This window comes from Spermophilus citellus, assembly GCF_964194105.1.
Source record: "Spermophilus citellus genome assembly, chromosome: 2".
Lineage (NCBI taxonomy): Eukaryota > Metazoa > Chordata > Mammalia > Rodentia > Sciuridae > Spermophilus > Spermophilus citellus.
In genome coordinates this window covers 199,984,079-200,056,167 of record NC_138183.1, presented here as the reverse complement: position 1 = coordinate 200,056,167, position 72,089 = coordinate 199,984,079, and the positions used below count along the sequence as shown (strand labels likewise).

At 36.7% G+C, this 72,089-nt stretch overlaps 1 protein-coding gene across 1 annotated transcript; it reads left to right on the top strand.

Moving 5' to 3' along the window:
- Positions 1–18,890: 18,890 nt before the first annotated feature.
- Positions 18,891–57,486, top strand: LOC308640976 (interferon-induced very large GTPase 1-like; the record flags this gene model as incomplete). Its single annotated transcript, XM_081279034.1, has 2 exons — positions 18,891–18,971; positions 50,237–57,486. The coding sequence occupies exons 1-2, from the start codon at positions 18,893–18,895 to the stop codon at positions 57,484–57,486; spliced, it is 7,329 nt and encodes a 2,442-aa protein (XP_081135160.1). The 5' UTR covers positions 18,891–18,892.
- Between the last annotated feature and the right edge of the window lie 14,603 nt (positions 57,487–72,089).

Genomic DNA, 72,089 nt, shown 5'->3' with positions numbered 1-72,089 from the left:
CACTTCCCACTTTTCCTCTAACCAGGCCCCTCTCATGGGTGCCGCTCACCACAATACTGGCTACACGCCAGGTCTGCTGCTCCTGGGAGCCCTGTTTTCATGAACAACTGGGCACACTCTTCCAGTTTGCCATTCCCTCAGACCCTAAGTTTGTAGAGCTTGGGGCTGAGAATCCTCAGCAAATTTTACTTGCCCTCCAGTAGCCACTCCCCCGGTAGCTGGTGCAAGAGACCTCAGCTGTCAGCACTGGTGGGAGTGGTAGTTCCAGGCAGCGGGTCCCACGCCACCTTTGATTCCCTGGGTCTGGCTATCGTGCTCATGGGAGAGCTGGGAGGGGCCCTTAAGGTTTCCCCGATGTGTGGAGAGGGAAGGCTAGGGAATTACACACCTGTAGCCGCAGGTTTCAATGACGTTATCTCCTCCGCCACAGTCTGATGACGTCAGTTCTCTGCCATGGTGGTATCTCTTGCAAATGGCGACAGTTCGTTTCCCTTTGCCGTGCGACCAATGGAACGGGTGGGTCCTTACTGTCTCTCCCAATCCCCGTTTCAAACCTGTGACCACTACCTATGAAGGCCTATGAAGGTTCGGTTGGCATTTACCTCCGTAGGATGAGAAGGGCTGACCAGTTGTTTCAGCCAGATGGATTAGTGCTGAGTCACAGCTGTTTGTCTGCAGGAAGCAGGCGAACGGGAGCTTGAATTCAGCCGATCCGGGCTCAGAGTGTGTTCTGAGAGGCCCAGACTGTTCGCCCCAGATCCACATCAGCTCAGCATTGCCTAGTGATCCTGAGCAAACAGATTTAGGTTGTTTTTTTGTTTTTTTTTTTATATGTATATCAAAAATATTTTATTAAGTATCTTGTAGCAGTACATAAATACAATTTTTCTTAGAAAATATTTAATGCAGTTAGAAACCTCTAGGCATTCATTTTCTATTATCGCTATAACAAAATACCACAAACTTAATCACTTAAAACATTAGAAATTAGAGTCCTGGAGGCCAGAAGTCCAAAACAAGCCCAACAAGGTTAAAGTCAAGGTGTTGGCAGGGTTAAACTCCCACTAAAGACTGTAGACAGTAGTCCGTTCTTTCTTTTCTCTGCTGTCTAGAACTGCACCCTTTGCTTTCCTGGCCTCATGGCTACTTTCTCCGTCTTCAAAGCGGGGACTTCTCTGGTTCTTTGTCCTTGGTTTCTGCCATATGACTTTCTTTTGAGTAAAATTTCTTTTAGCATCCCTCTTATAAAGGCTCTTAGATAATCTAGAATAATCTGATCCGAAATCCTCATCTTAATCACATCTACAAATCTTTGCTGTTTTTGTTATTACTTATTTGTTTTGCATTATAAGGCAGCATTTATAGATTTCAGAGGTTAGAACCTGGGTATACCTTTAAGCTAGTATTCATTCCATGTACCACACACCCTTTATCCCTAGATAGCCAATTGAATTTTTTTTCTTTACCTTTCTTTCTCTTTCTTTTTTTTCTCTTTCATTTTGATTTTATTTCATTCTGTTTCTACTTTTTATAATAGTATCTTTGTACTTGATCCTTTCTGAAACAGCCGTGTCAAGTTATCTAGAAATATAGCTGAGCTTTAGGACTTGGCTTGGTTAGTTCACAAATGTATACAGGGGAGAAAGCCAGATATACGCAAAAGTTTTTTCATCCAATCAGGATTATCTAGTGTTCTGCCTACCATGGGAAAAAAAATGTGTCACTATCACAGATATCACATAAAATTTGCTTTCTGCTTTTCACATAGTTATGTTTTACCTTTGGTTAAGGTTTATTCATACTGCCCCAAAGTTATTTTTTAATTTTTTTTTCTTTTTTTTTTTTAATTTTTTATTGGTTGTTCACAACATTACAAAGCTCTTGACATATCATATTTCATACATTAGATTGAAGTGGGTTATGAACCCCCAATTTTACCCCAAATGCAGATTGCAGAATCACATCGGTTACACATCCACAATTTTACATAATGCCCTATTAGTAATTGTTGTATTCTGCTACCTTTCCTATCCCCTACTATCCCCCCTCCCCTCCCCTCCCAACTTCTCTCTCTACCCCATCTACTGTAGTTCATTTCTCTCCTTGTTTATTTTCCCATTCCCCTCAAAATCAAAACCACACTAAGATACCATCTCACTCCAGTAAGATTGGCAGCCACTATGAAGTCAAACAACAACAAGTGCTGGCGAGGATGTGGAGAAAAGGGTACACTTGTACATTGCTGGTGGGACTGCAAATTGGTGCGGCCAATTTGGAAAGCAGTTTGGAGATTCCTGGGAAAGCTGGGAATGGAACCACCATTTGACCCAGCTATTGCCCTTCTCGGACTATTCCCTGAAGACCTTAAAAAAGCATGCCACAGGGATACTGCCACCTCGATGTTCATAGCAGCACAATTCACAATAGCTAGACTGTGGAACCAACCCAGATGCCCTTCAATAGATGAATGGATAAAAAAAATGTGGCATCTATACACAATGGAGTACTATGCAGCAATAAAAAATGACAAAATCATAGAATTTTCTGCCGCAGTCTTGGCTGGGCACAGAATCACGAGCCACTCAAGCAGGAACAAAACTTTATTTTGAAAAAGCCGCCAACACTCTCAGCGCCAGCAAGCCAAAACCGGTCCTCCCACGCGGGCGTCTGACCGGAACCGCGCGTCCCCCGGAACCGGGGGTCCCCCGGACCTCCCCCGGAATTCCCTCCTACTATCCTTCCCCAACCAATGGGAACTCTCCATGAGTCCCGTAACATGAATCCCGTAGCAGGCCAAGGTGAACAGCGGGAGTCCAATTTCCATATGAATGTAAATCTTAACATAATCATCTCAGTGGCTAGCTGGCGTCACTTTACAACCAAAGGTGCCATACATCGTATATTTGCTTGTGGCTCCTAGCATTTTCAGGGAAATGGATGGCACTAGAGCAGATTATGCTTAGTGAAGCTAGCCAATCCCTAAAAAACAAATTCCAAATGTCTTCTTTGATATAATGAGAGCAACTATGAACAGAGTAGGGAGGGAGAGCAGGAAGAAAAGATTAACTTTAAACAGAGACATGAGATGGGAGGGAAAGGGAGAGAAAAGGGAAATTGCATGGAAATGGAGGGAGACCCTCATTGCTATACAGATTTAGGTTGTTTACGACTCCCTATGCCTGCACAGCTGAAGAGGTCAGAGACTTGATCTCTCTGCGCCCGCTGCCATGTTCCTGGATATTTTTCTTGCAGAGAAGAAATGTTTGAAGAGACCAAACTAGGAAGAACACAAGTCACCATGGATTAGTTGGCAGAAGGGAGGATTGTTTGAACTTTTTATACCATGTTGTGAGACCAATATATAACATATTCACTTTCTTCTCTAGCATATTCAAAGGAAAAGAGAGAACAAATTCATGGGCAAACACTCATTTATCCCTCTTTCATTCATGTGGACTGTTCAGTCCGCAAAGGCACTGCAACGCAGGTCACTGGAGAATGAGTGGGCAATCTCCAACCCCATTGTGAAGACAATGTGTGTATTTGTATCCCACCTTGATCACTCTTCTGCATTTCATAGAAAAGTCAAATATATAGACAAGAATATATTTTCTTGTGGAATTATTTAAGTTAGGATATCTGGGCATGAACTAAATCCCAATGAAAAGAAGTAAATTAAGTAAATTATAAGACATTTACCTAATGAAACAATACATTGTTGTTAAAATTACATTTCCAGAAAACATCTCCAAGTAAGGGTCAGTGAGGAAGAAGTAAAAGTGTAATCTGAGAATATTTATAATTATGACAAAATTATCATAACCCTGTATTTATTTGTATCTATGTGTATATGCAAAACCAGAAGAAATTTTGGAAAGAAAATGAAATGACTATTTGTTGTAGAATTACAAGTCCCCTTGAAAAAATTTCTCTATTTTCTACTTATTCCAACCACAGACAAGAATCACTGACCAGGGACAAAATTAAGTGGAAATTTTAAAAGAGCCTTATTGAAATATTGATTTTATAATATTAATTTGACAGTATTACTGGGATTCTTTTTTATATTTTCTACCCCTAAAATATATTTCAGTTTCTACAAATAGCAAACCTATGTAAGTTGTTTTAATAATTTCATTAGCCTACTAAAATAGAAGTTGTTAATGTTCAAGCTACTGTTGATGACATAGGGATAAGATTGGAGAAAGATCTTGTTAAAATTTATTCTTTAACTGAAACGTAAACATTATATATAAAATGAAATATATATAATATTTTATTTATGTAGCTACTGTATGATGTTTATATCACTTTATATATATTTGTATCCTAAATTTTTATGATTATTTTATGGTGAAAAATTCAGTTATCCTTTCCTGTAGCTTTTTCCCCATATTTTATTGGCACATTATCATTGTACATAATGGCTTCACTTGCTATTACATATTTGTACATACAAACAATGGAGTCATAGAATTTGGCCTATATCATTGTACTTTAAAGGTCTGATAGGTTTTAGTTGAGAATCCATCTGGTCCTGGGCATTTCTTTTCTGAAAAGCTTTTGAATGCTACTTATGTCTCACTACTAGTTTTTGGTCTGTTTATATTTTTTATGTCTTCTTGATTCAATTTTGGCAGGTCGTATGTGTCCAGAAATATACCTATTCTATATTTTACAAATTATTGAGACAAATGTATTTAAAAGAGTCCTTAATGACCCTCTTGATTTCTTTGATATCTGTGGTGAATGTTCCTTTTCCTCTCTAATTTTATTAATTTGAGTCATCTTCATTTTTCTTTTGGTTTGTATGGGTAAACTTCTATCACTCTGGTTTATCCTTTCAAAGAACCATCTCTTAATTTCAGTGATCCTTTCTAATATCTTTATTCTCAATTTCATTGGTTTCAACTCTGATCTTCATTATTTCCTTCCTTCCACTGGTTTTGTAATTGGTTTGTCCTTTTTCTCAAGGGCCTTGAGATACATTATAAATTGTTTAATTTGGATAATTGTGATTTTCAGAACCCTTCCCAATAATTTTTCACTTAGAACTGCCTTTATACTGTCTCAGAGGTTCTGGTGTGTTGCATCATTTTTCCCATTTGATTCCAAAAATTTTAAAATTAATCTCCTTATTTCATCTAACACACATTTATCATTGCAAAGGGTATGGAATGAGATGGACATCATTATCCTAACTACATATATGAAAATACAATGGTGTGACTCTACTTTGTGTACAACCAGAGATATGAAAATTTGTGCTCTATATGTGTAATATGAATTGTAATACATTCTGCTGCCATATATAACAAACTTTTTAAAAAAGATTACCAGGACAAAAAAATGGTATATCTTTTCTATATTCCTGAATATCTTTGTTTGCTTTCCTTGGAACCCACCACTCTTCACTGCATGCAGCAATTTCCTCTCCTCAGGGACTCAGAGCTAACGTTACTAAACTGTCTAATGAGAATACTTCTTAAGGTTTGGCTCAGCAAAAGAGGAGTGGAATACCACTAAAAGCTTTTTGAAGTGGGAAGATATATATATATATCTTATATAACTATATATATAGTTATATAGTTATATAATTTGTTATATATATATATATATATATATATATATATATATATATAACAAATTATATAAATATATAATGACTCTCCTCTTTTTTAAGACTCCAATTTGGGCTGGGGTATAGCTCAATGGTAGATTACCTGCCTTGCACCTGTGAGGCACTGGGTTCAATCCTCAGCACGACATAAAAATAAATAAAGATACTGTGTCCATCTACAATAAAAAAAATTGAAAAAGACTCAAATTTATTTTTTCTTCTTTAAAACTGTAGTTTGCATGTTCTACCTATACCTGTTTTGTCTTTCTTTCCTCCTTTTGTATTTTCTATTTTTTTTTTTGCTCTGCTATCATTTTTTGCTCTCTTAATTTTATTGAAACATTGACTTTTTAGCTTATTTTAGCCTTTCTCACTTTTATTGATGCTGGTATGAAAGCTGCATTTTTTTTTGCATGGTTTTCCCTTTATTTATGTGTTCAATTTTTTTAATTTGTTCTTTGTAGTGTTAATTGTTTCCTTCTTTTCTACACAATGTTGGAGTTTAAGCCTGACACTTGGAGCTCATTGGATGCAGGCTCTGCCACTGAATTAACATCCCAATATGACTAAAGGAGAATGCACCTTACTCCAATCAGAGCCCAGTCAAAGTTTTAGGCAATGACCCAGCCACAGGTAAGCATGGTTGGAGGAGTGGTTCAGATCCTGGATAATCTGATCCAGTATATTCTCTCCAATAATTACAGCAGAGAAAAATGAAATATCTGCTGTGACCCTACACCCATAAGAGAAATAGAATAGTTCATTCCCATACCCATCCTGCAAACAGCATATTGTTGAAAAGACTAGAATAATAATTGCAGAGGCTGGGGATGTGGCTCAAGTGGTAACGTGCTCGCCTGGCATGTGCGGGGCGCTGGGTTCAATCCTCAGCACCACATAAAATAAAAATAAAGATATTGTGTTCACTGAAACCTGAAAAATAAATATTAAAAAATTCTCTCTCTCTCCTCTCTCTTTCTCCTCTCTCTCTCTCTCTCTCTCTCTCTCTCTCTCTCTCTCTCTCTCTCTCTCTCTCTAGCTCTCTTTTTAAAAATAATAATAATAATTGCAAAAGTTGCACCTCATTTAATCCACTGTCTAAAACACACCTTCTAACCTACCACAGGGACCCAGATCTTGGGAGACTCACATAAGAATTTGAAATCAGGCTCTAAATAAATACAAACCATGTGAAAGCTGACAAAGGAAACGAGATGCAATGGTGTACAGCTGTAATCCCAGTGGCTCAGGATGCTGAGGCAGGAGGATCACCAGTTCAGTCAGCCTCACCCAAATTCGTGAGTCCCTGAGCAACTTAGGGAGAACCTATCTCCAAATAAACTAAAACAAACAAACAAAAAAAAGGCTTGGGTTGTGGCTCTGTGGTTAAGTGCCCCTAGGTTCAAGCACTGGTACCAAATGAAAATACAATAAAACAAAAGCAAAAACACAGCCAATCCTAGCTAGAAACCAGAAAAGCCACAGGAAATCTATACAATTAAGTCCATTTGGAATTTTATGATTGCCAACAAAACTGACTCCAAGGCACACTTACTCTAAAGCATGAAGATCACTACCCATTGGTAAAAAGATATTACATCAAAAAGATATAGTGATTGAAATATATATGCACCCAAAACCAAAATACATGATTTTTAATTTTTTTAAATTTGTTCTAGTTAGTTTTATGTGACAGTAGAAAGCATTTTGACACATCATACATAAACAGAGTATAACTTCCCATTCGTCTGGTTGTATGTGATGTAGAGTTACAAGAGGTCATGTAATCATATATGCACTTAGGGTATTATTGTCAAATTCATTCTACCATCATTCCTATTCCCATGCCCTGTCCCCTTCCTTCACTCCCTCTCCCCCTACCTTATTGGGAGTTAGCATCCAAATATCAGAAAATATTTGGCCTTTGGTTTTTTGGAATTGGCTTTTTTTCTTAGCATGATATTCTTCAGTTACATCCATTTACCAGCAATTTCCATAATTTCATTATTCTTTAAGGCTGAGTAATATTCCATTCTGTATATATGCAATTTTATGAACAAATAATACAGGACATAAATGGAGAGATAGCCCTGAATGCAAAAATAATAAAAAAATAAGCTGAAATAAAAAAATAAGCTGAAAGCTAAAATTAGCTGGAAAATGAAATAATAAAGATAAGAGATGAACTAATGAAATAGAGACTTAAAAAACAATACTATTCATTAGTGAAACTAAGAGTTTGTTAATCTAAGAGATAAACAAGACTGATAGACCCTTAGACAAACAATCAAAGAAAGAAATAGAAGACACATGTAACCATAGCTCAGGACCCCCAGTGCTTCTGAGTCAGTGTCACTCTGCTGAACCTGGTGGGTTTCTCTAAGCATTAACCCCCCTTCACAAACCAGTGAAGTCAAATGTCTGTGCATTCACAGAACCGAGAACATACAGAGGTTTATGATCCCTACGGCTGTCCAAACTCAGAAAATAACTCTATTCTCAAGGTAGAAACCTGGCTGTAGCACCTAGGGAGATGATGTGAGATCCTTTTCCAAAGTAAGGCTAATGTGCAGATTTCAGTATTCTTATCTGAGTGGGCTGTGAAACCTTCCAGTAACTAGGATTGCCAGCACACACACTAATGGAGTTTGCAGGGATTATCCTGTACACCCTTCCTCCTGCAAAGGGGAGACTCCCCATTCTCCTGGCTGTGGAGATAGGGGGGTAGACATCAGGGTATTTTATTTCTCTTACCATGTTATTGTTCTAGGTCAATGAATCTTACAAGATTCTAGTATCTCTTGTGATTTCCAGTGTTCTCTCTGATCATTTACCTCAAAATGCCTGTGTACAAACTTTGTTTATTTGTTTTTGTGAAGAAGACAGTACTGGGAACTTTTATTTAGTCTTCTTGTCCTCTACCCTGATATTATTGATCACTAGAGTCTCATATAATAAGATGGTCTGAAGAACAAGTGTAAGTCCCAAAAGTGTAAAAAAGAAAATGAAAGAAGTCTAGTGATGGGTGGTCATCTCAGACTGAGGAAGCTTGAAAGAGTTCCTCTCAGGAGAAATGTCTATAGTTTTGGGTTTGAGACATGGGTAGGAGCATAGTGGGAGAGAGATTTTTGAGGGTATTTAGAACAGGAAGTAAGAGTCAGAGTGTTTAGCATTGGAAATGGACTGTGAGTAGAAGGGTTTAGAAGTTATGGGCTTAAGAATAAATTTGGATACAACTTTTATTATTTGGATAATAATGAAGGGCCTTCCTTGCTCTTGGTTTTGTGGCTGTACACCCTTTGAAATATATGTGAGAACAATTTTTAGATTTTCATCCTCAGTTTATAAGATTGAATCCGGTATGTTTCTCTAGAAAAACATATGACCTCTGTCTAGGGAAGGCATGTGCATAAGAGTAGACAGGGTGATGCTTGGTTGTCCTCAAAGGTGGTCCTCTTAGAGATTGCTAGTGTTTGTGTTACTTCGTGCAGCTGCATACTGCTGTCATCTGGCACTATCTTTCAGATTTTCCTGAAATTGTGGCACCTGTACACAACTCGCTGAAGTGATGGGCAACACTGAAAACAAAGGAGGCAAATTCAGGATAAAATGTGCATTTCCCTCAGCAACCTGAGCCGCAGAAGGACAGTATTTGAAACTTATGGAGAGGTGTTCCATTTCAGTGACCTGAGTTATTGGTAGTGGCCATTGGCAATCCTTGTGCCAGGCCACACTGGTCAAGATGAGTCTTGCAGGTGATAGAGATAGAAGCCACCAGGCTCCAGGGAAGTAGTAATTTCTCCTGAGTAACAGTTGAATAAGACAGTTTGCTTCAGGGGTAGATAAACTAGAGCCAGGGTGAAAGGAGCAGATTGCTTTGATGTCTGAGTTTCCCTGAGTACCTTGGTTCATGCCTAGAATTGGGCTGCTGGGGCTAGCACCACCTTACACTGCTGCCTCACTTGCAGATTTGGTTTTTCATCCCTCATCCATTCAGAGGTCAGTTGGAACACTCTGGGAAGGCAACTGCCTGCTTATAATGCCAGCACAGTAGGATAAAAAGATATTACATCAAAAAGATATAATGATTGAAATGTATATGCACCCAAGAAGCAGAATACGTGATATCAATAATGTTTTCCAGTAATAATTTATAAGGTCAAATGGACAAGAGCCTCTTCTATACCACCCAAAGCACTCAGGAAATGATTCAGATGAGATTCAGCCATCTTCAAATGAAGTCCATTTCAAAGAGTTTATTTAAGATAAAATGAAAACAAGGACTATTGAAATGGGCTTTGAAAATCAGGACTTAGTTCTCTTTTCCTTGTGTTGAAAATTAAACACCTTAGAAATGTCAAGGCAGGAAAACAAGTTTTATTTTAAGTATAGAAGGTGGGGGGTGGTAAGTGAAGGAGGAAGGGACACATAGTCTCTTCAGGAAAGTAGGAGTTCTAGAGCTAGCACCCAAGGGAGTGAGAGTGTCTTTCCCCTTTTATAGATTGCAGGATTCCTTTCTTCTCATGGCCCCTTCTCCCATCCTGCCTATGAGGTGACAAAATGGGTGAGAAGAGAGCCATCCTGGGTGATTACTTATTTTGTAAAATATTATCCTTCCCCTCCCTTAGATGTTGTTAGTAACCAGGTGATGGGGAGTTCTATCTAATCCTTATCTTTTGTTTGATAATCAGCAACCTGTTCTTTGCCCTGGTCTCACTACCTTCTCATTGGGTGCAGTCCAAAAGATAAGAGTTACTTACTAGAAGGCCTGGGCCTCTTCCCATCTGTCTTTTTTTCTTCTTATCAACCAAAATCAGAAACTAAGGACTTTTCTATTGGCTTCTATTAGTAAAAGAAAAAAAAAGATACTAGAAAGAAAAAGTAAGAAAAAAAAGACATTAAATAAATAACAAATAAAGTTTTAAAAGCAGGGGTTAAGCAAAGGGAAATAAAAGTAAAGAAATAAATTATATATGAAATTCATTATAAATATGCAATTAATTGATAAACTATATATACATTTTACATAGTCTGAATCATTGGAAATTTGAAATTTATACATTAATTTATGTGCTAAAGAGTTCATGTAACAAAAAAGATAGAAAGCACATTGATTGACTTTTGTGCCTCTACAACATAGGATTCAATGTTACTTCAACCTTTGTTAAAATGTACTAGTTGACAAAAGTTCATGGAATTAATGCTGAGTTCAAAACTTCTGCCTATACCTGAGGATCCCTCTCAATGTAAATACTCAGCCTCAATGATCTTGAGAAGGTAATTAAATATTTTTAAATAACTATTGAATCTCCTTCTAACCATATTTCTAATAGTAATATGCTCATTGCTGCTAAATATCTAATGTTTATAATAGATGCTCTCACACCAAAAATAAATTTAAATTAAGTTTTTGGCATTTACAAATTGTCATGATGAAATAGAGCCCTGAGTTGATACATAATGTGGTCCATTGTAAATTAAACCGGGCCTAAAGAATTAAAATTTATTATGTAAACCATAATTAAGGGGCAATTATCTACTCTTCTGCTAAATTTAACAACCCAACCTTTTCCCCATTCCTAATTTAAGAAGGAAAAAAATCCATAAAGTTCATCCAAAGATGCATTACTACACCTTAATGTTCATCTCTCCATTATTATCCACAGTTAATTTTTTAAAATATTAGAACTACTGATTATATTTAATTGACATCTAGTGAATATTTTGTTCCTGTACAAATGGCTAGTATGTCCTCTGTGAAACCTGTTTCATAGCCTTCCAACTGCAGTTTGCCTCCACCGTCAAAGGACATAGTGCACCTATCTCAGCTGCCAGAGGACATAGTGCACCTATCTCAGCTGCCAGAGGCAATTCCACAGCTTTATCATCACATGTAATTTTTGCAGACATTAACAGCATTCACCTTGTCCAGGAGAAACCTGATTACATTACATGGGGAAACTTCTTTACCTCTCCAAGGAGACTTTTTAAATTAACTTATTAAACCCATGTGTCCCAAATTGGAGGCCTGCCTGGGCAATTTAGCAGGAACCTGTCTCAAACTGAAAATGCAAAAGAGGGCTGGGAATGTATCTCAGAAGTAGACTACCTCTGGGTTTAGTCCCCAGTACTGCAAATATGTAATTATATATTAATTAATTAATTAGGGCATTAATTAATTACTTTAATGTTAATATAAAATTGTGTGTTGGATGGCATCAATTTCTATGAAGAAAAATATGGCAATGATGAATGCTAGACTTGGAGGATCATGACTTTACGTTGTGTCATTAGGGCCGACTTCTTTGAGTGGGAATATATGAGGAGAATTTGGAGGACCATGATCAATGAATCAGAAAGGGAGCTGTGAAATTGTTTTTCAACCAAAGAGATCAATCACAATGACCTCCAAAGGGAGAGTGCCCAGGGTGACTCAGGACAACAAGGAAGCTAGTAAGGCTGTAGCACAATAAGCAAGGGAGAAAGTGTCAGAGAGAAGTTGGCCAAGGAACACAGTAGGATGGCCTAGGGACTTGGAGTCATTAAAAGGAGTATTTTCCCTCCATGTTTGTTATCCCATTCCCCTCATAACCTCTTATATATAATTTTGTATAACAATGAGGGTCTCCCTCCATTTCCATGTGATTTCCCTTTTTTTCCTCCCTTTCCCTCCCGCCTCATGTCTCTGTTTAATGTTAAACTTTTCTTCCTGCTCTTCCTCCCTGTTCTGTTCTTAGTTGCTCTCATTATATCAAAGAAGACATTTGGTATTTGTTTTTTAGGGATTGGCTAGCTTCACTAAGCATAATCTGCTCTAGTGCCGTCCATTTCCCTGCAAATTCCGTGATTTTGTCATTTTTTAGTGCTGCGTAATACTCCATGGTGTATAAATGCCACATTTTTTTTATCCATTCATCTATTGAAGGGCATCTGGGTTGATTCCACAGTCTAGCAATTGTGAATTGTGCTGCTATGAACATCGATGTGGCAGTATCCCTGTAGTGTGCTCTTTTAAGGTTTTCAGGAAACATGGAGGGAAATGAATTACAGTAGATGGGATAGAGAGAGAAGATGGGAGGGGAGAGGAGGGAGGATAGTAGAGGATAGGAAAGGTAGCAGAATACAACAGTCACTAATATGGCAATATGTAAAAATGTGATGTGTAACCGATGTGATTCTGCAATCTGTATTTGGGGTAAAAATGGGAGTTCATAACCCACTTGATTCTAATGTATGAAATATGATTTGTCAAGAGCTTTGTAATGTTGTGAACAACCAATAAAAAAAAATAAAAAAATAAAAGGAGTATTTTCTTTGCTAAGAGTGAGTCAGGAAAATCTTGGAGGTCTACTTTGCAGAGAACTACCATCCTAACAATTTAAAACCATCAATTATGCTGCCATATGAAGAATAAATATGATGAGGTGGATTAGAGTAGAATGGCAAAACAGAGAAATGATCTAGAACACTGTGTAATGAGCCAGGAAAGAGACCATGGCAGCTTGCATAAGGGTGGTGGTTAGTGCTGTATATGGTACAAGTCTTCTGAATCAGCATGCATTTTGAATATACAGAATTCTGATGGTAGCACCATCAGAATTTGCTTGGATTACATATGAAAATGCTGTGTTCTTCCAGGTTCCTGACTTGGAAGGTTTAGTAATATCATTTCAAAATATTATCACAAATTCCATTAACTACAAATCTTATTTGGCAAAACTAACAAAATCCCTGAATCAGTTTCTTCCTCAAACTTGATCCCAAACCCATGGAGTATTTTTGGTGGTTACTAATCTCTTCTATTAAAGGGAGTATTTCTCCACAATGACCAGTGGTGTCAGAATGCAGTTGAAACCCTTTGAGGACAAGCAAAGTCCAAAACTGAAAGGGAGCGGGCAGGAGATTAGCAAGGATGATGGAATGTGATAGACATCATTATCCAAAGTACATGTATGAAGACACAAATTGGTGTCAACGTGGCCAACCTTTACAGAGTGCCCACCATAGAAGTCAGTGATAGGGATGGGCATGGAGGACAAACTACAAGCTGTGTGGCAGCAGTTATGGGCTTTTTAAAAATTGATTTAAAATAAAACAAATGACAGCACAACACATTATGATTCTTATGTATACAGCACATTTTTTTGTATCTCTGGTTGTATATTTTGGAGAGCTTATAATTATTATTAGTCGAGAAGGTGGTTTCCAGGAGGGTGTCTTAGAATTTTGAAAGAGCCCAAAGGACAGAATTTTATAAGGAAAGTCCATACAAATGTAGTTGTATTCCCCTGCAACAGAGAACACAGGCACCAATAAAATCTTCTTGCTGTATGTATGTATATACGTGACTGTACAACCAATGTGATTCTGCAACCTGTACAATCAGAAAAATGAGAAATTATACCCCATTTGATTCAAATGTATGAAATGTCAATATCATTATACTGCCATTATAACTAATAAAAAATTTAAAAAATTAAAAAAATCTTCAGCACAAGGGGTCAAGACAACCCCCCCTATTTTTCACATAGATAATGGGATTTTAGGGTGGGAGTAAGGCAATCATTCCCTTTTGCAGTCTAGTCTTAATGCATATAAAAAAAAATTTCCAGGTGGCTTCTCCTTTTACATGAAATTGCTCAACAAGCCAAAAAAAAAATCAATCTTTGGGGAATGACATTTTCTAAGCCCCAACAAATCAAAGATTTTGGCAGTCATAGGAAAAGTGTCATAGGTTTAAATTAAACTCTTAGACTATGATAGCAGGAGAGGGCCTCCCCAGTACCTCCTCTTCTGACACATTTGATCTTCAAAGTCAACTCTGTGCTGGGGAGAAAAGAATTCATATTTGAACATGTACTTCAGAACAAGGACGAGGTAGAAGTCATCAATGTCATCTCCTTTTGTCCTCAATACTGTTACTGAGTTAGATAATAGTACTGCCACTAGCAAATTCATCCACCATTTAGTTTCTTCTCAGTATTTTGCCTGCTCTTTTCCTACAGACAGGTCATGTAGGGAAGCTTTAAATTTACTCTTTTTCCTCCACAGATTTTAATAAGTTTAGTCAGAAAAATAAATTTACAACATACATATTGTGCGAGAAAAAAATGCCTACAGGATATTAATGTGCTTAAGCATGGAATTCATAACAATGTATGAGACTCAAAGAGGGCAAGATGTTGTGAACTTCATGGAGAGCTTAACAAGGGTATAGGTGCTGGACTTCTGGGAGGGGGAGTGTCACAGGCACTGGAAAGGCAGGGAAGGAGGAGCACAATGTTGTCTTTCTTGCAGGTGAATTTCCCAGGTAGCAGTCACCACTAGTAACTTCTGTCTGGGTGTGGTGTCAGACTCCCAATCTCTTTTTCTTGTGAAAAAGATCTTTTGTAGATAGAAAGAGGGTATTCAGATAGAAAAGCCTCTGCCTGAGTCCACAGTGTACTTTACTAGGGCAGGTACATGTAGAATACTTTTTACAAAAGGAAAAGTTTTCAGATGCCTTCCTTTGTTTAAGAGATCAGCAGTCTCTGAATAACCAACTCAAACTAAACCAAAGAAATACATTTACAGTTGGGCTGGGGCTGTAGCTCAGTGGCAAAGTTCTTGCCTTGCAAATGTGAGGCACTGGGTTTGATCCTCAGCACCATATAAAAATAAACAAATAAAATAAAGTCATGCTGTCCATAAAAAAAAGAAATACATTTACAGTGAGATATTTTGATTTCCCTCATTAGTAACTTGAATCCTGGGTTAAAACTTTGACTAATACTAAAACTCTCCCTCCTATGAAAAGGGAGATCAGTCTTACTGGTAAGGCACTGTGTCAGCCTCTTTATATCCCCTGTGTTCCTCACACCAGTTTGTCACAGGAAAGCAGGGATATGAAACTCCAAACGTTGGTTCGTGTGTTCCAATGACAGAAGATTTAAAGTCAGACACCAAAAGTCACTCAGGAGAATTTTATTAGACATGAAAGTAAAGTAAAAGAAAAGTGAGGCTTAAGCAAAAAGCGCTCTCAAGGGAGAGAGTGGGATATCTCCAAGAAGACAATGACAAAGAGAAAATGCTGTCCCTAATTTTATCACTGTTTGATGTTTACCAGGAGAACTGGGGACCACCTTCTGTTCTCTTTGTCAATCAGGTGTTCAGTTCCTGGGCTTTACAGTTTTTGACCTTAGTTGGTCCTCCCTGAAACTGTCATGGTAGCCATCCTATTTAGGGGGGCTTTATCTACAAGTCAATCCCATGTTAACGTGGGCACTAGGGAAAATAGCTGGTCAGAAGTTACCTTAGTGCACCTGCATTACTAAAGAAAACTTTCTTCCCAGACAATTGGAGTCACTTAGAGCCATAATTCCTAGCTTTATGTCAGCATCAATGGATCCTGTCAAGAGTTAGTCCCATTATCCTTTTCTCTTGACATATTTCCCAATTAGCTCCTTTTGCTTCTGTTTATTTTATACAAGTTAACTACCACCCTTTGCTTTCTTGTTTATTCTGGAAGTAGTTTAAGAAGAACATAAAGGAATTTAAAGAACATTTGTCGCCTTGCCTGCATTTTACTGCTCAATGTAGCTACTATCTAACAAATTCATCCCCACAAACAAAAGCAGAAACCAGTTCAGATATGAAAGTTTTTTTTTCAATCATCACACATGGGTTGAACAGCCATACATTTAATTCACTTTGTGTAAGACTAAGGATATCACATGCATAAGAGAGAACCTCCCACAACAGAAAGTGAAACTGGGAAGTGTCTTGCCCTGAGATTAAGTTTAGTCCCCTCTCCCAGGAAAGAAGCCAGAACTGAATGCAACTGTGACTCCTCAGCGTGCCACACTTGGAGAAGAAAACAGCTCTCAGCAGTGCACTTTTTTCCTGGAGCAACATGAAGACAGACTGTTGGCCTTAAGGAGACAAGTAGGTGAATAACAAAGTTGAGCAATGGGGGAGACGGAGAAATTTAAAGAACCAGACTTGATGATTCTGAAATCCAGATGGGAAACTGTAGTTGGAATTCCTCGATTAGGTTTCCATATCCAAGGGCAATAATGGCCTCTGCTTCTGCTCCCTGGGCTCCTGGTTCTGCCCTGTGAGTCACCCTTTCTTTTTCATGAAAAGTAGTAAATGTTCAGAGTTGAGCAGTTTTGTCATTTGCTTCCTATCAGTAGAATTTGGGGGTGGGGTGAGAAGTTATAATATCCACTTATCATTTTGTACTCATCGTGTCTCAGTTCAACTGGCAGGCTCTCTGTTGTACTAATGATATGTGTCTTGGAGATCAGAAACAGGTCCTTGTTCCCTGGTGTTGAAGATTAAACATCAAGAAATGCAGAGGCAAGTGTAGATAACCAGTTTTGGTTAAGAAAGTGATAGAAACAGACTTTTTCTAAGAGAAGGGGCTCCTGAGCTGGGTGTACATCTTGTTCTCCTATACACCTCAGAACCCCCTTTTATTCATTCTTCTCTTTCTTCTCCATGTGTGTTCCTGGAAGCAGGGAATTGTGGGTTAGTTGTTAGCAACCAGAGTGTGAATCCACAGCTGTGAATCCTCAGCTTCCCACACTTGGGGAAGAAAACTGCTCTCAGCAGTGCACTTGACAGACTGTTGGCCTTAAGGAGACAAGTAGGTGAAAAACAAGTTGAGCAATGGGGTAGAGAGAGAGAGAGTTACAACCCATTGTCCTCTGTTTGATAAACAGCCCTCATCCTAGTTATTCATTACGTACCTACACTGATGGACTGACCTTCGCCCCCTGCCTCAGTTTGCTGAGGAATGTGACATATCCTGTCCACTCAGACTATGAAGGGCTACTGGCATATTGCTTTTGGCAAAGAAAGCATGTTTATGAAGAGGGTCAGCACTGTGGGCCAATTGTATACAATTATTCTCTTAACCAGTGTTTCCATCATTCTCATCTATCTGTCCTCTTACACTAATATTCTCAAGAACTTGTGATATATTTCATTGGGGCCTTACTCCATTGGACACAAGCCACATCCATAGATGATTTTCAAATAAACTACTGTCCTATACATTGGTCTCATGCTAGTTTTTGTAAAGAATGGTATCCTAAAGCTTACTCCACAACTTCTGGCTTGATCCATAGCACTGTACCAAACTCATTCTCTTGAAACTGTTCTTTATGTACCAGATTACTTTGGTGTTTTGATGTTTTTAAGGTTTTAGTGAAAGATCATCATATCATACCTGTTACAAAAATTTCAGATCTTGCCCCTGATGACAATTAAACAATGAAGTCATGGTTTTGAGACCAAGGATAAAGAATATTTTTTGCCTTCTTCCTTTTTTTAAAAAAAAAATACCAGACTTCTTGCCTTACAGTTTAATTAACAGAGACCAGAAAAAGTTAATACTTATAAATATTCACAGATTATATCATATGAGTAAGAATAATATTTATTGTTGCTATTCTTGATATATTTTCAGTCAGACAAATATCTCTGTAAATATAATAAAAGAGGAAATCTTCAGTTTTCTAAGAATCTATTTCCAGAGATTTTTCTTTATGACATTTAAATACAATACTAAAATTTTATTATACATCATAAAAGAGCAGACCTTATGAATACTTATAGTATATTAGGAAAAAGTGAAGAAAAAAGTGAGCAGAATTTTTGCAAAATGATAATGGAATAGGTGTCCATGACATATTTTCTACATTTCTTATGTAGCTCAAAAAGTAAGTTGGTTTTTAGTAGAGATTGACTAGAAAGAAATATTCATTCACAGCTGATTATTAACTTTAGAGAACTCCACAAGAAAAAGTGCAATCATGACAGCTACCATCTTATTTTCCCTCCCCACCCCACATTGCTAAATGCCTTTTAGTCAAAGCTGGGTATGGTTTCCTTTTTCTTCTCCCAGAAAAAAAAATGTGTTACCAAATTCCCTTAGTTTATTCCCACATTGCTAAATGCCTTTTAGTCAAAGCTGGGTATGGTTTCCTTTTTCTTCTCCCAGAAAAAAAAAATGTGTTACCAAATTCCCTTAGTTTATTCCAGAATACAGCTAGAATTCTTTCAAAGGAACTTCAACTAGAAAACAGGGAAAGGAACTACAGAAGCCTGGAGACAGAAAAGTTTGCAGAACACATTCTCTCATTCTTAAACATGCTCACTCTTTGCCAGAAACTGTTTTCTGTCTTCAAAACTGAAAGTTGAATTATCTGTGGTCCCTGAGATCATAGTCAATGGTCTAAGGGAAGCAGATGAGACCATGAAGGTTCCATTCCATGCGTGTAGTAAATGTCTAACAACTCTTGGGAGAAGAAACTCCTGGTTTGGAATTTTGTCACTGGTGGGGATCCAACCCAGGGCCTTGTGCATGCTAGGTAAGTACTCTACCACTGAGCTGTACTCCCAGCCCATAATTCCTGGTTATAGCATTTACTCATTTTCATTATGTAAAGTAGCCAACTGAAAATTACCCATTCCAACTACAGAAGAAAGTTGAGAACTTACAGGTAATTCTGATAAATCACCATTTTTAAAACCCTTTTAAATGCCTAGGCTTTCATTTTCCAGGAGAAACTTTCAGATGGGAAGAGATGCATAGTAACACATCAGTTTGTAGCTTGCCCTCTGTACATATATGATGGCTAAAAATGGACCCTTGAGCATAAATAATAGTACAATATAATACAATAATTTCAGTTTGACTACCTTTTGATTTTAATACCCTTTATTTAATTGGAAATGTACATGATTTCTGTTTTATTAAGGTGAATTTTACATAATATCAAATTAGCCATTTTAAATATTACAGTTCACTAGCATTTGGTACATCCACAATGTCATAGAACAAGTACCTCTTTCAAGTTTCAAACTAGTTTCGTTATCCCAAAAGACAACTCCAAGCCCATTAAGCAATTGCTTCTCCATTGTCTTTCACACTTCCCATAGATCTTGACAGCCACCAATCTGCCCTCAGTCATTATGGATTTATATATTTTTAATATTTCTTCTAAAGGGAATGATACAATATCTCCCTTTTTTTGTATGGTTCATTTCACTTATAATAACATTTTCAAGGTTCGTCCACACTGTGGCTACATCAGAACATTCTTTTATGGTTGATTTTGTTTCATTGCATGAATGTACCACATCTTTTTTATGCATTACTTAATGAGCACTTGGGTAATATTCCTCCTTTTGGCTACTATGAATTGTACCACTGTGGACACTTGTGTATAAGTATTTATTTATTTTCAATTTGGGAGGTTTACACCTCTCATTAGATTTCCTAGGCCATATCATAATTTACTATTAATCTTTTTAAAGAAACTACAGAACTGCTTTTTATGACAGCTGCACCATTCCACCTTTCCACCAATAATTCACTTTCTGCATGCCCTCTCCAGCATTTGTTAGTCCTTTGTTGTTAAACCTATCCTAGTGGATGTGAAATGTCCAGTGTGGTATTAATTTGCATTTTCCCAATGACTAATCATAGTATACATCTTTCAATGTGCTTTTTGGCCATTTGTAAATTTTCTTAGGAGAAATATCTATGCAATCATATGCCCATCTTTAAATTGGGTTCCCTGTCTTTATGGTAATGAGTTGTAAGAATTCATTTTATATTCATTGCATTAAATCAATATTGGCTATATATCAGGCAAATATATTCTTCCATCCTTTGGATTGACTTTTCTTTTTTTTTTTTTTTTGATCATGTGCTTTGAAGCACAAGGTTTTTTAATTTTGAAGAGTCCTCTTCCTATCTCTCACCACTCCACCCCCTCTCTCTCTGTCTTGACTTTTGGTATAATGTAAGAATCTACTGTTGAATCCAAGACCATAAAGATTTACCCATGTTTTCTTGAAAGGGTTTTCTGTTTTTACCTCTTATATTTATGTCTTTGATCCATTTGGAGTTAATTTTTGCATATCTTGTGATGTAGGGCTCTGACTTCTTTTTTTTTTTTTGCATGTGGATATTGTCTTTACATAAAGGTAAATTTTGTTTGTGTCAATTTTCTCCATTGTCTTTCTAATCTTTACTATTTTCTTCCTTCTGCGGTCTTTGAGTTCAGTTTACTCTTTGGCTTCTATTTCCTTAAAGTATGAAAATATGTTAGGGATTGAGGTCTTCCCTCTTTGGTGATTTAGAAATTCAGAGCTGTAAATTTCCCATGGAGCATTGATTTCACTGCATCTTCTAAAACTTGACTGTTGCATTTTAATTTATAATTATGCCAAAGAATTGTCTCATCCAGTTTAATTTGTACTTTTAAAAATATATCTTTTCTCTTAGTGCATTATAATTACACATAATATTAGGGTTCATTATGATTTAATTATAGAAGCATAGGCTATAATTTGCCCCACTTCAGTCACTAGTACTTCTCATTTTCCTCCCCCTCTCCATCCCTATTTTCCTTTTTCTCTACTGATCTTTCTTATATTTATTTACTGTGTTGTTAAAATTAGTGTTATAGTTATATGTAATTGTAGTTATACATACAGTTAAAATTTACTTATGTGAATTCATATATATATATATATATTCATGTGTATATAATTTCATCAACTTCATTCCACAATTCCTCTCTTTTTCCTACTCTCCTGTCTCCCCTAAAATCTCCTTCCTCTCCTTCACTGAACTTCCTTCTATTTTTCTACAATTTCCCCTCATTTTTTCCCTTATTTGGTGTTGTTTCTATCAGCAAGAGAAAACATTACAATTATACCCTTAACTATCTGACTCTGGGACATTTGCCTCAGCATAATGTTCTCCAGTTCCATCCATTTACTAGCAAATGCTATAATTTCATTCTTTTTTATGATTGAATAAATGTACAGATTTATATGTTCCACATTTCTTTATCCATTCGTCTGTTGATGAGTACTTGGGCTGGTTCCATATTTGGCTATGGTGAATTATGCTGCCATAAACATTGTTGTAGGCTGTATCACTATTGTAAGTTCACTTTTTTTATTCCTGATTTTTTGAGGGCTCTTCATACTCCTTTTCAGAGTTGTTGAGCTAATTTGCAATCCCATCAACAATATGAGTATGTCATTTTCTCCACATTTTTGCCAGCATTTGTTATTATTTTTATTCTTGATAATTGCCATTCTGACTGAAGTGAGATTAAGTCTCAATTTTGATTTGCGTTTCTCTGATTGATAGGAATGTTGAACATTGTCTCATAATTGTTGGCAGGTTTGAGCAGTGTCTGTATAGTTTTTTTTATTCATTTGTTAATTTTCTTATTTATGTTTTGTTGTTGTTGTTAAGGTTTTTGAGTTATTTATATATTCTGGATATTAAACCCTATTGGAAGAACAACTGGCAAAGATCTCTCATTCTGTAGGCTCTTTCTTCATATTCTTAATTATTTCCTTTGCAGCGACATAACACTATATTTGTTATTGATTCCTGGCTTTATTTATTATGCTTTAGAAGTCTCGTTCAGGAAATTGGTGCCTATACCAATATGTTCAAATGTTAAGTCTATTCTTTTAACAGTTGCAAAGTTTCTGGTTTAGTTCCTTGGTCTTTAATCCTCTTTGAGTTGATTTTTGTGCCGGGTGAAAGAGAGGGGCCTAGTTTCATTCTTCTCTATATGGATATCCTGTTTTCCTAGTACCATTTGTTAAAAAGTCTATCTTTTCTCCAATGTATATATTTGGCACTCTTTTTGAGTATCAGTTGATTGTATCTATGTGGATTTGTCTGTGTGGTTCATGTCTGTTTTGGGGCCAATATGATGCTGGTTTTGGTACTCTAGCTGTGTAGTGTAATATGAGGTCTGGCATTGTGTTCCCTCCAGCATCACTCTCCTGCACAGAATCACGTTAGCTATTATGGGTCTCCTATTTCTTCGAGATTAATTTTAGGACCCTTTTTTTTCTAGTTTGTGAAGAAAATCATTGTTATTTTGTTGGGAAATTTCATTAACTTTATGTAATACTTTTGGTAGTATGGTCATTTTGACATTTTGTTATTAAAGAGTGTATTATTAAATTCTCACACAATTTTATATTCTATCTTTTCTTTAATTATTAATTTATAGTTTCATTACACTGTAGTAGAGAAGATACATTTTATGATTTCAATCTTCTAATTTTTATTGACACTTTTTATGGCTTACTAAATGATCTATTCTGGAAAATGTTGAATGGGTAAAATGTGTATACCAAAGAAGAATGTGTGTTCTGATGTAGTTGAATGGAATGTTCTGCATGCATCTGTTAGGTGTAGTCAGTTTATAGTTCTCTATAAGCTCTGTATTTGTAATCTCATATTTGATTGTATCCATTATCAAAAATGGAGTGCTGAAGGGAAAGCAGAAGGACTGGGGAATGAAATTGACTAAATTATGTTATGTTCATGTATGTATAACACTGAAGCTTACTATTATGCATAATTATAAAGCACCTTAGAAGAAAAATTTAAAACTGGAACATTAAAAACTTGTCCACTTTATAGAACTATTTCTCTATTTAATTCTTTCAATTTTTACTCCATATAAAATTTAGAGATTTCTACTTGGATATGTATGATTGTTTTATCTTATTGATGAATTGATATTTGATCGATATTTTATGTCCTTATTTTATGTCCATATTTGAAACAATTTTTTACTTACTATATATTTCATCTGATTTTAAGAAGCCACCCTAGCTCTTGTTTGGTTACTAGTGGCTAGGAATATCTTTTATTTTGTATTTTGGCTTATTTATTTGTTGTTGTATCTAAATGAGTCTCCTGTAGACAATGTAAAATTGTATCCTAATACTTTGTTAATTTTATCAATCTCTGCCTTTTGATGGAAGAGATTAATCTTTTCATATTCATCGGTGATAAAAGGCTTCTTTCAGTCATTTTGCTATTTTTTATATATATCTGCAATTTGGTATCTCATTTCCTGGATATAAATTTTATATTAGTCCACATTTTCTTACCTTAATAAAATACCTGCAACAGTGAATTTCTAAAGAAGAGATGTTATATATAAGTCAATTTTTGAGACAGAACATCCAAACAGCAAGGCAGATGTCAAGACTGCCTGAAGGAGCAAGGAGTTCCATATTGAACCATAGAAAAGAGAGAAAAGGAGCCAACTATACTCACTTCGTAAAAGCACTCTTCAAAGGATTAACCAGGGTTCCTTGGAAAGTACCATGATCCATTTTGAGGGCATGCGCCTAATAACCTAAAGGCATCACACTATACCCCACCCCTTAAAGCTCCAACAATACCTCCCATTACCACCTCCCTAAATACTAACCTTCCATTCCCATGGACTTATCATATCCAAACCACAGAAGCTCCTTTCTCTCCCTCAAACTCTTCTCCCCTTCTGAAGCCACCAATATGTATAAATGGTGTGACTAATGATGCCCCAGAAGCCTCATAATCTCTCTTCATTGTTCTTCATTCTTTATCATCCACTTCTCCTCAGACTGGGTAAATTCAATTGACTTCTATTAAAGTTCTCTGGTTCTTTCTACTGTCTGCTTAAGTTTGCTATTGAAACTCTTTGTAACTTCTTCATTTAATTTATTGCATGTTAAGCTCTAGAATTTCTGTTTGAGGCATTTTATAATATTTCATAATAATTTATAAAGTATCTCTTTATAAATATTTAGTATTTTAGGAGACATCATTACTGATTTCCTTTAACTCTTTGTTGATGATTTTCATTTACCTCCTGAAGCATATTTAAGCCAACTGATTTAAAATCTTTGCTAAATGAATTAAGTGACTTTTCCCCACAAGGAATATGTTAATTTTTCTGTAAATGGACCAAACTTTATACTTATGATTTTTAATTTTTTGTAAAAAGTGGACATTTCGAAACTATAACATGGGAACTCTAGAAATCAGATTCTTCCTTTTGCTCAGGATTTGTTTTTTATGGTGAGTGTGATTTTAATAATTTCTTAAGGGTTTTGTTTAGTTTTAATCTTCTTTGGAAAAACTGCATTAGCCATGTGAGGGCTCTAAGGTTTCTGATCCTTTACCTGGTGCTCACCTAATGTATTACCAGAGTAGTTTTTTTCTTTTTAATTCTTGGAAAAGAAAACAGAAAATGTTATCACAAAAGGACCAGGCTGGATGCAAACTTTACAGATCAGCTTAGCTGATGGACCCACTTTCCTGGTAGAAAATGAGCCACCAGCTAAAGGGAGGGTTTATGCTTGTATAGGTTACACTGAGAGGTGACTTAATTAATGAGCATGTCAGTTTGGGCTATCTTTACTGGGCCAGATAGAGGATATGGTGTTAGTGGGTATGGGGTCTGTGGTCAGTGCCAAGGATTTATTTTCACTGGGTCAGATGGAGAGTGTGGGGTCAGTCTGTGGTGGGATCAATGCTTTGGCCTCTTCTCAGAAATTGTCATTTCAGATTTGATGGATATTTATTCCCTGGGACCTGTCTTGTCACTTTGAAAGACAGTGGCTCCTTCATTTCTTCTCCCTGGGCCACATCATTTTAGAGTTTGTCTTTTTCCATATCCAATAGAAATCTCCTCCAATGTTTGCTTTGGTTCAGTGTCAATGTCCAGCCAGGCCCTTTACCACTCTGCCTTGCCTTCCACTTTCTGCTTGTACTCACCAACTAGAGGTGGAAACTTGGGTCTTCTCAGGTATTTTCTGGGTATATATACTGTTGTGGGAATTCATGGCTTTCTCAATTTCTGTATACAGGGGGCTGTCAGTTTTCTAATTCCCCACAGAGCTCTCTTCCTAGTCTTTCTTCCTGAGTTTTCAACACACATATGGTTTCCTCATAATCTCTTCCAAAGGCAGCAGCAAGAAGTTCATTGGCCTCTCAGTATTTTCAGGAATAGCCTCTGAATATATATTTTATTGCCTAGGAAATCTCTGACAGTCCATATCACAACAGTCTCGGGTCAGATTACTCTTCCATGATAAGATGTGGCAGTACATGAGATTTCAATTCAGCATCCACAACACATAGAAACTAAAGGTGTCTTTATAAGAACACCTCTACCTGACCATGATGTACTTTATTATTGTGATGGAATCCTAAAGTTGAAACATGTCATGATACATTTTCTATGTCAAAAAAATAGAATATAGACCTAAGTAGATATTTTCCAAACTTAGACATACACTTGGCCAACAGGTATATGAAAAAACATGCTCCATATCTCTAAATGATCAAGGAATTATGAATGAAACACAATGAGGCAACACTTCACTCCCTTAAGAATGGTTATTATACAAAGGGCAAAAATAAAAAATGCTGGTGAGGAAATGGGGAAGGGGAATTCATATGCTGTTGGTGGAAATGTAAATTAGTATAACCATTACTGTAAATAGTAAGTACATTCCGCAAAGATTGTAAAAGGAAATTCCCATGTGATTCAGAAATGCCATTACAGAGTTTATGTCCAACTGAAATAAAATCAGTATGTCAAAAGACATCTGCATTTGCATATCAATTATAGCAATATTCACAACAGCTGTGCACTGGAAAGAAAATCTAAACACCCATCAGGGATGATTGAACAAAGGGAAAATGACATGTATACACAATGGAATAATCCATAACAATGAATGAAACCCTGTCATTTGTGACATCATGGATGGAACTGAAAGACATGTTAAGTGAAATACACCATGCAAAAAAACAAAATTACGTATGATCTCACTCACTTGGAGAGTCTAAATATACTGACCACATAGAAATAGAGAATATATCTGGGAAAAAGAAATGGCCAAAGAGTGACAGCTGGAAATGTAGAACAAGTTCCCAGAATAAACAATTCTGCATGGATAATTCAATAAGTCCTGAGAGATGCTCCTACTCCAGAGAAATAATAACACTTCATACAGTAGACAGAGACCAAGAAGCAAGCTAAAATTTAATAAAAAATAGAAAAGACAAGAAGAGCAAAAGCACCACAAGATGAGCAGCAGAATGACAGTTCCTCAAAGCTATGTTCCCTGATCACACAATCTAAAGCAGCCTTGAGTTTATAACCAATACCTTGCTTTTAAAAAAAAATTTATTTTTTAGTTGTGGTTGGACAGAATACCTTTTATTTTTCTATTTTTATATGGTGCTGAGGATGGAACCCAGGACCCTGAAATTTCTAAGCGAGCACTCTACCACTGAGCCACAACCCCAGCCCCAGTAACATGCTTTCTTACACTAAATTTATTCTGAAAGTATTTTATTCATTCATGTTTTTACCCATAATCTAATTAACCTGTTAATATGTAAACACCTCAAGGGCAGAAACCTAATCTGTCTTACTTACCAATGAACTCACAGGTCCTAGAATATTTTTCAGCATGGGTAGCCCTCAATAAATATGTGTGAAATAGATTCCTGAATTTTAGCATCTCTTTGTTAAATCTCTAGTCAGAAGTAAGACTAAATAATCAGTGGGTGTGATGGATTCATCCTTTGATTTCACCAGCAAGCATTTGTTGAAACAGATATGAACATTTCAAGTTTTTTAAAATTATTATTAAGAATTCTCACACTAAAGAAAACATGAAGAAGGTAAAAATTATAGTCAGGATATAATCTACATTTAATGGAATGCAGATTGGAATTTAATGGAATGTAGAATGGAAAGACTTGAGCATGTGTTCTTGTCCAAATTGAAGCAACCAAGAAAGTATAATGCTCAAGATATCTTAGACTCAAGATATAGAAAACAAGATCCAAGGGGAGGTAAGTAGGAGCAGGAGGTGACAGACATTTCTTCCATGGGGACCAGAGGGAAGAACACAAAGATGATTATTAATTATAGTCTTAAATTTTAAGGTGGAAAAATTTGAAAGTGAGAAAGGCCTGACCAGATGTCTTAAACATCATCTGGATTTACAAAGTGAGGTTACAAAGGTGGGAGAAGCTTCAATGAATGCTTTGTTTTTATTTCTTACTGTCCTAGGTTCCTCTATGGGTCTTAGATTGGAAGTTCCACCAATGCTCTTAGACCTTTTTTTGCTAATTTCTCCAACCCCATTGTCTAGCAAAGTTCCTGGCAATTAGGAAGGGAGCCATCTGTGTATACAAATCAGATGTAAAATTGTGAATATGTGTTATCTGATTGTGAGGTGTGAAGGAGGAGAAAACCAAAAATTATTCTCTTTAGGGCCTGAGACACTGAGAAGATTGGAATTTTATGTGTTATTTTTGCCCACCACTGTTTATCTCTTCAGATCGTACAAGTATATTCTTTTATTTTTGGCTTCCTCTGCAGAACTTCATATTGTGAGGTTAACCCATAATGTTGTGTATGGCTATCATATTTATTTTCAGTTTTGTATATTATTTTTATACAAAAACAAATATATCCCAAATGCTTTACTCATTTGCATGTGATAGACATTTGAGTTGTTTTCAGCATGTGAAATATTTCCAGAATGTTAAATAATATTTTAGTGCAGTTGTTCTCAATATTAATATTGCATAATAAGCATCTGAAGACATTTATAAAAATGTGGATTCCTAGCTTCTCTTGTAGTTCTAACAAGAGATATTTCGGTACTGTGAATGAACAGCATTGGCATGAAATTCTTGTGGATATGTCTTGTGGTCTGTGTTTATATATTGGCATATACCTGGAGATGGAACTCTTGGCTTCTCTCTGCTGTTTTATTTTGTGTATATGTGATGTACTGTTTTATTTGGATATGTTCTTCTTTTCTACCTTCTTGGGACTGAGATTTATTTTATATTTTTCATCCCATTATTTAGGTTACAATCCCCCTATTTTGTGTTGACTGCCCTCCATTGTTATCTGATACATTCAAAAATAACTATCTATCAACTATTCACATATTCAGTCTTATGACCAGCAAGGATCACACACATTATCCTCATTCATACAATACCATCTCCTATACTGATTCAGAAACAAATTTAATTATAGATTGTTCTAATTTTATATTATATAAAATTATTCATGCTAATTGTTTTGTTTATTCCTTTATTAATTTGGCTAGTATGTGCTCTTAGATTCCGATTCAAATTCCCTAGGCATACTAAAAATAATGCCATACTACCACGTATTCAGTGTTGCTGTGGAGAAGCTGATATAGATCTACATTTTGTTTATCTTTAAATAACATAATTTATTTATCTTATTCTTTATTTTGAAATTATAAAAGTTGGGGCTGGGGTGTAGCTCAGTTGGTAGAGTGCTTACCTTCCATGCACAAGACCCTGGGTTCAATCCCCAGCACCAAAAAAAAAAAAAAAAAGGATACAAGTTTTGCCAGCACATATCCAATTATTGATGCTGTTCAATATTTGATGTATATTTTCAATAAGAAAAATCACTTTATGTAGCAGCTCTGGGAAAAATTCCTTATGTCTTTGGTAATTTTCTCCCATATTCTTAGTGACATTACTTCAAAATCAGTCAGTCAGAGTTGGCTGTATTTCTGGACCTATGGTCTATGTCTCATTATACTTCACCTTGTTTATTTGTCTTATGATGCTAAATTCTGGAACAATGCTCAGGTAAACATTCTAACATTCTAGCTGAAGCTTCATGTGTATATATGCAAATATTCACCAAGCAAATACTTCAACATTTAACTTCAAATGAGTTGCTTTTAAGTGCACGTAATCTAGAATGGCAATTTTTCTTTTTTAATTGGTAGAGAGGACAATATTTTTTTCTTCTTTTAAAAAATTTGTTCTAATTAGTTATACATGACATTACAATGTATTTTGACATAAGTATAGTAAATCTTCTCATTCTTCTGGTTGTACATGACATAGAATCACATTGCTCATGTAATCATAGGATAATAATGTCTGATTTATTCTACTACAAAGTTTCTTCATTCAAATATCTTCTTAGGATAGCCACCTTCAAAATATAATTGACCAGTTGGCAAATTTCATCAATTTGATATGAGATGTTTACAAAAATTATAGTTTGTGAATGGTACCTAAATATCTCCTGTTGAACTATAAGATAAACTAAGAATCCACATTTTTATAAATGTCTCTAGATGCTTATTATGCAATATTAATATTGAGAACAACTGCACTAAAATATTAATTCAGTCTTTTGACACTAAGTTGACTTAAAACCAAAGGCAACTTTCTAATACATGAATACACTGATTGAATCAGTCACAGAAATGAGGGCACTACAATCCTAAACACCTCCCTTAGTTTCCTGCAATTTTTGCCTTTCCTTGAATGAACTTCTCCCTTCCTGCTCTAAATCTATCTCCATAACACAACAAAAAGCTCTATGTCAAGCTAAGAGGAAAAACCTTTGTTTAAATCATTGTCTGAAGTCTTCTAGGTTGATGATATGGACAAAATAATCTACATCAAGCACATAATTCCCCCTTTGTTGACAATAGTAGCTTTCACAACATTTTGGCTTCTCTTCCACGTTCATAATTGCTTGTGTTTCTCCTTCATCTGCATTTAGACAAGACCAGCCCCAGAGGCAGACAGGGCTATAAAGGATTACTCACTACCTTTGGACACTATCTGGATGAGTGCCTTATATACAGTTCTTAAATCTACACAATAATTTATATGCATTTAAATTAGATTATGGGTCAGTGAAAAGAGGAAATACGGATTTGAACAAGTATGTAATCCTGTGGCCTCTTATTATAGGCTTCTTAGAACTGACAAATTTGACTGTTTATGTCATTACAAAGGAATTCCTTCCAGACACTGTAGCCAAGGGAAAAAGATTCCTTGTACATTTCTTATCAGTAAAAGGTAACTTTTAGAAAAGATAACGAAGTGAGTTCTGGAGGTACCTAGTACATCCTTGCATAATCCTCATTAGAGGTCATCTTAGTTGGCTCCACAATGTCCAAGAACTCAGTCTTTTGCAAGAGCTAAACATAGAATGAATGGTCACATTGTTCTCTCTCTAGTCAATACAAAACCTTATTTTTCCAATTTTGCTTGGTAATAAAAAAAATAGCGTCTTGTGGGGTACAAGCTTATACTCCCAAATCACTTATGGATCATATTTTCCCTTGGAAACATATCAAAGCACTGTCAGCTCCCCTCAGGGGGTTATGTTAAAGAATGTCTTCAAATCCATTTCACTATTATACAGGGTGCAGCAGAGCCTACTCAGTGCAGATGCAGTGAGGCGAGTCTCATGAAACCCACACTAACTCCCCAGTTCCTAAAACGAGAACATTGCGGAAATGTGAACCAGGTTGTACAGTAGAGAAAACTCTCAGCGAGTTCACCATCCTCCGTGTCCTGCTCAGTCCCTTTCAGTAACCGTTCAAGAAATCCAGCTCAGTAGAAACCTTGGTAGGAAAAATCAGTTGCCACTAATATCCTGTTATTTTCATTCCTCCCTCACATATTTAGTAATCAAGGCTTGGTCACAACTTCCATGTCTCCTAGAGGAAAGCCCCATTTTTTAGAGAAAGAAACCTTAAGACTTACCAAAACTTTAGCAGAAAAAGAGACACAAAATCTCTGATTAGTCTCAGTCTGTACTAAAATGATGAATCTTCTCTATGTTAGAGCAATTTCCATGACTAATATTGTTGTTAACTGCTGGCAAAAAAAGTAAAGAGCTAGGTGGATGCCACCTCTGAAAGTTAAAGCACAGGATAGGAATCCTGGGCTATAGCTCTGATATGCACTTTCAAGTACAGTAGCCAGGAAAAAGGCATGTTTTAAAATCAGGCTGTCTGTCTTGAGCATTTATTTCTTTCCCATTGTTATCTTCCATGTCTTCCTCATAATTTTGGAATATATGGGTGTACAAACTCCTGTATTCACACTCTCTATAGGAATGTGTCTTGCCATTTCATGTTCAATCTTCACCATCCTCTGTGGATTGGACAGAAACTCTCTCTCTTGGGAGTTTCTCTTTTTCCTGTGTCCATACCAAGTTTTTAAGATTCTCAGGTCTTTGGACCTTTTTCTTCCCATTAAAACCTCTTGTGTCTTTTTATAATATTTTTTCCTAATGCATTTGTCTGTTTCCTGGGAGCTTTGGCTCTTAGGATGAAATTAGCTAGAAATCCTGTCAGCAAATTTGCCTCAATCACTTGGAAAGAGATGGGTTCACCAAGTGGATCACATGTTCTGAATAATCCAGCTAAAATTCTTGAGCCTCTTAAGTCCCATGTTCCTTCTGCCCACTGAACATGAGATTAGGTGTGATAGCAGGTATCTTGCAGGTTATATATATCCTCTAATAAGAGCCAAACAGAACTGTTTCCAGGAGATACACTCCCTTGGGCTGCAATTTTCTCTTTTTTCTCTCTGAATTATAATCTCTCAAACCAAATGCTATGGTCTGAATATAAGGTTTCCTCAAAACACTCATGTGTGAGATAATGTAAGAAGGCTTAGAGATGGAAAAATTGAGTTAGGACAGCCTTAACATTATCAACACATTAATTTCCTGATAGGATTAACTAAGTAGTAACTACAGGCTGACATGGTGGGCCCCTGGGGGTGTACCTTTGGAATACATATTATTTCTCTGCTGAGCAGACCTCTCTCTGTACTCCCTGATGTGATGTATTAAACTGCTTCTCTCCACCACACCCTTTTGACATGATGTTAAGCATCACCTTGAGCCCTGAGGAATGGAGAAGGCTGTCTATGAAATGAGATCTCTGAAACTGTAAGCCCTTAAATAAACTTTTTCTCCTGTATATTTGTTCTTGTAAAGTCTTTGGTCACAGTAGTGAAAAGCTGACTGAAATGCTGAAAAATTCTCTGGAAACCTTTGTGAACATATGCCTTATAAGTCATCTGTTATAGATCTTCAGGTCCATGATAAAGGTGCTCATCTGTACAGATTTGCACAAACAATAACACTGTCATTTCTAAGAGAATGAGATTCTCCTTTGTCTTGATTGTGGCAACACTTTTTTGTCCTCTAGCCTTTCAATGAGAATGTACCTCATCCAATCCCACATCCCATTGGAAAACGAGATTGTGGTTCTTGGAGGAGCTTTCAAAAATTCAGATAATAATATAGTTAAAATCTATTGAGTTTCTCTGACAAGTCAAACACTTGAATGAACACTTTATATAGTTCAGTTGTCAGATAGAAAGGCCTCATGGTTCATGTCTTGTATGATGCCCTCTTCTGCTTTCTAGCCAATAGAATGTTGCAAAGACAGAGCGGGATTTTTCAAAAATGATCAATTTTGAATAAGCAAAGTAAAGATCATCTCTGTTGAGATGCACTTCATCTGGAAAAAGCCCTTAAAAGACAGATTGGGTCTTTACAAGAGAGAGTAGGCAAAAAATTTTCTTGTTTGGTGTCTAGAATAAGTAAGATGTCATGTTGTGAGAGGAACTATGGAGAGGACTATGTGGCAAGAAACTACAGGCAGCCTCCAGGAGCTGAGAACAATGAAGACAAAAGCTAGAAAGAAAATGGGAACTTCAGTCCTATGATCCAAGGAACTGAATTCTGCCTACATTACACTTGCATGCAGCTTATTATTCCAGTTAATCCTACATGAGAAAATAACTCAGTTCAAACCTGCATCGCAGTATTGTGAGACCCTGAGAAGAGGACTCAGTCAAGCAGGGCTTTTTACTAATTGGCTGAGGGTTCTTTTGATCAATATGTATAGAAATTGGAAAAATACAAAGTGCAGCTCCCTCAGTGATATCAGCTATAAGCCATGGATGCCAAGAGCTCTCAGCCCTTACTGTTGCAGCTATCCTAGTTGCTCTTAGCAACTTGCCACAGCACTCCACAGCCAGAGCTAACCATTCCTAGCAGCAAATGAAGCCAGAAGCTAACAGCTCTCAGCAGCACCACTGTTGGTCTCCCAGCAACTCTTGACAATTCTCTGAAGTGTTTCAGTCTCTCTGGCTGCACAGTATTCTGCATTAGCAACCCTTGGTATTATCAGATTTTAGTACAACCATTTAGCTTGCTGTATTAGTATGAGAAATTATAAATAGTCAAAATAAAACCATCCAAAAAAAAAGCTTTGGGGGGTTTATACTACATCACAGTGGGGTGAGGTATTGGGCAGTGCAGTGCTAGAGCTCCCCAATTAGCCCAGTAGGACTGAAAGGAATACTGCATATATATATACAAAAGGGGCAGAGCCAACTATATGCACAGTCTCTTGCCTGTTGACCACAGCTCTCTGCACTGTAGGGCCAGGCTATGCAGGCATCCTAGGCTCACCTGTTCGACTGTCTGTCATGGGTGGAAGAGATGCTATTTATATACCAGAGTGGCAACATCTGAAGCAGTGATAAGGTAGGCAGAGACATCCAGAGTGGTAGTAGGTCAGAATAGCTGGGGTGGTAACATGCAGACCATGCAACTAAAGTGCATTGCAACTAAAGTGCAGTGCCCTGTAGACATCTTGAGACACCTGGACCAGCTATAGTTGTCATTATTACACCTGGGCTGGACTGCTAAAGAAGCAGTCACTTTATTGGCAACTCCCATTGTTAATATTGTAGTGGTGTGAATGAAGTCAAGCTGCTTCTGCCTCCAATTTAATTTCAGAAGCAGTGATTTTGATCAGATCCCTTTTAGATGAGGAGTCTGAGGGGATGAATGACATCAGCAGCCCCTTAATCCTGCCTGCCTGGCTGAGTGCAGTGATCATGGCATGAATCATGGCAGATAACTGTCAGTCCAGTGGCCAGGCACTGGAGCTGGCAGTGGTACCATTGGAACACAGTGAGGCCACAGCAACCACAAACACTTGCAGATGTCTTTACTCATCCCTCAGGGATAGATGAGGCCATTGCCTGGTTTTGCAGGTAAAATGGTCCCAGGTCTGATCCTTATTCTACTTCCATCTTGTCCAGCAAGCTCAGGATGGTAGCAGCTGCAATGATAGTGTACCAGGGAGATACTTGACAGCTATCGGTTGAACAGCTGTCAGATCCAGAGATGACCTGCATCACAAATTATCTGGCAGATTTGGCTATTTAAAAGGAAAGAATAGAAAAATATATTCAGAATATTCTAAGTGCAATGATTAGAGATAAAGATACTTGTATTAATGATGATCTGGTAACAAAGGACTTCACTTGTTATGTATTACCCACAGATAATAAAATCCTTGATTATCTGGAAGAAAGCAAGATTCAATACAAGATAACTTTCTTCTCCAGCAAATTCAATCCAGCCCTTACTATTTGGCCAAAGTTTTTACAAGGAGAGACCTTCTCTTGGGGAAGATCTGGCCTCCTATTCTATCTCAGTGCCTAGACTCGTGAAACACATTTTGATTGAACAAAAGGAAAAAATATCCTTATTATATGGTGGCAGAAAGCCTGGCAAAATTATGTCCTGGAGTTATATACATACTAGAACCTTTAAGTGATAAAATTGCTTATATATATAAGGAATTTCCAAAGTGTTGAAGTGACTCCTGATTTCTTCTTGCTGACAATAATAAAATATAAGTGGAGTGTTAAACTGAGGAAATGATCTCAAAGAGAAACCAGACCTCTGTGATGTTGGAATTTCTCATGAACTCCAAAAGGCAAACACATTAGAATTAAGAGTTTCAGTCATGATTGCAGTATATGATTGTATGATCTTTTTCTAAAAATAAGCAGGTACACAAATTACTCTTTCAAGAAATAAGATTTGCCTCTAAAATACCAATCAAACTAGAAGTCCCCGAGGAAGCTTTAGGACACTCTCTCTTTCCATCTTTTTTGATGGCTGGTGTGGGTTGTAATTATTGAAGGAACAATTTGAAATCTTCTGTGGATAGACTTTCTTTTTCATATGTTTTTCCTGAAGTCTCAGTTCCTCTAGCCTGTGTTCAGCTGAGCTATTGGTACAAAATTTATTTTAATTCTTGGAGAAAAATTTAAAAAGTCTCATCTGATCTTTGCATTGGCTCCGTGTTGAGATATTCTCTTAATGCCTAGTCAGACCCTTTACCATTCTGACTCTTCACTTCCTGCATTTCCTGAGCCTAAATATCAGTCAGAAGTGTAATCTTGGGTCTTCTCAAGCATTTACTTGCTATATACTCTGCTGTGGGAATGCATGTGGCTTTATAATTTCCTGTATTAGGAAGCATTCAAAGTTCTACTTCCAATTATATTCTCTCTCCCTAGTTTTTTCTATCAGATTTTTAACTCATCTACAGTTTTCCTCATTTTATTTTTTCACTGGAAATAAGGTTAACGCATTTTCCTTGTAATATTTTTATGGAATATCCTTAAAAAGTCATTTTTATGACCTAAGAGAACCCAAAGCTAAGGGGAAGAAAAAGAAAAAGAGTTTCTTTGACAGTTCCTCAAATGGCACCAGATGGATTGAACAGATTAAATTCATGAAAAATAAGATTTCCTCTGGTCTTTTAGATTTAGGGACCAAGATTCTACTCTGGGAATAAAGACTGTTCTCTTCAAGACCACTGCTGAACAGAGGAGGACTCTGAACCAAGAGTAAATAAAAATGCCACAGCATTCCCCTACCTCTTTTATGTTGCCTTTTTATTGTTTCAGCATTCACCTTGCAATTGTAAACCTTTGGCTAATTTCCAGGGTTCCAGCAAAGATGATTCTGATAGTTTCACTTGTTTGTCCAATGTTTCATTGAAAATGTAGAGCACTGGAGCCACTCACTTATCACATAAAATGTGACTCCTGTATGATTTACTTCATAATATACATAATCTGGTATTGAACTATATGTTTAAATCAGATGGAGAAGATTTGAAAGTATGAAGTCTGATTGTAAGTTATTACAGAGTGACATAAATCGAAGGTTACTCTTTGGAGCATAGACAAAGAAATACTAAAATAGGATGAATTTGATGAGAGTTTTGGTAAACAGATGATGAGTGCAATTTGGGACATCTTGTTTTAATGTACCTTCAAAGGGAGTTCTGGCTGGTGAAGACCACATCCATGTCTTAGGCTGATCACTAGACTGACTCTCAAAATGCATACTGTCATTCCTTCATTCAAGATATTCAATTTTCTTCACCCCTTTTCCCTACTGGCCAACAACAACAACCAAAAAATTGAATGTCCTATGTCCATAACTCCCGTTTTATTCTGTGTAGGCCAAAGGTGTATCAATCATTAGAGACACAATGAAAACATTGTATATATTCTCCTACATGCAGCTATTAGGCTGGGTTGTTTCCTTATTGTTACAGTGTTCTTTATAATTAATGAATTGCTAGTTTTTTGTATCAGTTACATAAGGACTTTTGCCAAATCTTTCTGAAATGAATACTTATTTTCAATTTCTCCATGCAATACTGTAAATTTCTGTTTTATTTTATAATAGATTATTTTTAGATAATTTTTATATTCAAAAACAAAACAGAGCAGAAGGTAGAGAGATTTCTTATCTACCACTTTTTCCTCTACTGTCTAGCCATGTTACCAACATCTGCCACCAGAATGGTACTTTTTTAAACACTGATGAATCTACACTGATACATCACTATCACCTCAAATCCATAGTTTACATTATTGTTCACTTTTGGTGTTGTACATTCTTTTGAGTTTTGACACATGTTTAATGATATGCATCCATACTTATATAATCATACAGAATGCTTTTCCTACCCAAAAAATTCTCTGTACTTCACCAGTTCATCCTTCCATCCCAATTAAACTCTGAAAGTATACTTTTACTATTTTCATACTTTGACTTGTCCCAGAAAATTGTGGTATTAGAACCATGTAGTAAATAGTCTTTTCCAGTTGACTTTCTTCACTGAGTACTACACATGTAAGGGTCCTATACATCTTTTCATTTTTTTCATAATAGATTTTATATTAGTGCTGAATTACATCCCATCATCTACATATGCCACAATGTATTTACCCATCTAACTACTGAATAAAATCTTTTGTTATCTTTAAGTTTTTGCAATTGTGAATAAATCTTCCACAAACATCTGTGTACAGGTTTTTTTATGGACATGGTTTCAACTCCTCTGTATGAATATCACGGATTTTTAATGCTGAGCTCTACATATTTTTCTTTTGATGGCCCATTAGTCCTTCCTGGATGTTTAAAAATCTGTGGGTGACATTTTCCTTCCTCTGAGAGAAGGATGTGGGGAAAATGACACCTAAGACAGTATGTGGTCTGGATTAAAGAAGAGAAAAGAAAAAAAACCAAAAAAAAATTAATCCTTCCCATCAGTCATTTCCCTACAGCAAGACAGACCCTGGAAAGCAGATAGCCATTAACCTGAGAATATCAATCTTGCCCCCATGACAATACCATGACCCTGGGGAAGGTAAGGCAAGCACTGGACCCTGACCTCTAACCTCCATGCCTGCCCTGTAAAAACACTGCCTAACAGAAACTATGACCAGTAAAAACAAGTACCAAAAAGCTAAAAGAATTCGCAGCAAGAAAACCAGCTCTGCAAAGCATTTTGAGCAAAACACTACAAGAAGAGGAATTGAAAAATAGTGCCCAAAACTAACAGCAGGAGGTATCTCAGTAAGGGGGGGGGGAATAACCAAAAAGTAAAACTAGCCAAACTAAAATAAAGAAAGAAAGAAGCATGACTGGAAGTACAAATCATATCTAAATTGTAACCTTAAATGTTAATGGCCTAAACTCACCAATCAAGAGACATAGGCTAATAACCTGGATCAAAAAAACAAATCCAACAATATGCTGCCTTCAGGAGACTCATATGATAGGAAAAGGCATACACAGGCTGAAGGTAAAAGGTTGGGAAAAATCATACCACTCACATGGCCCTCGGAAGCAAGCAGGAGTGGCCATACTCATATCGAATAAAATCAACTTCAAACCTAAGTTAATCAAGAAGGATAAAGAAGGACACTATATACAGTTAAAAGGAACCATCCACCAACAAGACATAAAAATCATCAATTTGTATGCACCAAACAATGGAGCTGCAACGCTCATAAAACAAACTCTCCTCAAGTTCAAGAGTCAAATAGACCACAACACAATAATTATGGGTGACTTCAACACACCGCTCTCGCCATTAGACACATCCTCTAGACAAAAACTGAATAAAGAAACTATAGAACTCAACAGCACAATCAATAACCTAGACTTAACCAACATATATAGAATATATCAACCATCATCAATTGGATACACGTTCTCCTCAGCAGCACATGGATCCTACTCAAAGATAGACCATATATTATGCCATAAGGCAACTCTTAGTAAATATAAAGGCGTGGAGATAATACCATGCACCATATCTGATCATAATGGAATGAAATTGGAAATCAATGATAAAAGAAGGAAGGAAAAATCCTACATCACATGGAAAATGAACAATATGTTATTGAATGATCAATGGGTTATAGAAGACATAAAGGAGGAGATGAAAAAAATTCTTAGAGTCAAATGATAATACAGACACAACATACTTGAATCTATGGGACACAATGAAAGCAGTTTTAAGAGGGAAATTCATTTCTTGGAGTTCTTACCTCAAAAAAAGAAAAAACCAACAAATAAATGAACTCACACAACACCTCAAAAACCTAGAAAAGGAAGAGCAAAACAATAGCAAATGTAGTAGAAGACAAGAAATAATTAAAATTAGAGCAGAAATCAATGAAATTGAAACAAAAGAAACCATTGAAAAAATTGATAAAACTAAAAGTTGGTTCTTTGAAAAAATAAATAAGATAGACAAGCCCTTAGCCATGCTAACGAAAAGAAGAAGAGAGAGAACTCAAATTACTAACATACGGGATGAAAAAGGCAATATCACAACAGACACTACAGAAATACAGAAGATAATTAGAAAGTATTTTGAAACCCTATATTCCAATAAAATAGAAGATAGTGAAGATATCGATAAATTTCTTAAGGCATATAATTTGCCCAGTTTGAGACAGGAAGACACACACAATTTAAACAGACCAATAACAAAGGAAGAAATAGAAGAAGCCATCAAAAGACTACCAACCAAGAAAAGCCCTGGACCGGATGGGTATACAGCGGAGTTCTACAAAACCTTCAAAGAAGAATTAATACCAATACTTTTCAAGCTATTTCAAGAAATAGAAAAAGAAGGAGCTTTTCTAAATTCATTCTATGAGGCCAACATCACTTTGATCCCAAAACCAGACAAAGATACTTCAAAGAAAGAAAACTACAGACCAATATCTCTAATGAACTTGGATGCAAAAATTCTCAATAAAATTCTGGCGAATCGAATACAAATACATATCAGAAAACTTGTGCACCATGATCAAGTAGGATTCATTCCTGGGATGCAAGGCTGGTTCAATATACGGAAATCAATAAATGCTATTCACCACATCAATAGACTTAAAGACAAGAACCATATGATCATCTCGATGGATGCAGAAAAAGCATTTGACAAAGTACAGCATCCCTTTATGTTCAAAACACTAGAAAAACTAGGGATAACAGGAACTTACCTCAACATTGTAAAAGCTATATATGCTAAACCTCAGGCTAGCATCATCCTAAATGGAGAAAAACTGAAGGCATTCCCTCTAAAATCTGGAACAAGACAGGGATGCCCTCTATCACCACTTCTATTCAATTTAGTTCTCGAAGTACTAGCCAGAGCAATAGACAGACAAAAGAAATTAAAGGCATAAAAATAGGAAAAGAAGAAATTAAATTATCGCTATTTGTGGATGACATGATAATATACTTAACAGACCCAAAAGGGTCTACAAAGAAGCTGCTAGAGTTAATAAATGAATTCAGCAAAGTGGCAGGTTATAAAATCAACATGCATAAATCAAAGGCATTCCTGTATATCAGCAACAAAACCTCTGAAATGGAAATAAGGAAAACCACTCCATTCACAATATCCTCAAAGAAAATAAGATACTTGGGAATCAACCTAACAAAAGAGGTGAAAGATCTATACAATGAAAACTACAGAACCTAAAGAGAGAGATAGAAGAAGATCTCAGAAGATGGAAAAATGTACCCTATTCATGGATAGGCAGAACTAACATCATCAAAATGGCGATATTACCCAAAGTTCACTACAGGTTTAATGCGATGCCAATCAAAATCCCAACGGCATTTCTTGTAGAAATAGACAAAGCAATCATGAAATTCATATGGAAAAACAAAAGACCCAGAATAGCAAAAGCAATTCTAAGCAGGAAGTGTGAATCTGGAGGTATAGCGATACCAGAGGTCAAACTGTACTACAAAGCAATAGTAACAAAAACAGCATGGTACTGGTACCAAAACAGGCAGGTGGACCAATGGTACAGAATATAAGACACAGAGACTAATCCACAAAGTTACAACTATCTTATATTTGATAAAGTGGCTAAAAGCATGCAATGGAGGAAGGATAGCATCTTCAACAAATGGTGCTGGGAAAATTGGAAATCCATATGCAACAAAATGAAATTGAATCCCTTTCTCTCGCCATCCACAAAAATTAACTCAAAATGGATCAGGGATCTAGATATCAAATCAGAGACACTGCGTCTGATAGAAGAAAAAGTTGGCTACAATCTACATATTGTGGGGTCGGGCTCCAAATTCCTTAATAGGACACCCATAGCACAAGAGTTAATAACAAGAATCAACAAATGGGACTTACTTAAACTAAAAAGTTTTTTCTCAGCAAGAGAAACAATAAGAGAGGTAAATAGGGAGCCTACATCCTGGGAACAAATTTTTACCCCCCACACCTCAGATAGAGCCCTAATATCCAGAATGTACAAAGAACTCAAAAAATTAAACAATAAGATAACAAATAACCCAATCAACAAATGGGCCAAGGACCTGAACAGACACTTCTCAGAGGAGGACATACAATCTATCAACAAGTACATGAAAAAATGCTCACCATCTCTAGCAGTCAGAGAAATGCAAATCAAAACCACCCTAAGATACCATCTCACTCCAGTAAGATTGGCAGCCATTATGAAGTCAAACAACAATAAGTGTTGGTGGGGATGTGGGGAAAAGGGTACACTTGTACACTGCTGGTGGGGCTGCATACTGGTGCGGCCAATTTGGAAAGCAGTATGGAGATTCCTGGGAAAGCTGGGAATGCATCCACCATTTGACCCAGCTATCGCACTTCTCGGACTATTCCCTGAGGACCTTAAAAGAGCGCACTATAGGGATATGGCTGCATCAATGATTATAGCGGCACAATTCACAATAGCTGGACTGTGGAACCAACCTAGATGCCCCTCAGTAGATGAATGGATTAAAAAATGTGGCATCTATACACAATGGAGTATTATGCAGCACTAAGAAATGACAAAATCATAGAATTTGCAGGGAAATGGATGGCATTAGAGCAGATTATGCTAAGCGAAGCTAGCCAAGCCCTAAAAAACAAATGCCAAATGTCTGCTTTGATATAAAGAGAGCAACTAAGAACAGAACAGGAAGGAAGAGCATGAGGAAAAGACTACAGTAAACAAAGATGAAAGGGGGGAGAGAAAGGGAGAGAGAAGGGAAAGCATATGGAAATGGTAGGAGACCTTCAATGATACATAAAATTATAAGAGGTTATGAGGGGCAAGGGGGAGGGAAAAAAGGGAGAGAATTGAACAACAGCAGAGGAGGTAGAGAGGGAAGATGGGAGGGGAGGGGAGGGGAGGGGAGGGGGGATAGTAGGGGATAGGAAAGGTAGCAGAATACAACAGTCACTAATATGGCATTATGTAAAAATGTGAATATGTAACAGATGTGATTCTGCAATCTGTATTTGGGGTGAAAATGGGAGTTCAAAACCCAATTTGAGTCAAATGTATGAAAGATGATATATCATGAGCTACGTAATGTTTTAAATAATCAATTAAAAAAAAAAAAAACAAGTACCAGATGTTCACAACCTATCCCTGGCCAGATAAAGTTTTCACAGACTAAATGTAGTCTATGTAAACCCATACACCTCCCATAATCGGTGCCATTTTCCATCCAGGAAGTGTGCCCAGAAGCTCAGATTCCTGTCTGCACTGCTGTATAAAGGTTTTCCTGAATTCATGAGGTCTGTAACTGTTTCAGTCATTTTGTGCTTGCACTGAAGAATGCAATATTTTATATCTTTTACTGTGCATTGTCTAGTGGTGAATCCTCTTATTTTTTGTTTTCAGTGTTCACTTTGTACCATAATTCTTCAAGATTATATTATTTTGTATAGAAATTGTCTGTTATTTTCTTTCAGAGCATTAAAGACTCCATTCTCTTCTTTTGGCTTCCACTAGAGCTGCACAGAAGTCAGCTCTCTTTACCAGGTTTTTGAACAACTCATTATTTCTATCTTTTTGTCATCTTATTTATTATTTTATGTCATTTTTGAAGTTTCTAATAATTCTGAAAATAAATTCCTTTTATGTTTCTTGCATTTGTAAAGGTCTTAAATTTTTTCTTTAACATGTAATGGGAAATTTCATTCATTTTTTAAAATACCTCTTAGTTGTTGATGGATCTTTATTTTATTTATTTATACATGGTGCTGAGAATCAAACCCAGTGACTCACACATGCTAGGCAAGTGCTCTACCACTGAGCCACAAACCCACAAGCTCATTCATTATTTATTCAAATTATTTACCTCCTTTTTCAGATAGATACTCTCCACTACTGAATAAGCTTTTTGATGGTCTAAAGATTTGGGCTTAAATTTTTATTTATTGGAAATTTTAATGATGTTGTAGAATATAGGAAGCACAAGATGAAATGAGTATGATATTCTGTTAGTCCACTTTGCATCGTGGTAACAGAATATCTGGGATGGGATAATTTATGAGGAATGGAAACTTATTAGCTCAGAGTTTTGGAGGCAGGAAATTTCAAGATCAAGTTTCCAGCTTCTGAGAAGCAATTTCTTGCTGGGTAATCACACAGCTGAAAGCAGAAGAAAAAGAAGTAAACAGGGACTTATTCACTGTTTATAATGTCATTAATGACACCTGCGAGGGCACCACCCTTTTGACCTTAAATTTCCCAAAGGTTCCACCTCACAATACCATTACAAAAATCTGAATTCCAACATGGGTTCTGGAGGAGACAAATATTCAAACGATAGCATTCTACACTCAGCCTCTCAAACTCATGCCCCTATCACATATAAAATACATTCATCCCCTCTTAATAATTTAAAAATTCTTTATTAATTTTTTTATTTATATATGACAGTGGAATCCATTACAATTCACATTACACATATAGAACACAATTTTTCTTATCCCTGGTTGTATACAAAGTATATTCACACCAATTAGTCTCTTCATACATGTACTTAGGTTAATGATGCCCATCACATTCCATCATCATTGCTAATCCCCTGCCCCTGTCCCTTGCCCTCCAACCCCTCTGCCCTATCTAGAGTTCATCTATTCCTCCATGCTCCCTCTCCCTACCCCACTATGAATCAGCCTCCTTATATCAGAGAAAAGATTCACCATTTGTTTTGGGGGATTGGTTAATTTTTTACTGATATATAGAAGTGTCTTTGATTTATGGATGTTGATTTTATATCCTGCAAATTCACCTAGCATTATCTTCTATAACTCCATCCATTTACCTGCAAATGCCATGATTTTATTCTCTTTTATTGCTGAGTAATATTCCATTGTGTGTATATGCCACATTTTTTAATTGATCCATCTACTCAAGGGCATCTAGATTGGTTCCACCGTTTAACTATTGTAAATTGTGCTGCTATAAACATTGATGTGGGTGTGTCCCTATAGTTTGCTGTTTTTAAGTCTTTTGGGTATAGATTGAGGAAAGGGATAGCTGGGTCAAATGGTGGTTCCTTTCCCAGATTTCCAAAGAATCTCCATACTGCTTTCCATATTGGCTGCACCAATTTGCAGTCCCACCAACAATGTATGAGTGTACCTTTTTCCCCACATTCTCGCCAACACTTATTGTTGTTTGTCTTCATAATAGCTGCCATTCTGACTGGAGTGAGATGTTATCTTAGAGTAGTTTTGGTTTGCATTTCTCTAATAACTAGACATGATGAACATTTTTTCATATATTTTTTGATTGATTGTATATCCTCTTCTGAGAAGTGTCTGTTCAGGTCCTTGGCCCATTTGTTGATTGGGGTTTTTTTTTTTTTTGGTGCTTAGCTTTTTGAGTTCTTTATATACCCTAGAGACTAGTGCTCTATCTGATGTGTAAGGGGTAAAAATTTGCTCCCAGGATATAGGCTCTCTGTTCACCTCAAAGATTGTTTCTTTTGCTGAGAAAAAAACTTTTTAATTAGTTTGATTCCATCCCATTTATTGATTCTTGGTTTTAATTCTTGTGCTATTGGAGTCTTATTAAGGAAGTTGGGCTCGCCATGCACAAAAGTTAACTCAAAATGGATCAAGGAGCTTGATATCAAATCAGAGACTCTGCATCTGATAGAAGAAAAAGTTGGCTCTGATCTACATATTGTGGTGTCGGGCTCCAAATTCCTTAACAGGACACCCATAGCACAAGAGTTAATAACAAGAATCAACAAATGGGACTTACTTAAACTAAAAAGTTTTTTCTCAGCAAGAGAAACAATAAGAGAGGTAAATAGGGAGCCTACATCCTGGGAACAAATTTTTACTCCTCACACTTCAGATAGAGCCCTAATATCCAGAGTATACAAAGAACTCAAAAAATTAAACAATAAGATAACAAATAACCCAATCAACAAATGGGCCAAGGACCTGAACAGACACTTCTCAGAGGAGGACATACAATCTATCAACAAGTACATGAAAAAATGCTCACCATCTCTAGCAGTCAGAGAAATGCAAATCAAAACCACCCTAAGATACCATCTCACTCCAGTAAGATTGGCAGCCATTATGAAGTCAAACAACAACAAGTGCTGGCGAGGATGTGGGGAAAAAGGTACACTTGTTCATTGCTGGTGGGGCTGCATACTGGTGCGGCCAATTTGGAAAGCAGTATGGAGATTCCTGGGAAAGCTGGGAATGGATCCACCATTTGACCCACCTATTGCCCTTCTTGGACTATTCCCTAAAGACCTTAAAAGGGATAGTAGAGGATAGGAAAGGCAGCAGAATACAACATACACTAGTATGGCAGTAGGTAAAAAAGTGGATGTGTAACCGATGTGAATCTGCAATATGTATATAGGGTAAAAATGGGAGTTCATAATCCACTTGAATCAAATGTATGAAATATGATATGTCAAGAGCTTTGTAAATTTTTGAACAACTAATAATAAAAAAATAAAATAAATAAAACAATGTTGAAAATTTTTAAAAAGGAAGTTGGGGCCTAATCCCTCATGATGAAGATTAGGGCCTACTTTTACTTCTGTTAGATGCAGTCTCTGGTTTAATTCCTAGATCTTTGATCCACTGAGTTAAGTATTGTGCATGGTGAGAGATGGGGGTTTAATTTCATTTTGTTGCATATGGAATTCCAGTTTTCCCAGCACCATTTGTTAAAGGTGCTATCACCTCTCCAGTGCATGTTTTTGGCACCTTTGTATAATATCAGATAATTGTAATTTTGTGGTTAGTGTCTGTGTCCTCTATTCTATACCATTGATCTACCAGTCTGTTTTGGTGCTAAAACCATGCTGTTTTTGTTACTATTTCTCTGTGGTATACTTTAAGATCTGGTATGTGATGCCACATGCTTCACTCTTCCTGCTCTGGATTGCTTTAGTTATTCTGGGTCTCTTATTTTTTCCAGATGAATTTCATGATTGATTTTTCTATTTCTATGAGGAATGTCATTGGGATTTTGACAGGAATTGCACTATATCTGTATAGTGCTTTTGGTAGTAAGGTCATTTTGATAACATTAATTCTGCCTATCCAAGAGCAAGTTAGATCTTTCCATCTTCTAAGGTCTTCTTTGATTTCTTTCTTTAGAATTCTGTGGTTTTCATTGTATAGATCTTTCACCTCTTTTGTTAAGTTGATTCCCAAGTATATATATTTTTTTGAGGTTATTGTGAATGGGGTAGTTTTCCTCATTTCCTTCTCAGAGGATTTTTCACTGATATACAGAAATGCCTTTGATTTATGGATGTTGATTTTATATCCTGCAACTTTGCTGACTTCATTTACTAGTTCTAGTAGTTTTCTGGTGGAGCTTTTTGAGTCTTCTAGGTATAGAATCAAATCATCAGCAAATAGTGCTAATTTAAGTTCTTCTTTTCCTATACATTCCCCTTTAATTTTTTTTTATCTAACTGCTCTGGCCAGTGTTTCAAGAACTATGTTGAATAGAAGTGGTGAAAGAGGGCATCCCTGTCTTGTACCAGTTTTTAGAGGGAATGCTTTTAATTTTCCTCCATTTAGAATAATGTTGGTCTGAGGCTTAGAGTAGATATAGCCTTTATGATGTTGGGATATGTTCATGTTATCCTTAGTTTTTCTAGTGTTTTGAACATGAAAGGATACTGTATTTTGTCAAATGCTTTTCCTGCATCTATTGAGATGATCATATGATTCTTATCTTTAAGTCTACTGATGTGAGGAATTACATTTATTGATTTCCATATGTTGAACCAACCTTGCATCCCTGAGATGAATCCCACTTGATCATGGTGCACAATCTTTTTGATACATTTTTGTATTCTATTTGCCAGAATTTTGCTGAGAATTTTTGTTCATTAGAGATATTGGTCTGAAGTTTTCTTTCTTTGAAGTGTCTTTGTCTGGTTTTGGAATCAGGGTGATATTGGCCTCTTAGAGTTTGGAAGTGCTCCCTCTTTTTATATTTCCTGAAATAAATTGTTATTTATTAGTATTAGTTTTTCTTTAAAGATCTTGTAGAACTCAGCTGTGTATCTTTCTGCTGCTGGGTTTTTCTTGGTTATTAATCTTTTGATGGCTTTGTCTATTTCCTCACTTGTTATTGGTCTGTTGTGTATATCTTCCTGACTCAATCTGGGCAGATCATATTACTTAAGAAATTTGTTGGTGCCTTCAATGTCTTCTATTTTATTGGAGTATAAGGTTTTAAAATAATTTCTAATTTTCCTCTGTATTTCTCTAGTGTCTGTTATGATATTGCCATTTTTATCACATATGCTGGTAATTTGAGTTCTCTCTCCCCTACTCTTCATTAGTGTGGCTAAGGATCTGTCAATTTTATTTATTTTTTCAAAGAACTAACATTTTGTTTTGTCAATTTTTTCAGTTGTTTTTTTTTTGTTTTGATTTTATTGATTTCAGCTCTAATTTTAATTATTTGTGCCTTGTACTGCATTTGCTGCTGATTTGTTCTTCTTTTTCTAGGGTTTTGAGATGTAGTGTGAGGTCATTTATTTGTTGACTTTTTCTTCTTTTAAGGAATGAACTCCATGCAATGAATCTTCCTCTTAGTACTGCTTTTATAGTGTCCCAGAGATTTCGATATGTTGTGTCTGTGTTCTCATTTACCTCTAAGAATTTTTTAATCTCCTCCTTGATGTCTTCTGTAACCCATTGTTCATTTAGTAGCATATGGTTCAGTCTCCATGTAATGCAGAAATTTTTATTTTTTATTTTGTTGTTGATTTCCAGTTTCATTCTATTATGATCTAAAAAATGCATGGTAGTATCTCTACTTTTTGTTTTTGCTAAGAGTTGCTTTGTGGCATAGTATATGGTCTATTTTAGAGAAGGATCCATGTGCTGCTGAGAAGAAAGTTATGCAGGTCGAAACATTCTATATATGTCAGTTAAGTCTAAGTTATTGATTGTATTATTGAGTTCTATAGTTTCTTATTCAACTTTTGTTTTGAAGATCTCCAGTGGTGAGAAAGGTGTGTTAAAGTTCCCCAAGATTATTGTGTTGTGGTCAATTTGACTCTTGAACTTGAGTAGAATTTGTTGGATGAACATAGCTGTACCATTGTTTGGGGCATATATATTTATGATTGTTCTGTCTTGTTGGTGTATGGTTCCCTTGAGCAGTATGTAATGTCCATATTTATCCCTTTTGATTATTATTGGCTTTCAGACTACTTGATTTGATACGAGGATAGAAACCCCTGCTTGTTTCTGCAGTTTATGTGAGTGGTATGATTTTTCCCAACCTTTCACCTTCAGTCTGTGGTTGTCTTGTCCTATGAGTCTCTTGGAGGCAGCATATTAGTTTTTTTGGTTTTTGTTTTGATCCAATCTGCTAATCTATATCTTTTGATTGGTGAGTTTAGGCCATTAACATTCAGGGTTATTATTGAGACATGATTTGTATTCCCAGCCATTTTTTGTTTACTTTTGATATTTAATGTGACTTGGTTTCTCCTCTGATTAGATTTTTCTTTAGTGTAAACCCTCCCTCTGCTGATTTTTTATCATTGTTTTCCATTTCCTCTTTGTGGAATATTTTGCTGAGAATGTTCTGTAGTGTAGGCTTTCTAGTTGTAAATTCTTTTAACTTTTGTTTACCATAAAAAGTTTTTATTTCATCAACAAAACAAAAGCTTAATTTTGCTGGAAATAAGATTCTTGGTTGGCATCCATTTTCTTTTAGTGATTGGTATATGTCATTTCACGATATCCTGGCTTTGAGGGCCTGGGTTGAAAAATCTGCTGAGATCCAAATTGGTCTCCCCTTATATGTGATCTGATTCCTCTCTCCTGTGGCTTTTAAGAGTCTATCCTTATTCTGTATGCTAGGCATTTTCATTATAATGTGCTTTGGTGTATATCTGTTGTAATTTTGTACATTTGGTGTCCTGTAGGCTTCTTGTATTTGGTTTTACAATCCATTCTTCATGCTTGAGAAATTTTCTGATATTATCTCATTAAAGAGATTGTGCATTTTTTGGTTTGAAACTCTGTGCCTTCCTCTATCCCAATAACTCTTAGATTTGGTCTTTTGATGCTGTCCCATAATTCTTGGATGTTCTGATCATGGTTTCTTACTATCTTCACTGTGTGATCACTTTATTTTCCAGATTGTATATTTTGTCTTCATTATCTGATGCTCCTTCTTCCAAGTGATCTAGTCTGGTGGTGCTTCTTTCTATTGGGTTTTTTATTGGATTTATTGTTTCCTTCATTTCAAAGATTTCTGACTGTTTTTTTCCATCTTCCATCTAAGCATATGCACTGCAGTGTCATTGGCTGCAAGACACTAATAAAATCCTGGGTTGAGGAGATCATCATGAGCTATATTCATAGAATTGGATGACGTCTATATAATTATTCATAAAATGAATAGAAATATTTACTAGGTGAAGATGAAATATAGGAGTTAGAGGTGTAAATTAGATTAGAAGTTTATTTTAAACTACAAGAAAGTAAATAAGCATTATATAACTTAAGACAAACTGACAGTGATAGGAATGAAACAATTCAAAGGAAAAATATAGAAGAAAGATAACCAAATGGTGGTATTGCACTATTTGAAAAAATAAGCATTGAGCTTAGAAACACATGGATATTGGCAAACTCCATGCCTCAGCCTCATACTTTCCATGCAATTGAGCTTGTGTAGTAAGTGCCCAAAGCAAGCTATTAACTTGCAATTCACCATAGCATATATTTTAAAAAGTCTATCCTGACAGTACACTCAATTATGTCTAGAATATGCACAGAAAAGTTTTGATAAAAAATGTATTTTATATAAGTAAAGCAGGAGTTGAGAAGAACTTTGAGACTAGCTTTACTCATACATTCATGCTTTTCATCATGTGGCTGAAACTTCCTAATCTCAGGACCCAGTCAACACTAACTGAATGTCTTTTTTTCATATAGCCATGGACACAAGCGAGCAGACCCCTGATGAGCCTCTCCTCAGAAGCAAAAGAAGGCAAGATCTTCCAGAGATGCTCAGAGAAGTGGGACTGGAAGTTGAGTACTGGTTGATCAAGCTGAAGGAAGTCCTGGGTGTGACCTGTGCCCAGTCATTATGTTATTTAAAAGAAAAAGACCTCCAGAAGCTGAAATATGAGGTAAAATATCCATGGGAGAAAAGGGCCCTTGAGAAGCTGCTTGACCTGTCCCACTCAAATAGTCTTGCAGAGTTACAGGGGTCACCAGTGGAGAGGAAAAAGGAGAAGCAGGCAGAACAAGCAATGAAAGAGCAGAGGAACTTGCTGTCAGAAGGGAGACAGAGACAAGAAGAGGCAGTGAAGAGAAAAAAAGCAGACCTGAGGCAAGCCATGGAGATCCCTGAAGAGAACAGGCTGAAGCCTCCAAAGCCCCTAAGGGAACTCATGGAAATCATGAAGAAAGAACTCAGTCCCATGGAGCAGATGCCATCCCACAGGCCAAACCTTCCAGATAGAGATCTGGTAAGATGGGCATCTGGAGGGCTGGCCCTGCAGGGAATATACAAAACCTGCCACCACATGGACCTGATACAGAGGAGAGAGGAGCTACTCAGTGTCCCCAAGGAGTTCTCACTCTTTGGCCCTCAGCAGGGCACATTGATGAAATCTGAAGAATTTACATCTTCTCAAGCAGAAGTCATGTTCACCCAGTCTATGGAGAATTTAGGCTTCAGTTTAACTACTTCAGCCAAGGGTGGAGGTTGGGGATTTAGTTTAGAAACTGAACTAGATAAAAGCAAACATTCAGAATCCAAGCAAACCCACCTAACAAATTCTGAGTGCTCTTATTTCTGCTTAACCAAGTTCAGATACACTCCCATGGCATCCTGCCACTTCCCCATTGATCAGCTCCAGTTGTCCAATGCTGCTCTTCAGGAATTGAAATGCCTTGAAGACCTTCTGGATCAGACTACAGACCCTCAGGAATCCCAGGTGCTGAAACACTGGAGTGAAAGATTCTTCCACAGGTTTGGCTCTCATGCTAACCAAGGCCCTCTGCACCTGGGAGGAATCTACTGGTGGAAGGCTGTCTCAAAGGGGTTCCAAAATTATCACCTAGTTGATATAAAGCAGCAGGCAATAGAGGCCCTGGATTTTTACATAAGTGGTGGCTACCATGGTTTTGGAATGAATGTTGCTGCAGGTATGAATGTGTCAGACTCACATTCAAAAGCAGCTATTCAGAAAAAAACTTTTCAAAACCTCCAAACCAAATTCCAATTATCTGTATCCAAGACAGGTGGACCACCAGAAGCAGATGACCTTGCTCAATGGAAAGCTGGCCTTGTTGCCAGCAATCAAACCTGGTGTGTCATTGACCGGGGATTCCAGCTGGTGCCTATTTGGGACATCATTCTCTCCAGCCACAGACGTGATTTTAAGGATCCATGTAAGGTAGCTAAGTGTCTGAAAGACAACTACACTGCTCTGACTGGCCTTGCTTCCCAGATCCAAGAGGGAGAAGAGATACTGAGTGTTAGGCAAGAGGTTAGAGTTTTCCTAGATGCTGCGAAGTCCTGGGAAGTCTCTGATCCTGAAGAACAGCTTCAAAAGCTGATAAATTTTAAGCAAACACTGAGTCAAAAAACAAAAGGAAATGACACTTGGATTAAACTATGCCTCATAGATAAGGATCTGCAGACTTTTCTAGTCAATACCGTCAATTTTTGCAAAATGTCTACCAATTATAAAACAAATTATATTAAAATTCAGTTGTGCAGCCTTCTAGATCCTCACATCTACAAAGTGGAAAATTTTCCTCAGACTCACTCCATTATGCACTGGATCAAACAGTCAGATTCAGAGCAAGAGCAAGTCCACATCTCCGATTTTTCTGAATTCATTAAAAACTTAACAAAAACACACAATGAATTCTTGGAAGTGAAAGTCCAAGAAGAAGTAGAAGAAGCTCAAAGAAAGGCCACATATGAGGTCTGCTTGGCTCTCAACAGCTTCTTGAGCCACTTGCAAGCAACAGAGCAGCCAGACACACAGCTCTTGCTACTTTCCATTGCAGCTGGTGCAGGATATCAGGTGGGAAGCAATATTTTTAAGGCTCTCCTGGGGCCTGGTGAGTTAAACTTCCTACTGGATGAAATGCAAACTGCCTTTAATGAATACCAGCAGCTCAAAAGTGTTTCCAGCTATAGGGCCCATGCATTCCTGGTGCTCACAGGTCTGACAGCCACAGCTGAATTAAGAGCTCTATCTACAGAAGAGAAGACAAAACGCATGGAATTTATAATAAAACACATGGGACAATTATTTTCTAAAGAAGTTGTACATGTCCTCACTAGATTTGAGGAAGATCATGATTGGGAAAACCTAGAAAGAAACTTGAGATTACTCATTGATGGAGATTATGAAGCCACCATCTCTTCTTTGAAAAGGGATGACGTTGAAAGAGAGCTACTAAGCCTTTTCCATGAAAAGAAATGGCCCTGTGAACCAGATATTAATGAAAATAACACAAATGAAGTAATAGAAAATGAAGCCTTCCTAGACTTACTCCAGCGTCTAGGCCTACAACATTACTACCCTAAAAAAATGAGTAAAGCTAAATTTCATCTGATCTACAAGACTTCTCTTTACAACACCCAGCCCAATTCTGAAAAGGAACTTCCCTTTTATTTCCTTCAGAAGCTAATGTTGCTGGATTATGGACTGAGATACCTTGTCTTTAAAGACTATGGAAATATAGAATCTAAGGTTTCTCCAAGTGCCTGCAATCAGGAATATGAGGGTTTTGATCCATATGAAGACTTTGTTGAAGATAGTGATACTCTCACTGATCCTTTGACTACTGAGTCCAGGCCCCACATTCACCCCATGGATATCCAGATGACCATTTTTCACTGTGCAGATGATTTTGCCAGACAATATATTTTGACCAAACTTTCTACTTGTCAATTTGCCCTGCCTCTCCTGGTGCCAAATCCTTGCACTTCTCAAATCGAATTCTCTCTCTGGTCTCTCAGAAAAGTTAGGAGAAGTTGGCAGCAAGAAAAGAAATCACCACATGGGAAGAACAGTCATAAGTGTCAGCAGATGTGTTGTGTCTCCACCCCCATTGTGTCCTTCATTAGGGTGGGCAATGGCCTGTCTGCTTCCAAATCTCAGATCATGAACTGTCTTCTCAGTGAACGTAAACATAATGTCTTTTTCCACCGACACTGCAGAGAAAGCAGCAAGGACTGCCTCTTGATGGGAGGCGTGGTAGAAATCTGCTGGTTTTGGCCTGGAGGGGAAGTGGAGGACAGGTTTGACAACTGTGTGACCTTCATGAATCTTCATGGAGATGCAAGGGAACATAAAAGGCAGCTCACCTTCCTGCAGGAGGTCTCTTCTCTCATTGTGGTCCTCATGTCAGCTTCTGATGACAACAAACAAAACCAAAAAATTGTCCGTGACCTATGTCAGTCATCAAGATCATTGATCTGCTTGCTAGATGACAAAGAAAAATCCAAACCCAGTAGTTCTGGTACAAGAGTGAAAATTGGCCTGAGGAATAGAAATGAGGCAGAATTGACAGAGGAGCTCACAACTACCATCAGACGTTTGCTAGAGCTCTCTGACACAGCTCTCAGCCTAGAGGACTGTTCTCAAATTGCTCGCCAGCAAGGATTTCTTATTGATGAAGACCAGAGAGATTGTAAGGAGGGCAAAGAAAAGGCACAGATTATAATGGCTCTTTTAGGAGGAACAGAGTTGGCTGAGGTGAAGGAAACCTTCCTACCCCTTCAGGGACAACTGTGGCAACTTTGGTGTAGGAAGGACAAAGAACTTTATCATCTGAGAGAGAAGGGAAACCGAAGCATTGAACAACACAAGAGTGAGCTTGAGTCAGAAAAACAAATAATTCGGCAACAACAGGTGCAAAGAGCTTTTCCTCTCAATGATGTAATGTTCTCTGTGCTGCAAATTCTCTACCGCTATTCAGAAACTCACACCACACTCTACTTCTTGCAATGGATGAGTGTGTTTTTAGATAGGTTGACTGCAGAGCATTTGGAGAACCTACATGAAAAACTAATTCATTTGTGGTCAATTGTGAAAACAGAAAAGCAAAGCTCCCAAAGCATGAACTCTTTGGAACTCTGCCAAAAGAAGATTAGTGACTATTCCTTAGGAATTGAGCAATTTCTCAGAGAGGTTGGCCAGATCTATGAAGCTCTGGAAGAAACTTCCTCCACAAATGATATAGTTTTTCTCTTCCTTCCCCAAATTGCTGCAGACCTGATGATAGCTGGTGTCCCCATAGAGCTGATGGATGGAGATGCTTCCTATGTGCCCCTAAAGTGGGTGGCAGCTGTCTTTGACAAGCTCTCTGAGAAACTTGGAGACAAACGGCTCTTTGTCCTCTCTGTCCTTGGCCTGCAGAGCTCTGGGAAGTCCACCCTACTGAATGCTCTTTTTGGGCTGCAGTTCAGTGTAAGTGCAGGCAGGTGTACCAAGGGGGCCTACATGCAGCTTCTAAAGGTAGATGAGACATCCACAGAGGAACTTGGCTTTGACTTTGTGCTGGTTGTAGACACAGAAGGACTTCGGGCCCCAGAACTCAGCAACAAATCCCAGAACTGGGACAACGAATTAGCCACCTTTGTCACTGGGCTTGCAAACTTGACTCTGATCAATATATTTGGGGAGAATCCATCAGAAATGCAAGACATCCTACAGATAGTAGTCCAAGCCTTTCTGAGGATGAAACAAGTGAAAATTTCCCCCAGGTGCATATTCATACATCAGAATGTAGGAGAAGTTACAGCTAAAGACCAAACTACAGAAGGACGAAGGCGGTTAGAGCAGAGGCTAGATGAAATGACAGCACTGGCTGCTAAACAAGAAGAATGCTCAGATGTCACTCACTTCAGTGACGTCATCAATTTTGATGTCAATACTCACGTGTACTACTTTGCTCACCTCTGGGATGGCAATCCCCCCATGGCCCCTCCCAATCCTCGGTATAGCCACAATGTCCAGGAACTGAAAAGTGCAATTCTTTTAACTGCCAAGCAGGAATCCAGGGGAAGCATCATGAAGATATCAGATGTAAACTTCAGAGTTCAAGATTTGTGGAGAGCCCTGGTAAGTGAGAACTTCATTTTCAGTTTCAGGAACACACGAGAGGTCATGGCCATGAGCAAACTGGAAACCATGTATAACCACTGGACCTGGGAGCTCAGGAGTCACATATTGGACTTGCAGAACCAGCTTCACAATCAGATTCAGAATAGAAAAATTCTGACACTTACAACAAGCATGATTGAGTGTCCAGTTACAGAGAAATATGAAACCATCAAGCAAGTACTTGAAAAATATTTTACTGAAGACCCAGAGAGAGAGATACTTGTCCAATGGAAAGCCTATTTTGAAAATAAGCTACTAATTCTTAAAGATTCACTTATTTCAGACACCAAGAGAAAAGCCCATGAACTTATTAGTCTCAAAAAAAATCAAGAACAACTAGAACAGAAGAAGACTGTATATGAAAATGAATTATTGAAGAAGAGCCAAAACTTGGCTTTAAGTGTAAAAGGTAAAATTTTGAGTGATGAAGAATTATATGAGAAATTCAGTCAACTTTGGGGAAAATGGGTTTGTGAAGTGTCCTCAAATCTCCCTCAAGCCACAGAGCCTAAAATTGATGTGGATGCTGAACACATCCTTTTGGAACATTTCAGAAAAGAGAAAAACATAGTAGAAAAACTAAAGAGAAATATTGGAAAGAATTTTCAGCTAGATTTTGGAAAACATGTCAAGATGTGTAAGGAATATTTCTTTCTCACAAAGAGTTTAGAGGACTGTGATAAAGTGTCCATTGATATGACTACTGATCGTATTTTTTCAAGATTTAATGAATATATTGAAAGTATTAGGAATCAACAACGTGATTATGATCAAAGTGACTTCCATCAAATCCTGAGAATAATAGAAGAGGAAGGGAAATCTGAACACACCAAGAATAGATATATATTTACAAGCGAATACAAGATTGAATTATCTTCATATTTATTTCAAAAAGCAACACAGGATTTTATGGAAAGGCATTGGGCATTTAGAAGAGCAAATGATCCTGTAAAATATCTAGAACAAAAGAAAGATGATTTTTTCATGAGTTTCAAGATTTCCTGCCAAGGTGCAACCTCCATCACATGTTTTGTTGATTTTCTGTGGCAAAAGCTCACTCCTGCTGTCTCTGCTACCATCCAGGGGAAAATGGTCCCTAGAATAGCTGGGGAGATAAGAGCCTCCTACCCTGCATTCAATGGAAACAGGTCTAACCTGGAGAAACACATTCTCATCTCTCTAGCAGAAGAAGAAAATTTTGAAAATTATTGGCAATACATTTACAATCCAAAATCATTTTGTAGGAGTTACATTGAGAACTATACCAAAAAGTACTGTTCAGACAACAGAGATAAAAAAATAAAGACTTTATTCAAAACAAGTCTTGATGATATCAAGTATACCATCCTCTCTGCCATTCATGAATCCACAGCAGTAGCTAAAGACAGAAGCAGCACTGCATCTGGGTGGCTGGATTTGTTCTGTGATCACCTGGGGAACAACTTGATTTTCCCACGAAAAGATTTGATAAACATTGAGCACCAAGAGATAAAAGATATGGATTTTCTCAAAGAAGCCATGAGTGCAGGTTTGGATCCTGCAATGAAGAAAGTGGAACAGAACTTGTCAAGTATGCCTATAGAAGAAATGGTTCCTGAAATTGAGAAAATCCTCTCTGAACATCTCTGTGGATGTTGGAAACAGTGTCCCTTATGTAATGCAATTTGTACAAACACAATTCCTGAACATGATGGAGACCACAGTGTTCCATTTCATCGTCCTCAGGCTGTCGGTGGAAAAAACTGGTATAGAACAGACCAGTTTGTCATTGATTGTTGTACTAGTTTAGTAGCAAGTGATTGTTTGCTTGTTTTGAGAGATGATTCGAAAATCCCATATAAGAACTATCGGCAGGCAGGAGGGGATTATGCCACATGGAGCATCACCCCAGATTCATCCACCCAGCCATACTGGAAATGGTTTGTCTGTCATTTCAGAACAAAATTGGAAGAAAAATATCAGCTAAAATTTATAAATAATGGTCAAATCCCCTATGAATGGGGCAAAATCACTAAGCAGGAAGTGCTTAATGACTTGAAAAAATAATCTTCAATGACCACATAAATACCTTAGCATCTGTACAAAGTCACAGTACCAAGCACCCTCAAAACATATCCTCCTTACAACTAGAGCTTTACATATTCGACTTTGAAAAGGAAATGCTTAAAAAGTGATTAAATATCAATTCAAGAATTTAAGAGTTCCTGGAAAAATACTTGATATCTCTCTGCCTCAATTCCATTTGGATTAGAAAGAAATTACTAAAATAGGAGCATATGACAAAATCCAAATATCTAGTTCCTACTTTGAAATATTGCTCTACATATTTTAAAATATGTAATACCTCAGAAAAAAATCATCTTCACACGGAAAATTTTAAGTCATTTCATGATACTACAAATTTCTCTACAGTAACTGCATGGCTGTTGAACTAATATACATGTCTTGGCAAGCAACTACAAATAAACTTTCTCTATTTCACTGAATTTTTTCACTCATTCAATCCATGAAGAAAATTTACTCACCCTTAAACACAAAAGCATTCATGGAAATTTCATGATTCCCATGTATAGTATTTTATAGGGATATTTTATTCTAGCAGAGAACAAACCAGAGACTTGACAAAGATAAAGTCTTCATCAGGTCAGGAAACATTATCAGGCAAACATAGGAAATAGAAGTTAAATAACATTCTCTTCTTTCTGGTTTCTTGGAACTTCTTTGTCATGCTACAAAAAGTTGAGTTATTCACAAAGTTTATATCTTCAAAGCTGGTGTTATCTGCCTGAGATTACCTCCTGAAACAAGTGTAATGATAACCATGTAAATAGGATCCTATCCATCAAGTCTGTGGACAAGGTCAAATTAGATAAAGCCATTAATGATTATAAATACATCCCCTAAAGAAAAAAATGAAAAAATATCTACTTTTTATAAAAATTTCATAATTATTAATTAATCTTAATTGGGTTTGCACATTTTAATACAAATTTATATTTCATGTATAAATATATACTTCATGTATAAAATGCAGAGGAGTGCTTATCTACAATGAGACATATTTTTGCTTCCTTATACTTTTTGGGTGCTAGGGGAATCACCCTTCTACAAACCTATACCTTATGCTCAGTTCTCAAAGCTGATGATTTAAAAGAATGCTGATGCAAGAAGAAAATGTCCTCATTTTAGATACCCTTTGGTTTCCATTTACTGCTGCAGGCTCTACCTATCTATGGACAGTGAAAAGACACGACCAAAGCCATGGAAGTTAAACAACATAGATCTTCAGAAATGGGAGATAGGAATGCTGACTCCATCACCTTTGTCCACCACAGGACTACAAATATATTATCAGTTTCAGATCTACTAACTAGAATCTCCATAAGTTTTCTGTTTGTTTTTGCTGTAGTACTGTGGATTAAACCCTGGCATTGCACATGTCAGGAAGCACATTATTACTCAACTACAGCATTTTTTTTTTAAATTTCGGAGATGCAGTTTCATTAAGATGCAACCTGTGAGCCTCCTGCCTCAGGCTCTCAGGTTGCTGGGATTAAAGGTATCAGAAGTCTTGAAAAAAAATTGTGAAGGATATAGGTGTTCTTGAACAGAATGATTTTTTCCTGAAAAATAGTCTTGGTAGCAGTTGAGAAGATCTCTTAATGAGATCAACCTGATATAGTGTTGAGAACAGAAGCTCTGCACAGCATGGTGCCTGTCACACTCATCACTGCAAGCTTTGAAAAGGCTTGATGTTCAATTGACAATAGCTGAATGCTTTTTATATTGAATGAATCAATATAGTCTTCAACTAATAAGTCTCATAGATTACTTTTGATTTTAAAGCCAACAATATTTTGCAAAAGTAAAAAGGCCTCTAATAAATTCCTCGGGTATGTTAACAGTGTGATTCTTACATGAGATCCCAAGGCCAAACTAGAGAGATGACAAAAATATTGGGAAGAGGTAAATTAGAATAAAAGAAGATGACTATGCAGAGATGGTGTTTTCTGTGATACAATTAGGGAAAATAATCAAGTTGGTGTCAGACATGGGAGAGATAATAGTGTTAGTATTTTGGGTCTCATTAAGGAAGAGACCTCAGGAACAGTGGAGCAGGGGAGAGGAGTCAGTGGGGATGAAAACATCAAGATGTAGAGCACTGAGTCTGATTGAAGGTCACAAAATTAGAGTTGAAAATAGGTGCAAGGTTAGTAGGGGTAGGGTTCTCATGGGTAGCAGAATGAGCCTCAGTCACTGAGGTGAGGAGCAGAGAAAAAGGAATTGGGGGTCACTACATGAGCAGATTTCAGATGTTCCAGTCATTAAGGCAAAGGTGCCAAGTAGTGTGGTAAAGGAATCACAAGGCCAATAGAGATGGACAAAGGATGGTAATAGACCTAGGAGAGTATGGAAATTCATGACAGGATGTAAGTTATTCACTTATATGTGGACTCCAAAAATGAGAACTCATATAAATAGAGAGTAGAATGCAGGTTACCAGAGACTGAGGACAGGGTGGGGGATAAGGGGAAAGTTTGGTCAAAAGGGAAAGTTTCAGTTAAAGAAGAGGAAAAATTCTGGTGATCTATAAAACCAGGTGACTAGTAACTATGCCAATTATCATCATTATTATTATTGCTATCTTACTGAAATGTGATTGTGTTTATTGTCTGCTCACTTATAAGAAGCAAGTCCAAGCTTTCAATTTTAATCCAAGTATGAGTTGCATAAGTGTTTGTAGTGCTCTTTTCTCAGTCTGTGTTTTATTTTCTCTAAATGTAATCTTAAAATAAAGTAGAATTAAAATAATCATGCTTAATGAATTATGCAATACAAAATTGCAAACAATGAATTTTAAGTGTCATAACCCCCCCCAAAAAGTAGATAAGTGCATAAAGTTATGGATATGTTAATTTGCCTAATTTGCTTATTCCTCAATCTATGCATGTATAAAAGAATCAAATTGTACCCCATATTATGTACATTTATTATCTGTCAATAAAAATTAAAAATAAACTGAATAAAAATGATTTACATAAAATACAATGGAAAACTGCTTCAAGATTTTTTCAGGAGATCTCTTTTTCTTAGAGACAGATAATATGAACCCAATAACATCTACAGAATGTGGTATGTCTAAAAATTGACCCCTTTAAATTTGGGGGTGCTTTCATTGGAACACTGAAGATAGACTTGTGAAATGCATAATTGTCATTTTATTCTTACCTTTATTCTTCCATTGAGAGAATGGTTATTCTCTCAATTCCAACTTTCAGTAAATTCTAAACAAGCTATTCAAACCTTTGTTATTGTTGTATATGAGTTTAGAGGGCAATAAAGAGTATTACATTACATTATATTGTTTTGTATTATACTATATCATATGTTTGTGATGAAAACCAATAGTGCTATCATTGTAGTATTGGTATGGGTGAACTTGGACTTGTAATTTAGCCCCTGTGTCTTCAGGCATCCTAACACTGCAATGATAGGATTCTCATTAATAAATGAATGGCTACTTACAAGGCATGGAGGACAATGCTACACATGGAGTAAGTACACTGTAAGTGTCAGTTGTTATGTCATGCTGTCTCTCCCAGGCTCCTTTTCCTTTGCATTTGAATAAATATTACTAGAAGCACACCAATAGATGAAGTAGTATCACTGAAAGTTCATTGACAATAGTATTCAACATGGCCTCTTTGGGAACTCACACTTGATAACATAGTCTTTAAAATGTCTAATTAATACTTAATACCTCAAAATGCACTTCAGAATATTAAAGTTCTTCAGTACTTTATTAATAGCTATACGTATTTCAAACACAAATTAACCAAAGGCAACCAAGTCAATTTTGTAATGTTTTTTGTCAGTGTGAAATAGATCTCAGGTTCCCCATGCCTTAGATAGATCTTAGGTTTCTCATGCATGAGAAATATATTTGCATGCACACAATTTGTTTTAGAAGTTATCCTGTAAAAAAAATGAATAACGGAGAGAAGAAACAAGAAGAGGTGGGATTCAAGATGAAGAAGGGAATTAGTGGATTTAAGTCAAGTGTTGACTATTAGGGAATGCTAGTTTGCTACTGTAGTTAAGAGCAGGAACTTAGCATCAAGACTGCTTAGATGTGTATGTAAATAAAGACCCCATCACTTTGCTAGCTATCTGACCTGGGATAAGTCAGCATGTGTCTGCTTCATGTGCTTCTTCTATAAAATTCTGCTATCTCATAAAGGTGTGAAGATGACTTGGAAATAATATGTATGCCTGGCTCTTGGTATATGTTCCCGTGTTAGCTGGTTGTAGTACCAGGTAACAACATCATGTTAATAGAAGTCATTGTGCCATTATCATTACTGCAATGAAGTGCAGTGAGGTCTCCACTCAAGGCTCAGTTGCAACTTCCTGAAGATGCAGATCCAACTTTCATATTTTGAGCCAAGTAAGGTTTATAAATATGTTTGTCTGACTGTTTTCTCTATATTTTATCTAAATAGAATATTAAAAAATATAATAAAAACCATAAAGAAAAAATGTATGAGGAAAAGAAGGAAGAAAGGCTAAGTAAGAGCATTATAAGGTTCTTTTGACAATAGCCAATCACCTCCAATGTAATTATTTTTAAGGCAATGCAAGGGATTTACATAAATTGGAAAAAATGTGAACCTGATCATGTTCTCCTAGAAACAACAGCCCTAATTGTTAAATATCTTTGGTTCTTCTCCTTTGAATAAAGAAAAGTACCAGGTATATCTGTTACTTTACCCTGTAATTCCCATTATCTCCACTGTGGGGGAACATAAGTGTACCATTCAGATCCTTCTTCAAGGAAGGGTTTGCTGCCCACATGAGGGGAGTAAAGGAAGCAGCCACTCATCAGTTGTCACATCTGCCTCAATTGAAAAGAGTCTTTTCCCTGGGGTCAGGCTCTCCTGAGCAACTTGCATCTATGATTGAGTGAGACACAGAGGCCCTGCCATGTTGGCCTGACTCAGGATACTCTGATGGGCTCCACTCACTCCAAAGTTTCTGCCTTGTCCTGGAAGTATCCTGAGGCCTGCACCACAGTTCAATTTCTCCCACTACCAAGTCCTATTACTCCCCATTCTTTCGTAAGTGTTTACCACTAAGAAATATCTTTCACGCTGTTTCAACATCTGCTTCTGGAAAAACAAAACTGTGGCATCATTCAAGGCCTTGGTACAAATTGCTGAGTGCAGATGGATTTGAACAATGGGTTTGTGAATAAGAAAGAAACTGAAAAAAAGAAAATAAGTGCTACATAATATTCTCTTCCCAAAACCAGTATGAAGAGAGCAGCAGAGAGGATGAAGGCCTTTCAGAATAGACTAGCAGACAGGAAAGCAAAGAGAAGAGAGAAGCATGAGACAGTTGCTAGATGAGCCACTCATTAGTCAGTAATAATTAGTAAATAGAAAACTGATAAATTTTTTTTTAAAAAAAGAGGAAAACTAATGAGGAGAAGAAGAATAGATATTTTTTTTCCATTTGGCCTTCGAATTGGTAGTTGGAGGGGAGTGTAAGGGTTCTGTGTTTGGGATTGAGGTCTCTGATGGTTCATGACTATGGCATGCTTAGTGACTAGGAAGGATCTGTGCAAAAACACAGAATGTGTGGCTGCTAGGAAAACCTCTGTGCAAAAACACAGAATGCCTACCTGCTGTAGCAATACCCTGCATGAGGAGGCTCTGTGTTAGAGTCTTATCAGCCTCAAACTTGATTTCAGGCACACAGCTCCTGTTTCACCAAGCTCTGCTGAGCCTGAACCTGCCCACATAACAGTTAACTTTAAACAATGGATTTTCTTGAGAGCTACACAAAGCTCCTCACAATGCACATTGCAACTATATTATGTAACTGAGGAATAAGCTGCATAATGTTGCTAACTCTGTAACCTGCCTAATGACACAATGAAGAAAAATGTACTAGTGATACCAGTGACATAATGTGACATATTAATATAAATAAAGCTGGTATCTCGGCCATCTTGCCATTCTGCCATCTTTCCTGCCTCTGCATCTTGTCTCTGTGTCTCTTTTAATTTTCCTTACAGTAGGGGTCAAGGAAAGAACCCTAGGTCTTGCAAATTCATTCCTTGGAGTGAAATAGAGAAAACATACTGAACCAAAAGAAGGAAGATACCATGGTCCTTTGTGTTCCAGGTTGTAATTCTTCCTGGAAAATTTAAAGTTTCATCATCCTATGGAATTGAGAGACAACCATGGGTGCAAGTACAGATTCTTCCCTTCTATCCACCAAGTTAAATCTACAAAGTTTACCCCAATACATTCCTGCCTTGATACTTATTTCAATCATCTGACTTGTGGTTGAAGATACATGAAATGTGAAGGCACTTCACCACCATCAAGTGGTGATAATGTGCCTAATGAGGTTAAAGACTCCCAAGATATCTCAACTAAGCAATATTAACATTTAGAGTCAGAAAACTCTTTGTTGAGAGGGAATGTGCAGTGTCTTACAGTATGCTTAGCTGCAACTCTATGATTCACCACTGGATGCCTTTACCTCTCTCAGCAGAAAGGCCACCAAAAAATGTTTCTAAACATTGCCAAATGTATCTGAAATCTTTTTTTTTTAAAGAGAGAGTGAGAGGGGAGAGAGAGAGAGAGAATTTTTAATATTTATTTTTCAGTTCTCGGCGGACACAACATCTTTGTTGGTATGTGGTGCTGAGGATCGAACCCGGGCCGCACGCATGCCAGGCGAGCGCGCCACCGCTTGAGCCACATCCCCAGCCCCTGTATCTGAAATCTTTACAATGCTCCAAAAGAGATCCACTATGCAATGAGCCCCTAAATAATTTTTTTAGAAAAAAAAATCAAATGTTGATAAAAATTTTATAACTGTATTTTAAATAAATAATGAATTTTGAACAAAACTTTAAAATTTGGAAAAATAATATAATTACAAATATCATCTTCCATGAATATTTTCACAACTACTCCTGCCACCAGGCATGTGGACACAAAGTAAAATATACATCCTTTTGCACACAGGAAAACATATAGTGTGCACACTCCTTTAATCTCCTATCACATAGCTATTATGGATATTTTATGTCAGCAAATATTGGTGTATTTAAATAATTAATTTGAATACCTACATAAGATTCCTTTGAATGTAATCATTCAGGATCCTATCCTAGGCTAGGGAAGTTCAAAATTTTTCACTACTATAAATAGTGCTATAATTGTTAGCATCTTTGAATATACATTTTGGAACAGCATAAATTTGACACTGAATCTTACTCAATGTTGGTGACAAATCTAGACTATTTCAAGGAAATAGAACTTTATAGAATGAACTAGACATAAATATTCTTCCAAAGAGGTACAAAACCTGATTGAAAGAATATAAACATCAGACACAATAAAATGTGAGTAGTGACCTTACAATTTAAGTTGCAAATACTGGGAAACAATTGAAGGGAGAATTGATTGAAGGTCAGGAATGTCAACAGACATGTGTCTAGGAAAATTAACAAAAGTACTTCAGCAACTTCTTCTTCAATGATAATATGCATAGCAACAATTAATATAAATGCCTATTGCCTTTGTTCCCTGTGTACAGGCCAGGGCCAGATTTTACTTTCATATATGTCCTGTATGTACTACAAGGCTTTGATTTTAATGAACCTGCAGTAACTTCACACTTCATGGGAAATTTTCTTGTATCTAGATAACTTCTTCTAGAAGAAAGAGAAGAGGGTTATGGATGCAAGTTCAAATTCCCTCCAAATTCCCTCACTCAATGAAAAATCAGGGTATAGGGAAAGAAAAGAGAGGAGACAGGAAGAGAAAGGAAAAGTTGATAGGTAGTTCTTTGATCCACTCTTTTCTTTCTCAAAACTTATTCAAGGAGAAATCTCAACAAATTGCAGAAGGCTTACACTACACTTCAAAAGATGTACATAAATATTTTACTCTCTTTATTACAGACTCTAATCTGATACATCTCACAGGTCCTTTTCCATTGGTAGCATGAGGGAAAAAAATAAGTTTCAAACTTCAAAATTAACCCAACCTGACAATTTAAATAAGAAGTTTTTAATTTCTATTAGATAACAGTGCTTAATCAAGAAAAGATCATTTTTTTCCTGCTTCTTTTCTCAATGTTTTCTGGGAGGCTGTGTCTTATGTAAACATTTTTCTGGCATTGAGAAAGGACCTAGTCTTCTGCTGGCTTATTTTATAGCATTGTCATCATTTGGAACTTGGAACACAGCTCTTTGTATACATTCTGCGAGACATCATTGCTGAATTGGCTAGCTAATGTTGCTCTTAACAGACACAGTGTCTCTCAGCTTATCTCACTGTTCAAGGATTCTGCCGGCTCCAGAATTCTGGCTTTACTCCTACACTCTCCATCCCTCACATTGATTCAGCAATCTGTACCACCTATGTTTGGTTCAAGTCACCCTGCCATGCTAGGCCAGTGGCAGCCAGTTGGATGTCATTTCAACATCCATGCCACATAAAAACTTAGGAAATTAGTGTAAAGAGAAACCCAGGATCTTTCTCCATCTGACCAGGATGTGCTATATTTCTGTAACTGCAACCTAAAGTTGATACATGGCAAAATCCATTTTAGTTGTCAAATGACTAATATTACTTCAATCCTATTATTCTCTATTTTTGTAAAAAAAAATTCTTTTCAGGGGCTGGGGATGTGGCTCAAGTCGTAGGGCGCTCGCCTAGCATGCATGAGGCACTGGATTCGATTCTCAGCACCACATAAAAATAAAAAAATAAAGATATTGTGTCCATCTAAAAAACTAAAAAATAAATATTTTTTAAAAAGTTCTTTTCACCTTCCAGACAAATGAATTCCTCAGATGGACTAAAGATATTGTGTCCATCTAAAAAACTAAAAAATAAATATTTTTTAAAAAGTTCTTTTCACCTTCCAGACAAATGAATTCCTCAGATGGACTAAGGAGAAACACTAATCATGCCATCTTTATCCACATCCTTGTCCTCAGTTTGTTTTGTCTGATGAATACAAAGACTCTGCTCTGTCTACTTCAACTCCAGGCCTCCGAAGTCTGAAGATCAGAGAAAGAGAGGGACTGGAAGGCAACTGCCTTGTGGTGGCAGCTGATACCGTTACTGAATTCTCACAGAGGGACACTTATTTATAACATCACTTCATCAAAATTAGGATTCCGACATTTGGGGACTGTCACCATTCATTCCATACACATTCATAGAGTAATCATGTGACATATACTTTCACAATTACAAAGTGTGGCTCACTGATAGCTTCCTCTTCATGTAGCAACAAACTCACCAACATGGTTTGAAACAACAAATTTATCTTCCAGTTCTGGAGGCTAAAGTCCAAAATTAGGTCTTATGGAACTGAAAACAAGGTATGGCAGGACTTCATTCTCTCTGGTTTCAAGAGGGGAAAATCCATTTTCTTGTGTTTCCCAACTTCTACAAACTGCTTGCATTCCTAGACTCATGAACTCTGCCATCTTTAGCGCCAGCTATGGCCAGCCAAGTTGTTCCCACGCTGCTTCACTAACTCTGACCCTGCTGTCTCCTTCTCATGAGGACCTGGAATTTACATTGGGCCCCTGGATAACCCAGGAGAATCTTAATTACTTAAAGACATCTGCAAAGACATTTTTGCCATAGAACATATTCACAGGTTCTGGGTACTAAGATGTAGATATCTTTAGGGGAAACCTCTATTTATACTAGACTAAAGAAAGAATGACTCTCAGTGAGTCAGAAGGCTACAAAACATGTGATTAATCCTTTTTTTTTCTTTTTACTTTAAAAAAGGAAATATAACAGATATACTAAAAACAATACACAGATTGCATGTGAACAGCTCAGTTTAATTTGTCAGGAAGCAAACACACTCCAGTAACCATTATCCAGGTCAAGTTGTAGAATATTATCCACAATCCCACGTTTCTCCCCCCATCACATGCTTCTTCATAAGCACTATACCCTCTTTCTTCCAAATAGGCAAATTAACACCATAGATTAAATTTTGCTTGGAATGATAAAGTATTTGTGTTTTATGCCGGATATCCTTCACTAAATAATCTGTTTGTGAGATTTATCCACATTACTACCTGGGAACTTGGCTCATTTTCATTGTTGCACAAATTTCCTACCATATGATCACAATGGATATTATATTATTCATTTTATCATTGATGAAAACTTTATTTTAAGCTTGGGGAGATATTAAATAATGCTGTAACAAACAATTTTTGTATATTTTTTGCACTTACATACCATTAGGTATGCACTAGGAGCCGAAATGGCTAAGTTGTAGCATACACTTTTTTCAAGATCAGTAAAGAATACCAAACAGCTTTTAAAATGTGTGAGCAGCTTTTGTTTTTTGTTTTAGTTTGGTTTTTAGAGAGTGATGTGGGTGTGGTGCTACAAAACACAATTCAGTTTGCTTATGCTGCACACTCAAGGCTGTTCTCTCTTGCCAAGGAATAAATGCATCAGGAGGCTGCAGCACAGCCATGGCATTTAAAAATACTGGAAGGACACCCTGCAACCTGAAGTGGCAAGTCAGAGAACTAGAATTACCCTCACCACCTGCAATGTGAAATTGCTGGAGAAAGTGTGTGCTCACTTCATCAGAGGCACAAAGGAAAAGAATCTCAAAGTGAAAGCATCTGTTTGCATGCCTACCAAGATTAAGAAGGTCTGCAAGAAAAGCCTTGTGGTGTGTTCCAAGTCATAGGATCACTTCCACATGAGAATCCTCAAGTAACTCATTGACTTGCACAGGACTTCTGAGATTGGTTAAAAAAAAAAAAAAAAAAAAAAAACTCCATCAGTATTTGGCCAGGAGTGGAGGTTGAAGTCAATACTGCAGATGCCTATGCCAACACTTGTAAAAAATTGATTATCAGTTTTTAAAAATTAAATTTTTAAAAAAGTGTCAATTTATGTCAGCAATGTATGAGAATTCTAGTATCTATTTATATTGTAAGCATTTGGTTTTATTCTTTCAAATTTTTGCCATTCTGATGTGTACAGCAGTATTTTAGTATTTAATATTTAATATAGTTTTGATAAGAAATTCCCTTCTTAATAATGAAGTTGTGCATTTTAAATACTCTATTGACTATTTGGATATTCACTTATATAAAATTTCTGTTTATCTTTCATCCATTCTTATTTTGGGTTGGTTTTATTGAAGTTCTTTACATATTCTGCTTTAAGACTTGTAATATTTTTAAAAAATTTTTAAAAAAATTTTTAGTTTTATTGATTTTATTTTTTTAAATACATGACAGCGGAATGCATTACAATTCTTATTACACATATAAAATACAATTTTTCATATCTTTGTATATAGAATATGTTCACAACAATTCATGCCTTTATACATGTACTTTGTTTTTGGTTTTTTGCATTACAATCTTATTACACATATATACCACAATTTTTAAAATCTGTTTATATATAAAGTATGTTGACACCCAATTCGAGTCTTGTACATGTACTTTGGATAATGATGTCCATCACATTCTACTGCCTTTGCTAATCCCCTTCCTCCTTCCTTTCACTCCCACCCCACTTCTCCCTATCTAGAATTCATCTAACTCTCCCATGCTCCTACTCCCTCCCCCACTATGAATCAGCTTTCTTATAGAAAACATTCTACATTGGGGCGGGGGGGGGGGGGGATTGGCTAACTTCACTTAGCATTATCTTCTCCAACGCCATCCATTTACCTGCAAATGCCACAGTTTTATTCTCTTTTAATGCTGAGTAAAATTCCATTGTGTATATATTCCACATTTTTTTTATCCATTCATCCACTGAAGGACATCTAGGTTGGCTCCACAGTTTAGCTATTGTGAATTGTGCTGCTATAAACATTGATGTGGCTGTGTTCCTGTAGTATGCTATTTTTAAGTTCTTTGGGTATAGACTGAGGAAAGGGATAGCTGGGTCAAATGGTGGTTCCATTCCCAGATTTCTAAGGAATCTCCATACTGCTTTCCATATTGGCAACACCAATTTGCAGTCCCACCAGCAGTGTATGAGTGTAACTTTTCCCCCACATCCTCGCCAATATTTGTTGTTGTTTGTCTTCATAATAGCTGCCATTCTGACAGGAGTGAGATGGTATCTTAGAGTAGTTTTAATTTGCATTTCTCTTACTGCTAGAGATGATGAACATTTTTTCATATATTTGTTGATTGATTGTATATCCTCTTCTAAGAAGTGTCTTTTTAGGTCCTTGGCTCATTTGTTGATTGGGTTATTCGGTTTCTTGGTGCTTAGCTTTTTGGGTTCTTTATATACCCTAGAGATTAGTGCTCTATCTGATATGTGAGGGGTAAAAATTTGCTCCCAGGATGTGGGCTCTCAGTTTACCTCACAGATTGTTTCTTTTGCTGAGAAGAAACTTTTTAGTTAGTTTGATTCCATTCCATTTATTGATTCTTGGTTTTAATTCTTGTGCTATAGGAGTCTTATTAAAGAAGTTGGAGCCTAATCCCACATGATGAATATTAGGGCCTACTTTTTCTTCTATTAGATGCAGTCTCTGGTTTAATTCCTAGACCCTTGATCCACTGAGTTGAGTATTGTGCATGGTGAAAGATGGGGGTTTAGTTTCATTTTGTTGCATATGAATTTCCAGTTTTACCAGCACCATTTATTAAAGGTGCTATCTTCTCTCCAGTGCATGTTTTTGACACCTGTGTCTAATATAAGATAATCGTAATTATGAGGGTTAGTCTCCCTGTCCTCTATTCTGTTCCATTGGTCTACCAGTCTGTTTTGGTGCCAATACCATGCTATTTTTTGTTACTATTGCTCTGTGGTATACTTTAAGATTTGGTATAGTGATGCCACCTGCTTCACTCTTCCTGCTATGGATTGTTTTAGCTATTCTGGGTCTCTTATTTTTCCAGATGAATTTCATGATTGCTTTTTCTATTTCTATGAGGAATGTCATTGGGATTTTAATCAGAATTGCATTAAATCTGTATAGTGCTTTTGGTAGTATGGTCATTTTGATAATATTAATTCTGCCTATTCAAGAATAAAGTAGATTTTTCCATCTTCTAAGGTCTTCTTTGATTTCTTTCATTAGGGTTCTGTAGTTTTCATTGTATAGATCTTTCATGTCTTTTGTAAAGTTGATTCCCAAGTATCTTTTTTTTTTTGAGGTTATTGTGAAGGGGTAGTTTCCTCATTTCCTTCTCAGAGGCTTTTTCACTGTTACATAGAAATGCCTTTGATTTATGGATGTTGATTTTATATCCTGCTACTTTCCTGAATTCATTTACTAGTTCTAGAAGTCTTCTGGTGGAGCTTCTTGGGACTTCTAGGTATAGAATCATATTGTCAGCAAATAGTGCTAATTTGAGTTCTTCTTTTCCTATACATATCCCTTTGATGTCTTTCATCTGAATAATTGCTCTGGCCAGTGTTTCAAGAACTATGTTGAATAGAAGTGGTGAAAGAGGGCATCCCTGACTTGTTCCAGTTTTTAGAGGAAATGCCTTCAATTTTTCTCTGTTTAGAATGATGTTGGCCTGAGGCTTATCGTAGATAGCCTTTACGAAGTTAAGACATGTTCCTGTTATCCATAGTTTCTCTAGAGTTTTGAACATAAAGGGGTGTGGTATTTTGTCAAATGCTTTTTCTGCATCTATTGAGATGATTATATAATACTTATCTTTAAGTCTATTGATGTGTGAGGAATTACATTTATTGATTTCCATATGGTGAACCAATCTTGCATCCCTGGGATGAATCCCATTTCATCATGGTGCACAATCTTTTTGATATATTTTTGTACTCGATTTGCCAGCATTTTATTGAGAATTTCTGCATCTATGTTCATTAGAGATATTGGTCTGAAGTTTTCTTTCTTTGATGTGTCTTTGTCTGGTTTTGAAATCGGGGTGATATTGGCTTCATAGAATGAGTTTGGAAGTGGTCCCTGTTTTTCTGTTTCCTGAAATAAATTGAAGAGTATTGGTATTATTCTTCTTTAAAGGTCTTGTAGAACTTGGCTGTGTATCCATCCAATCCTGGGCTTTTCTTTATTGGTAATCTTTAGATGGCTTCATCTATTTCCTCACTTAATATTGGTCTGTTTAAGTTATGCATATCTTCCTGACTCAATCTGGGCAGATCGTATGACTTCAGAAATTTGTGGATGCCTTCAATATCTTCTATTTTATTGAAGTATAAGGTTTCAAAATAATTTCTAATTTTCCTCTGTATTTCTCTAGTGTCTGTGATGATATTACCTTTTTCATCACATATGCTGGTAATTTGAGTTCTCTCTCCCCTTCTCTTTGTTAGTGTGGCTAAGGGTCTGTCAATTTTATTTATTTTTTTTCAAAGAATCAATTGTTTTGTCATTTTTCAATTGTTTCTTTTGTTTCTATTTCATTGATTTCAGCTCTGATTTTAATTATTTCTTGCCTTCTACTGCTTTTGCTGCTGTTTTGTTCTTCTTTTTCTAGTGCTTTGAGATGTAGTGTGAGGTCATTTATTTGTTGACTTTTTCTTCTTTTAAGGAATGAACTCCATGCAATGAATCTTCCTCTTAGTACTGCTTTCATAGTGTCCCAGAGATTTCAA